Source organism: Humulus lupulus, chromosome 2, assembly GCF_963169125.1.
Source record: "Humulus lupulus chromosome 2, drHumLupu1.1, whole genome shotgun sequence".
Lineage (NCBI taxonomy): Eukaryota > Viridiplantae > Streptophyta > Magnoliopsida > Rosales > Cannabaceae > Humulus > Humulus lupulus.
This window is the reverse complement of record NC_084794.1, coordinates 34,252,150-34,324,238: the sequence shown is the minus strand read 5'-3', so window position 1 is coordinate 34,324,238 and position 72,089 is coordinate 34,252,150. Positions and strand designations below refer to the sequence as shown.

At 37.5% G+C, this 72,089-nt stretch overlaps 3 protein-coding genes across 3 annotated transcripts in view; 1 reads left to right on the top strand and 2 right to left on the bottom strand.

The window, feature by feature from the left end:
• Nucleotides 1-1,697, top strand: part of LOC133817648 (G-type lectin S-receptor-like serine/threonine-protein kinase At4g03230) — a 3,158-nt gene extending 1,461 nt beyond the window's left edge. The window contains exons 1-6 of the mRNA XM_062250225.1: nt 1-77; nt 158-375; nt 461-671; nt 770-1,007; nt 1,098-1,248; nt 1,330-1,697. The exon at nt 1-77 is cut by the window's left edge and continues 1,461 nt beyond it. Coding sequence (XP_062106209.1) covers nt 1-77; nt 158-375; nt 461-671; nt 770-1,007; nt 1,098-1,248; nt 1,330-1,626 — 1,192 coding nt within the window. The 3' untranslated portion in view covers nt 1,627-1,697. The remainder of the gene's footprint in view (nt 78-157; nt 376-460; nt 672-769; nt 1,008-1,097; nt 1,249-1,329) is intronic.
• Nucleotides 1,698-16,224: 14,527 nt separating this feature from the next.
• On the bottom strand, nt 16,225-49,891 carry LOC133814130 (uncharacterized). Its single transcript, XM_062247127.1, has 2 exons — nt 49,817-49,891; nt 16,225-16,773 (listed from the first exon to the last, which is right to left on the bottom strand). The coding sequence occupies exons 1-2, from the start codon at nt 49,889-49,891 to the stop codon at nt 16,225-16,227; spliced, it is 624 nt and encodes a 207-aa protein (XP_062103111.1).
• A 3,048-nt stretch (nt 49,892-52,939) lies between these two features.
• LOC133815964 (cationic amino acid transporter 2, vacuolar-like) lies at nt 52,940-54,637 on the bottom strand. The gene is made up of 2 exons (XM_062248710.1): nt 54,487-54,637; nt 52,940-53,310 (listed from the first exon to the last, which is right to left on the bottom strand). The coding sequence occupies exons 1-2, from the start codon at nt 54,631-54,633 to the stop codon at nt 53,119-53,121; spliced, it is 339 nt and encodes a 112-aa protein (XP_062104694.1). The 5' UTR covers nt 54,634-54,637; the 3' UTR covers nt 52,940-53,118.
• Between the last annotated feature and the right edge of the window lie 17,452 nt (nt 54,638-72,089).

The following is a 72,089-nucleotide window of genomic DNA, read 5'->3' as shown; positions in this document are numbered from 1 at the left end:
GTGCATTGCCATGTTCATCTTTTGCATTGCTGGTTATGTTTACTACATGAGAAGAAAAATAGTGGCCAACAAAGATGGTAATATGCTGGTTTCTTTCTGTTTCTTGTATCGTTTTAGTAGTGTGTTTTATTGTCTTCAAGTTTATGTTTCAAATCAGGTTTCAGGAGAAACAGTCAGATAAACCGGATAGTTAGCTCGGATGAAAGTGAGAGGCACGTCTCAAACTTGCTACTTTCGAGTTCAGGACAATTCGGAGAAGACGAGAAGAGAGACATAAATATTCCATTTGTAACTCTGGAAAGCATACTAGTTGCTACAGATAACTTTTCAGAGGCAAACAAACTTGGAGAAGGTGGATTTGGCCCAGTTTATAAGGTAATCACCTGACAGTAATACTAGTTAACAATTTTTTTTTCCTTCTGAAAGCAAACAGATTATATTTGGTATCACTTTGTTGCAGGGCTTATTTCCTGGAGAAGAGGAAATTGCTATAAAGAGGCTTGCAAGTGGTTCGACTCAAGGCTTAGAGGAATTTAAGAATGAGGTATTGTTGATCGCCAAACTTCAGCATCGAAATCTTGTTAGACTAGTGGGGTATTGTGTTGAAGGGGATGAAAAGTTGTTACTTTACGAATACATGCCCAACAAGAGTTTGGACACATTCATATTTGGTAAGTTTCTTTAGCCAATGTTTTTGTGGATATTTAGTATAATAAACAGTTGCATCTTACTTTAAAATGTCACTCCATGGTTAAATTGGATTATCAAGATGGCCAGCTATGTGTGTTGCTCAATTGGGAGATTCGCTTTAATATCATATTGGGAATTGCAAGAGGGCTTATTTATCTTCATCGCGATTCAAGATTAAGAATTATTCATAGAGATTTGAAGTCTAGCAATGTTCTACTTGACGAGGAAATGAATCCAAAAGTTTCAGACTTTGGATTAGCAAAGATTTTTGGAGGTAAACAAATCGAGGCAAGCACAAACAGAGTCGTTGGTACATAGTAAGTTGTTATTTCTTTATTTATATTAGAAGAGAGAATCACTTATCTTAATCCTTCAACCAACTAATTATCACATACTGTTATTTGTAGTGGTTACATGTCTCCAGAATATGCATTATACGGATTATTCTCAGAAAAATCAGATGTTTTCAGTTTTGGTGTTGTCATACTTGAGATTATAAGTGGAAGAAGAAACACAAGGTTTAGCCAATCAGAACTAGCTATGAGTCTTCCTCATTATGTAAGTATTGCTTTTCTTCCAAGTAATATGGATGGTTTTTGTGGTTGTGTTGGTATGTTTCTCTAATAAATGGTATTGCAGGCATGGAAATTATGGAAAGAAAACAAGGCAGTTGATCTAATGGACGCAACATTAAGGGAGACTTGCAACGTAAATGAATTCTTGAGATGTGTCAAGGTAGGACTACTTTGTGTAGAAGATGACCCAAATGATCGTCCCACCATGTCAAATGCGGTCTCCATGCTTGAAAATGAAGCTAGCAGTATTTCAAGTCCCAAACAACCAACTTTTGTTTTGAAAACCTCTGTTTCTAACGAGGGTTGTAGTGAACAATTCTCTGAAAACGCGTTGACGAATACGATTAATGTAGGTCGTTGATCATGTAAACCTTCCAATACTGTATACATTTCTTGCTCCCATGAATATATTTTATGCGTTTCTACTTTTTATAGCTAAATCAACATCATTTATAGTTAGCTTTGTGATAGTAACAACTATATGACGTATATCCCATTGATTACAAAAAAGAAAAGAAAAGAAAAGAAAAGAAGTACATTCCTAGTCTTATTTGAGCCTATCAGGCCCACTAAAACCCAAGCCTAGCGCTCCTTGAGCCCAAAACCTCCAAATAACAAAAAAAAAAAAAAATAGAAATTAAAATTTACATATTGAAATGATGTAATTTTAATAAGAGGAAATTACTTGAAATATGAGATTTTTTTTTGTAAAATTTTGATAAATATGAATTTTTTTTCTTAAATTTTGTATGGAATAATTTATTTGCTTACATTTTTTATGAGATCTTTTTCCCATATTTTTGTAATTTTATTAAAATATACCATATACTTAATATAAAACTTCAATATTGTTTTTTTTAATTACTTTTAGTATATTTGTATTATCATATTTTTTTAATTATATTTAGATTAATAATATATATATAAATTTAATTAATCTTATACATAAACCCATATAATTTCTTCCCTTGTATATACATATATTATTGTTATTATTATTTTTATATGTATATATATAAAATTATAAAAGAGTACACATTTATATATATATATAAATATATGGATATATTATTATTGTTATTATATTGTTTTTATATATACATTCAAATATGAGGTTATGAGATTGACTTTCACTAATTGTGGTGATGTTTGAGTTACGTTTATTATACATATGTATGTTTTTGATTATTATTGGACATGTATATATGACATTTAATTTCATTTTAAATAATAATCGGTTACCACTATAAAAATAATTTTTTATTTTTTAGTAATGTGTTGCGAGGAGTTTTCCTTGCAACTCGAGATCCAAGTGCTGGAGTGTTGGGCCTAAACTAAGAAGGCCCTTACCAAGTCGAGAGCACCATGTGTCCTAGGACATACAAACTGGCTCGAACCAAATGGGGACTTGATCCGTCACGATTGGAATGTTGAGCACCTCTACTGGTATTACTAGTAATGCAAGCAGCTTTGTACTTTTGTATTTTATTACTCATGTATCCTAAGGGAAATTAATGAAAATCGTGTGCACAAAACACGATAGATGAAATTAAAAAATAATCTTGAATTTTTTAATTGTATTTTTGTTTATTTTATTTTTTACTACTCGAAAATGTAGTCGCTTGCAAACCCAGACAAGTGAACGCAGACCTCAGTCTCTGATCACTTGGGGAGCATAAGCAAAGCAAGGAGTGAAGTCATCCTATGAGAATAGTTGCTCCTGGAGTAAAACCTAGGGAACTCAACAAGAGGGACCTATACGGGGCACCTTAGAGTAAACCTAGTGTCACAAAGCTTGCGAGAGTTCCCACGAGAAGTAAGACCTAGGGAACTCAACAAGAGTAACCTAATAGGGTACCTTAGAGTAAATGTCATAGCTTACGAGAAGCAACAAGCCTAAAGAACTCATCAAAAGGAACCTACATGGGGTACCTTAGAGCAAATCTAGCGCCAAAAAGCCTAAAGTCCTAGAACTCAGCTTACCTCCCGAGGACAAAGTGCCTGAGGATTAAAGATAAGTTCCAGAGAACTTAAAGAAGGGCTCTCAAGTCCCGAGTTTCCTAGACTTGGGCATACAAGTCCCAAGTCGCCTAGAATTGGGGATACAAGTCCCGAGTTGGCCAAACTGGGACACACAAGTCCCAAGTTTCCTAGACTTGGGAACACAAGTCTCGAGTTGTCTAAACCTTGGGCCCACAAACATAGTGGATAAAAATAGGTTAAATTAAGTCGATTTTTTCGTGATATTTTATTACGCAAGGAAATCGATGAGACCTTGTACATTTTTAAGTCCAAATTTCATTATTACTAGACGATGTGTATAAAGTGCGAGAAAATGGAAAAGAAGGCAAGAAAACTAGAGAACAAAAGCCATTAAAAAAAAGAGTGAATTATTTACAACACTGCTCAGGGGCTCGAGCATTAAAATTGTTTGTACCCCAAAAAAGTGTGGCTCACAGACCTACTATACAAAAATACAAAAAATAATGAAGTTCAACAAAAGAGAAAAGACGACCTATTCTGACCCTGGAGGAACCTCATGGATGAGGTCAATGATGGGATTGCCCTCAGGAACCCGGACAACAGACTTGGTAGCAGCAACGGCAGCGGCCTCAGCAATCGCTGCCCGGAGGCGCTCCTCGAAAAGCGCCTGGGTAGCGTCGACTTCTCCATTAAAGTTGAGATCGATATCCCGATTTTGAAACTAGGTCAAGTAGAAAGCATCCTCAGCAATGATGTCGAACTCCTTGAGAGAGCCCACCTCCTCCGTCACCCAAAAAGCTACCTCTTGAGCCTTCGAGGCCTTGTCCTTGGCTTGAGCCCTCTCACCCCCCTCTCAGCCTCCCCACGAGCTTTGGCGGCATCCAACAGGGCTTGAGAGGCTTCCCCTTGGGCCTTGGAGGCTTCTTGCTAGACCTTGTTAGTCTCCGCATTGGCTCCCTAGGTCTCCTCTTTGGAAACTTTGGCCTCCTCAGTCGCCTTAGTTTTCGCCTCCTCGAATGCCAAAGAACAAGCTTTCTCCTCCTCCAAGGCTGAACTCAGCTGGGTCAGGTCCTCCCCTGGCACACTAGCCTGCGCCTTCAAAATGGCCAGCTTATCCTTGGCCCGTTGGAGCTTGAAAGATTTCTCCATCATTATATCCTCGAGCCTTTGGGCCACCAGAGCCGACTGAAAAGAACAAAAACAAGTCAACCAGTGAAAAAATTACAAAATGAGACAAATGCTCAGGCTATGGTGAAATAACTCACCTAAACTATGGCGTAGCGACATGTAGGAACGAGGGAGGCCTCGTTGTCATCACTCAATTGGGTGAAGTAGTGAGCGGTCAGCTTCTCGGCGAAAATGATCTCCAGCTGGGCCTGGCCTATCGGGGACACTGAAGGCCTCTACCTTGGTGGCTTGAGCTGACAAAGGTAGACAACTATGTCGTGAAGATATTTGTTGCCCTACTCCATGCGAGCATCGAAATGCTCCACCGTGGCCTTGTACCTCTTGAGAAGCGCCACCTCATTGTGCTTTGGGTACACCAGCAGGCGAGGAGGAGTCGCCACCTCCAAGGGTTGAGGAAAGTCTCCCTCTAGGACCTCAACAACTGGGTCCTCTGTGGTCCCGGGGACTTTAGCAACCCCGGAGAGTTCTGCTCTGCCTCCTGGGAGTGACTCACGTGAAGACACTTAAAAAATGGGAGTGTCCATCTCCCGAGGCTCCTCACTAGGAACCAGAAAAACCCTCTGCTTCTTAGAGGTCAGATGAGGTTTCAAACCCTCGCAGGGCCTTTGTGATCCTCCAGATGCGGATCCACTATCTTCCACGACTAACTGGTTGGCAACACAAGCCAAATTGCCCAACCTTATTTAATCTGCAAGAAGAAAAAACCAGTATCAATACTAACAAAAACACTTGTAAAAAACTAAGAAAACAAGCCGAGAGCATGTGGGATTCTCGGGAAGCCCCACCACTTGAAGGCTTCTCCAAGTGAAGCATCAAATGTGCAAAGATCCTTATGAGCCTCCCATCTCTTGAGTAATGTTAGTATTGTATTGGCAAAACCACCTCGCTTGGAAGGATGTCATATCGTCTAGAGGCATGAAGCCTTGAGAAGGTAGTTGTCTCTTTGGATGGTGGAGATAACAATCGATCAAGTTCTAGTAGTATTGGTACTCCTCCTGAGTCCATTGATGATCCAAGGTGAGGTAGCATAGGAAAAGCGAGGGAGAAACCCAAACGTGCTTGGGACCTACCCTATCTCCCACATACTTAGCATAATAGACGAGGATTGGGGATTTACCTTGATCTAATGAAGAGGACTAAATGCTCGACAGGCTTGATCCTGATAATGAGGAGGACCTTGATCGTGGTCTAGACAAGCTTCTTGGGCTACTCGAACAGCCAAAGCGTTCTTACGATGCTCCTCTGCCAGCCGCTGGTTATACTGGTCGCAGGCCAATCTGTTTATATGGTTTATTTGGACCTCCGCCAATGCTCGGGACTTCGTGAAGTTCCAGAAGTGGGCTAGGTCTAGGTTGGTAATGCACTACCTCCTCTGAAGCTTCCCATCCACGTCTGGGAGCTCCCCTATAGCTTGCAGGCGATCCTGGAAAAGCTTGGACAAATGGGGTATGATGAAAGGGACCTAAACAAAGAAAAATGACTAAGCATAAAAGAGTCTATGAATGTTGGAGAACAGAAACTTGGAGGGTAATAGAAACTTACCAACCCTAGAGAAGTCAACGATTAGGGTAGAGTTGGTTCGGAGTGGGAACCACTTGTGAAGAAAAAATGGTCTTTGTAATCCTGAGCATGGATCTTGTTGAGGTGAGGAGGCTTATACGTGACATGGGAGTACATCATAAGGGTAAAGTGCCCATCTAGATCACTTCCTTTCTTCTTTGGGCATGCTTGGAAGCTGTAGAGATACAGAATCTTCGCCGAAGAAGGCTTGGGCCACATTTTTTGTTTGTACAAGTCATACAAGTGTGCGAGGAATCTGTAGCCATTCAGGGTCAATTGGAAGGGGGAAATCCATACATACTTCAAGAAGTTGATGAAGTACTGGTGGAGTGGCAACGTTGCTCCCGCCTGGAGGTGTAACTAGTTCCACGCCCAAAGTTCGTAAATGCTTCTATGAGATCTCTCCGTCTTCCAACAAGGACGGATGAGATAGCCCTCAGCCTCAAACCTGTAGTGGGACATGATGCTAGCCAATGCATCCGGGCTCTTAAATTTACTCAGGATGTGCTCCGCCTCAAATCACGAGGCTTGCTATCGTGTTGATCTATGGGGGATGGGAGAAATGTTCACCTATGCTTCCATCAAATGGCGCACCACTACCTCTGGCCTCTATACCACCGGAGCAACCTCCATCACTACAAGGCGTTTCAATTCTCTTGCCTCCTCGGGTTCGCGCGTTCCACCTTCTAGGTTCATCTCTTGTATCTCGTTGTCGAAAGCGTAAATTATGTGACTATGAAGGTCTCGAAGCTCCTTGAACATCTGAAGCAAAACCAAGCAGTTAGCGTTTTGACCCAAAGAAAAACTACCAAAACACAAGAATACCTTAAGACAACTGCTCGGGAACAAGAAAAAGAAGAATTTTATAAAAGAAGAGTGCCTCTGGAACCCGAAGATGGCCTCGGAGACACCACCGGAAGCTCAAGAACACGACTAGACTACGAGCGAAAACTGGGAATTTCCCATAAGCTGATTTGGTAAAAACAACCACTTACAGGCGGTTTTGACACAAACAAGGGCCCAAAAAAGACAAATAAGAGGCGAAATGACCTCTAATCCTAACGAATTCAGTGACCTAAAATAAGAACTCAAACACCCAGAAATTCAAAGAACGAGAAAACAGAAAATAGAGAATATCAATAGCGAGTACTTACTCTATATGTATCAGAGGTATATGCTAAGTTCGAACGTGAATGGAAGTTTTTTTGGCTCTGGAATTAGAAAATCTCTAATGCAAGAGGTAAAAAATGTTATGGGAGGCAAAATTTTGAATTTATACCCTCAGACGTGGGCATAAAACAATTAAATCTCAGTCGTTGATTACCTAGGGAGTAGGTACTCAAGCATGATTTGATGGTCACACAAATTAAGGTGGAGATCGTACTCAAAAAGGTGAAAGGACATCTCGGGTATGAAAAAGAAACCTCATTAAATGGCATCGATTGATGGACCCGACAATAAGGAGCCGACTCGTGGCACCCTCCTTTTTTTTAAGTGTCAAGTCTCGAAGACACCCAACGGTCTTGACCCGAGCATGAATCTCCTGAAAATACTCCTCTCAATTTAAGTTTCCACTGTCCTAGAGGATGAGTGAAGAATTGGGGGGAACATGTTGTCCATGTTTTCTCCAAGTGACACATGGCACACTTTAAGGGTGATTAGGGTTCACATAAGTTGGTAAGGTCTCCCAGAGCCTATTTAGGGCTTCATGGGGGGTAAACCAATCCTTCACCATAGCTCACCAACACTAGAGGAGTACATCTTCCTAGAAGCATCACTCCCCAAGGACCCTGTCATAGGATGGTGCTACAAGTCTTGTTGTAAGATCGTCTTTTCCCTGAACGCCTCCTTCGAGTTTGCGAGGACCTTCATCTGGACCAGGAGAACAGTAGCCAAGTGTCAAGCACAACGACCATGCACCACAAATACCTTTCTGACACCTACTTTTAGATGAATCGTGGTGTCGACTTCGTATAAATGAAAAAACAAATGTCCCACGACGCCGCCTAACATGGGGAAACGTGCAGCTATCACTTTGACAGTGTCAGGGCATTTCCTACAATAGAATGGTGTTGACATACCTCCATTGGGCCCACCAAGATATGCTGGAGCCCACTAACTCATTTAAGTATAGAATGTATATTTATTATGTAACAAACTGTTGTGAAAAATCAATAACACAAGTATACATATCATTCAAGTAATAAAGTGCATAAGCGTCCCACGAAGGTTGAATTACTAATTACCAAATACTAATAATTAACTTCTAATTTTTATTTGGCTAATTAAAAGTTGAATATTAAAACCTAAAATCATAAACATAAACAAATTCAAAGAACTTAAACAAACTTTAAACTAGAATTTAAAATTGAAATAAACAACAAAAAAAAGAGAATTAATTCAAAAACTAAGTAAACTAGGGAATTTAATCTCATCTTCTATCCACTCTAATATTTCATTAATGCAAAGCTCCACATTCATTCTTCTTATTAAGATGGAAAGTTTACAAAAGTATTTTATATTCAGATTAAGATATATAAAACTTGACCTAAATGATAATTTTTGATATTTCTATGATAAATTTAACATATAGGAAGCATTAAGAATGGAAACTCATAAACTACAGAAATCATATTGATACTATCGTTCAATATTAAAATTTATGTCTAATCAATTGTAACAAGTTTAAATCTCACTTTTCAGGTTTTGAATTAAACTCATATAAATCATGTAACAGCTGGCCAATCAATCACACGTAATAAACATGAATTGAAAATATCTCAATAAAGAAGAAGAAGAAACTATAAACTTGCATTAATTTATAATAGAGTTTCAAGAGATTCAATTAAAAAAACCCTAAAAATAAAATCTATTTCATATCCATAACATCCAGATCTATAAAACTAAAGTTCAACGTGAATTAAAGATACAAGAAAGAAGAAAAGAACTCTAGATTGATCCAATCTTCCAGAATGGTTTTCAAGTGTTCTTCCTAGCCTCCTCAGCTCCAATCCAGTTTTCTGATCTCCAAAACATGATTAAATACTAAACACTAATTAATTTCCTGACGAAAAGAAAAAAAAATTGTTTTCTCTCACTAGAGTACGAATTCACGCGTCGTTGCTCAACAATCTGGTGCCACAATACCCATGCGATATGCCCAAAACTCTTTGCCTCTGACTTCTATATAGTGTTGTGATTCTAAATTCCAGCGCCACAACACTCCTTCCAGGGGTAACGACTCCACTGTTCCAAGAAAATGCCCGTCTCTGTTTGTCCTCGCGCCGCAGCTCCACTTCTTGCGTCGTGACTCAAAGTACTTTTTTCACAAAATTCAACATTTTTCAATGTCAAATTTCATTTCATCATCTCATAAAGTTCCCGAAGTTTCTTGACATAATATCTTTGACAAAACATGCATATTTATTATCATTTTAGCTCGCTTTTCACCAATTCTATACCAAACCACATATTCGTCGCTTAAGTCTGAAAACATAAACAAAACAAGCACAACATTGCACAAAACAACATAAAAGACTAAAAACATACCTTGAAACAAAGTCTAAAACAATACTAAAATAGACCTAACAAATTGCCCCAAACTTACCTTTTACTCACTCTCGAGTAAAGAACACAAAAGACAAACAAAAACCAAACTAAAAACCTAAAACAACTAACACAAATGAATCAAGTCGACAACAACAATTCAAGCCTCAAAATATTATGAAGAACATGCTTATATAATCTTCAAGAAATCAAACACTAATTCAAAATTTCAATCAAAATATTAATCCAGATTACTTAGATCCAGTAAAAATAAAAGCTCTCATAATCATGATTAATAAATAAACTGAATTTGAATCAATTCATGCTTACCAATTTTTTTTTCATTACAATCAATCATTACCCCATAAGCTTGCTATGCTTACTACTGTCCATTAATGTAGACAGCACATGCGCAAGAATCAATAGGACTTTCATAACTTATAATTGAACGGCTTAGGTAAAGGTAGATGAAAAAATCATTTAAGCTCAAATATACCATAAGCACACAAACCAATCTTATAACAATCTTACAAACCCAAAAACATTCCCAAATTTCCCATTCTTTCTTGTTTTGAGAGAGAATTCACATAAAGGGAATAATAATTTTTTTTCTCTAATGATACTACACTCCCCCAAACTTATTTCTTTGTATTTTCAATTGGAGTGTAGTTCATTTTCAAAGTTTTTTTTTCTTTTCTTTCTCTCTCAATGTTTATTCTTCTATTGAAACAACTTTCCAAATATAAACCCCATTACAAACCATTCCATAATAATTTTTCATATGTTATTGGATAAATCAACAGGAAGGAAAAACAATAAAGTTTCAAATAGGCTCAAAATAAGTGTCAATCAACATAAAGATTTACATTAGGCTAAATATTGGGTAATTAGGGATTTAATAAACCAAGGTTGGCTGGAAAGGCTCAATCGGTCCAAAGAAATGCCTAAATCATCTTCCTAAGCAATCATTGTCTAGGATTTCATCTCAAAAAACAAGCAAACATGTTCTAGGATAACAACATTTACATATTTTATTTCCATTTTCAAAATTCAGCAAGCATAAAGATTGTTCAATCACAAAAAATTTATTGAAAATCATGATCAAGCTCTTAATTATTTAAGTAGACCCAAGTAAAAGTTGAAAGATACATTCAACTATGCACACAGATTTTTATAGGTTTCATTCCATTCAATTTATACAATATATCATTCAACATTTTGTCATTGGCTAATCATTGTCAACTTAGTTCAACAACACTCTAAACACCCTAAACAAACAAAACCAAAACAATACAAACTATCACAAACAACAACCTAATATTTACAAAAACAACCTAACAACAATAATTCTCTTCCCCCAGACTTAACCCAAACATTGTCCCCAATGTTTAAAGAAAAACTCAGGAAAAGATACTTACCTGAAACACTCGGACTGCTCATGACGAAGGACCTTTGCCACCACCCCCTCAGGTGGAGGATATCAAAAAGGCAATGGTTGATATGGATTAAACGATGGTGGATAATGAAAGTAATGTTGATCGACATCATTCAAAGACCAGCGGTGAACCAAATCATTGAGCCGTTCCATATGACCCCTGCCATACTCACTCCGCTGACCCATATAATTCTGCATGTGTTGATTTTGCTGAATCAAGTATTGATTTTGTTGAACAAGATAACTCAGTCGATTATGCATATACTGAATGTTAGGATCAATCAGGCCACCAATAGCTAGTGGTGGATAAACTTTCATCTTCCCTTCTTCATTTTCATCATCTTCTTGGGCCTCCGCATTAGCCCGCCTCCTCTATCGTCGTGGACGCTCCACACCTGGAACTAGTGGCGTTGGTAGTGGATAATCATTAACAATAGCTCTTGAGATAATAGGACTTGATCTATTTCTCACATGACTAGGGCACACATCCACATCATAAGTTTAACACAAATAAGTGATAAAAGAGATATGACCCAACCCATTAGTTGTGGTGAGGCGACAAATAAAAGCTATGCTCCGACGAATGGCCTTACCAATATCAATCTTGAACCCCTTCATGATTACATAAATAGAGTTAAAAACTCTAGGGGAAGATCTGAAAAATAGGATGATGAAATCAGCTAATCACTAACAAAATACAACCAAGCCCGAGCAAGTCTATTCAACTGACATAAATACAGTCCTTTAGGCTGGTCAGGAGTGATAATATACTGAGCCCCATGATAAGCGATAACAACTTCCATGTCATCGTGATCCACAAAACCATTAAGCAACTGTCAAAATTCCTTCTCATCATCTTCAAAATCCGGTGCTTCATACATTGCATTGATCACACTATGGATCTGTACCCAAACACCACGAACGAAGCATTCATTGCTCCTGGTCTCTGAATAATTCACATAAAATTCATAAAACCATGGTGATATTTGATTTAGGCAGACTACTAACAACAAAGTTATTCCAACGCCTACGAGAAATTTCCACCCTAATAACCTCATAAACGAGGTCATCATATGGTTCATTAGAAAATCCCATTTCGCGTTCAATAAGCACCGATCATTGAGTAAACTAAAGATGCCCTTCTTTAGCTTCCTTATTAACAAAACGAGTAGTATCATAATCCGGTGGTGGAGGAACATTACCTCTAGATGAGGATGCTCTCCCTCCTGACGGCCTTGATCGTCTGATTTACCCAACTCTTATCTCATTCAAAGCTTAGAGCACAACTACTCCTTTTCAACTAACCAGAAAAAAATATGTAGCACCTCCCCTTAAATTTCGTCTTCCCAATCAAAAAACAATTACAATGGGACTCTAATCAAGAACCATCCAAATGCGACAAAGCATTCCCAACAAATTTACAATTAAATAACCACAAAACCCCCTTTTTATTCTCCACAAAAAGAAATCTCCCAATCAAAATAAAAGAATCTTGTATAGAGATTTGCGGTTTTGATTGGTGATTTATGGGCTTTGATTTTAAAAAAATGCGTTGGGGGTGGTGTGGTGGTTGGAGTGGAAGAAGAGAGAAAGGTGAAAAATGTGGATGAGAATGAAAAAAATCTATAAATTTTCGTGTTTTAACCACCTGGGCCTGAAGTAGCGTTGCAGTGCCTATATGTTGCCCCGGGCCTGTTTTTTTTTTTTAAATTTTTTTTTCAAAACTTGCAACCCTCTCTGGAACTCATCGCGCCGCGTCGCCTGACTCAAATTGTTTTGGGAAAATTTGGGTCTTCTCTGTTTCCCTCAGTGCCGTGGCGCCAATTTGTAGCGCAGCGACACAACTCTTTTTTTTTTAACAATTCAAAATTACAAGTTTAATACTAAACGACAGAAATTTAAAATAATAATAAATACTCAAAATACAAAAATTAAAATGTTCATAATCCAAAACTTAAATAAAACTAACAAAAATGCAAACAAAAGACTGGGTTTCCTCCCAATGGCATTGTCGTTAACGTCATTTAGTCGGACGCTGAACTCCTCTTCATATGGGCTTTAAGTGGATGATGGACTTGGCTTGATCAATCAAACCACCCAAGTATGGTTTAACTCGCTGACCATTCACTTTGAACATTTCATTGTTCTTATTTTTCAATTCCAACGCTCCGTAAGGAAAGACGTTCACCACTATGCATGGCCCTGACCATCTTGACTTCAACTTTCCCAGAAAACAACTTCAACCTTGAATTAAACAACAATACCTGCTACTCAAGTTGAAACTCTTTGCGAACAAGGATTTTTTCATGCCAAGCTTTAGTGCGTTCCTTATAAATCTTAGTATTCTCATAAGCTTTATTCCGCCATTCATTAAGTTAATTTATTTCCATGAGTCTATTTTGTCCAAAAAATTTCAAATCCATATTAAATTGCCTCATTGCCCAATAGGCTCTGTGCTCTAACTCCACTAGTAAATGACATGCTTTTCCAAAAACCAAACGATAAGGTGACATGCCAATGGGAGTTTTAAATGTCTTCCTATAAACCAAAGCGCATCATCACGCTTTTTGGAACAATCTTTCCTTGATCTATTGAAGGTCTTCTCTAGAATGATTTTTACCTCTCTATTGGACACTTCAGCTTGACCATTTGATTGGGGATGATAGGCTAACACTATTCTATACCTTTCTCCATACCGAGCAAGCAAAGCATCAAAATTTTTATTATAGAAATGACTCCCTTCATTACTTAGAATAACTTTAGGAGTTCCAAACCGAGTGAAGATATGTTTTTCATCATTAGTAGGAGTTGTTGCTGCTTCCACCAATTTAGACACATAGTCCACAACAAGCAAGATATACTTATTATTGTATAAAGACAGGAAAGGTCCCATAAATTCTATCCCCTAAACATCAAATATTTCTCCCTCTAATACAGGATGTAGAGGTATCACACTCCTCCTTGATATATTTCTAATGCATTGACAGTGGTTAAAAGCTTTGACGAAGATATTAGAATCTTTAAATAACGCTGGCCAATAAAAACCACATTGTAAAACCTTGGCTGTTGTCCTTGTAGCTTCAAAATGGCCACCAAAATGAAGAGTATGGCAATGAGTTATAATGGACAACATATCATCCTTTGGTACACAACGACGAATTACTTGATCCACATAATGTTTGTATAAAATAGGCTCTTCCCAATAGTAATGCTTCACCTCATAATAATTTTTTTTAAGTTTTTGCCTAGACATCTCCAGAGGCACAATATTGACAGCCAAAAAGTTAACATAATCATCGAACCATGGCACCTCATTATTCTCCTTTACTTCAAATAACTGTTCATTTGAGAAAGCATCATTAATCTACACTTCTTTCATGCTTGGGTTCTCTTCCACTTCTAATCTAGACAAATGGTCAACCACCAAATTTTCTGTACCTTTCTTATCCTGAATCTCCATGTCAAACTCTTGTAGTAGTAGAACCCAACAAATGAGGCGAGGCTTAGCATCTTTCTTGGTCATACGGTATTTAATGGACGAATGATCAATGTATACAATTACCTTATTCCCAATGAGATATGGCATGAACTTAACAAAAGCTACTACAATGGCCAAGAGCTCATTCTCAGTAGTAGCATAATTGATTTGAGCATCATTCAAGGTTAGAATTGCATAGTAAATAGTTCTAAACAACTTGTCAAATCGTTATCCCAACAATAATCTTATCGCATAGTCACTTGCATCACACATGAGCTCAAATGGTAGATCCCAATTAGGTGCTAATGTCAATTTCTCCTTAAGTACCTTGAAAGCATGGCGACATTCTTCATTAAACTAAAAGGTACTCCATTCTTCAACAACATAGATAGATGTTTTGAAATCTTGGAAAAATCCTTAATGAATCTTCTGTAAAACCCTACATGGCCAAGAAAGCTTCGAACCCATTTTACGGAGATAGGAGGTGACAAATTCTTAATGGTGGAAATCTTAGCCCAATCCAGCTCAATACCTTTGCCTCAAATCTCGCGCCCTAGAAAAATCCCCTCATTCAGCATAAAGTGGCACTTTTCCCAGTTCAATACTATGTTAGATTCCTCACAGGTCTTAAGAACCAACTCCAAGTTCGCCAAACAATTATCAAATGAAGAGTCATAGACCGAAAAGTCATCCATAAAAATTTCTATGTCCTTCTTTACCATATCAGAAAATATTTCCATCATACACCTTTGGAATGTTGCAGGTGCATTACAAAGTCCAAGCGCCATTCTAAAGGCGAAAGTGCCATAAGGACACGTGAACGTTTTCTTCTCTTGATCCTCAGGTTCGATAGCTATCTGATGAACCTAGAATAACCATCAAGGAAGAAATAGTAGTTATGGCCTGCCAACCTATCCAACATTTGATCAACAAGTGGCAAGGGAAATGGTATTTCCTAGTGGCTTTATTTAACTTCTGGTAGTCAATACAAATTCTCCAATCAGTCATAGTATGAGTGGGAATAAGTTCACTGTTATCATTCTTGACCACCGTCATACCATCTTTCTTTGGAACCACTTGCACTGGATTCATCCATGCACTATCTGATACTGGGTAAATCACTCCCGCATCTAACCACCTCAAAACATCTTTCCTCACCACTTCCTTCATTGTCTGATTTAACCTTCTTTGAGCATCAATTGTTGTCTTGGTGTCATCTTCCATCAAAATATGATGCATTACAGTTGAAGGGATAATTCCCCTAATATTAGCTAGAGTCCATCCAATAACCATCTTATGAGCCCAAAGTACCCTTAGCAATTTTTCCACCTCTACCTCAAAAAAAGACGAAGACATAATAACAAGAAGAGTCTCATTCTCTCCAAGATTAGCATAGTGTAGATGATCTGGTAACACCTTTAGTTCTAGAACAGGAGATTTCTTAATGGAAGGTAGTGGTCTCTCCGTCCCTTGACCAAATTCTTCAAACCTTTTTCTACTCAATGACCCATAAGAACTAATCCAATGCAAATAACCCATGGCCTCCTCACCATCTTCTTCATCTAAATCAACAGTTGTAAGGCTCAACTCAAGAGGATCTTCATCCACCTTTTGCCCCGCTACAACTTTATCTAGCACATCAATTGAAAAACAACTATCACTGGCTCCTGGATAAATCATGGCCTTAAATACATTGAACACTACCTCGTCACCTTTTACTCTTAACTATAACTTTCCCTTTTTAATCTATATTAAAGCTTGCCCTGTGGCTAAGAACGGTCTCCCAAGATTAAGGGGACATTTGCATCCTCCTCCATGTCAAGAACAATAAAATCTGCTGGAAAGATAAACTTGTCAACTTTTACCAACACATTTTCAATAATCCTCCTAAGATGCTTAACTGAACAATCTGCCAACTGTAATGTCACGGTTGTGGGGCTTGCTTCACTTGCCCCGAGTCTACGGAATACAGACAGTGGCATCAAATTTATACTTGCACCCAAATCACACAAAGCATGCTTGCATTTAAAGTCCCAAATGGTGCAAGGTATGGTAAAACTCCCTAGATCTCTCAACTTTTGTGGAAGCTTCCTTTGCAAAATGGCACTGCACTCTTCTGTCAATGCTACTATTTCATAGTCTCCCATCTCCCTTTTATTAGACAGGATCTCTTTCATAAATTTGACATAACTAGGCGTTTGCTTCAGAGCTTCAACGAAGAGGATATTAATGTGCAGCTTCTTGAACACCTCTAAAAACTTTGCAAATTGTTTATCCAGGTTGTTCTTACGGAGCCTCCTTTGCTCCAATCCACTTTTCTGATCTCCAAAACACTATTAAATACTAAACCCTAATTAATTTCCTATCGAAAAGACAAAAATACCCTTTTCCCTCACTAGCGTACAGATTTACGCACCGCGGCTCAACAATCAAGCACTATGGCACCCCTGCGATATTCCCAAAACTCTTCACCTCTGACTTCTACAGTGTCGCGACTCATAATTCAAGTGTGGCAACTATAAATGCTAGCATAGCAGCGCTCCTTTAAGGGGCCGCGACTCCACTGTCCCCAAAAAATGCACATCTCTATTTGTCCTTGCGCCACAACTCCACTTCTTGCGTCGCGACTCAAAGTGTTTTTTTTTCACAGAATTCAACATTTTTCAATGTCAAATTGCATTTCATCATCTCATGAAGTTCTTGAAGTTTCTTGACACAATATCTTTTACAAAACATACATATTTATCATCATTTTAACTCGCTTTTCACCAATTCCATATCAAACCATATATTTGTTGCTTAAGTCTGAAAACATAAACAAAACAAGCATAACACTGCACAATACAACATAAAAGGCTAAAAACATGCCTTGAAACACAATCTAATACAATACAAAAATAAACCTAACACAAACACCCATTAAGGGAGGAAAATGGTAATCAACTCCACTTATTGAGCTTAATTTCCCCAACAAACTATAAATAGGGCTAGGACACACATTGTACAGGATCCAAATTCCTACTTTAGAGTGACCTTATACACTTCCTGAAAACTAAGAGAACTTGAGTTGTGAAAGTTCTTATTCGTACTAATACAAGTGACTCGTGGACTAGGGTTAATTAATAACCTGAACCACGTAAAACTCTGTGTTCCAATCTCATTTTCTTTAAGCTTTAATTTATTTAGTTGTTAGCAAAAATGCTAGTCAACAATAATTTTTACAAATATAAATATTTAATAGTGTAATTTTGCAAATGATTTTGACTAATAGTTTTGATTTTATTAAGATAAATTTTTATTTTAAATTAAAATTTGCAACTAACCTTTTTATTCTTAAAAAATATAATTTTTTAATTGACAATGTCAAAAATGCTAAATTCTTTTTAAAAGAACAAATACTTAGAGAGGTGGATTTTAAAAAAAAAATCCTAATAGGGGAAATTTTGTACTAAATTATTTTAGAAAGTGTGTGAAAACAATCTTAAAAAATTATGAGAGAATAATTTAGAAAAGGGTGGGGAGAGAAAAAAGAAGAATGTATATATAGAAGTGTTACACCCAAATTTTGAGAATATATAAGTAGCCTCAAAATATAGGCTTGTAAAGTGTTAGCTTGGGATTAACAAGTGTTAGCATTATACTTGTATGAATTGTCACAGAGTTCCGGAGTTGTCATCAGTGTTCGAGCATAAGTTGTACGCTCGAAGGCATTAACCTTCTCTAGGAATGAGCTCGACAGACTAATCAAGAGAGGAGGTGGCGACAACTGGAATGGTGAGCACGAAGGTTTGGGTGTAAAGGGCCCTAATCTATTACTTTGTAAAATGCCTCAATACTCATAAATAATAGAGGAATACCACTTAACATATGAAATCTAGTGGGGCCTTGATAAAACATGCAAGTTGGACCCGATAGTTTAAAATAAAAATAAGTGAACTTATGCAACATTTAAAAGACAAATAAAGTTTAAGTCCCATTGATAGGTTTAAAAATTAAAGTCCATAACATCGTTCTTTAAAGTTCGGCGCTTAAGTCGATCGTTTATTCGTACATAGGTGTAACGCCCTGGTTACCCCAGAACAGTTACGGTGAACAGTGAATCGGAAATTTGACCCGCTACCCGAGTCCTTTGGTTAAAAACGTGATCTAAGTGCTATTATTAGGTTAAGGTGAAAAACTAGTAAAAAGGATAGGATACATTTCATTAAGTAAATAAACTGCTCATGAGCCTTTCAAAATATTTACAAGTAGTTCGTAATACGAAAGGGTCGCTACAACTTTAAATTTACAATCCCCCCCGGCCTAAGCGGCAAAAATAGGGTAAACCCCTAGTCCCTCTGAGAACTCCTTGACCGTGGTGGTCAAGCGGCCTTGTATGTACACAACAACGCCCAAGCTCTCCACTCAGGGTTGGGTGAGCTTCTCTTTCCCTTTACCTGCACCACAAAGCACCCATGAGCCAAGGCCCAGCAAGAAAACACAATAAAGCACGATATAATATCAACAACGATCATAATAACCATTCAGGACTATCAGTCCAACAAATAGGTGACAATAGCTAAAAGTCACAGTAATGAGCATCGCTCCCTCTAGCCGTGTGACGATAGGGTCACCAGGGCTTAACTGATAGGTGATTCTTCCATAAGTTTGTTCAGGATAGGTGCATGGTGATTGGTCACCAACATAACCTTCCTCACGACTCTAGAGTCGAAACTATGGACAACGTCCCATAGCCATGTGACAAACGGTCACCGGGGTCATATACCTTGGCTATAGTCATCTGGTCGTAGACCAGGCAAGCGCTTATAAGTTCTTCGACCTTAGGGTCGGTCCCGCATTAATGCCATGGAGCTATTCAATGCGTGATCATCGACTTTAGAGTCGGTCCCTGACTAGTCAGTGCCATAAACAGGTAATCAGCGTTCACTAGCATTTAATATGCAATCCATGACCACATACGTCAACCAACATGCTTCAATAACAAACCATGCATGTCATATACATATACAGGGTGCGATTGTATCCATACACTGTTTTCTTACCTCAAGTTCGAGCGAGAAGTACGATAAAGACGACCCGTGAGAACGATCGATCTTTTAGTTCCTTAGCGGTTACCTAGTCACAACCAATTATAACCTCCATTAATGGGAATCCATAATAATAGGGTCTTAACCTAAGCACCACCCTCGGGACCCCGAAACATGCCCACATGGTGAGTAGATTCGATCCCGGGCTTTAATGATTGAAACCCCAAGTTAAAAACCCTTAAAAACACTCAAAACGGGACTTAGAAGGAACAGGGTAGCGCTACAGCGCTCAACCCCTAGCGCCCCAGAGCTATACTCAGAACCACCCAAGTGCCAGAAAGCCTCCTGAGGAGCGCTGTAGCGCCCTAAGGTGGGCGCTATAGCGCTACCTCCAGACCCAAACTCCCCTGAATCGACCTTCTTCAACTCCTTCGATTCTAACTCGGTCTCCAAGCTTCCAAATCCTATTCTTGATGCCAAATGAACCCAAAAACCATTCCAACACAACCCAAACATCACAAGCATGGGAACCCTAGCCAAAACTCCCAACAAAAACATGAATTTACCCTAGAAGTCTCAGCTGCAAAACAGAACTAGAACAGGGCAAACCAGAGAAAACCATGGTAAAAAACTTACCCAAAGCTTGGCTTATGATGCTCTTCAATGGTGGAACATACTTCCAAACTCCCAAGGCTTGCTTCCCAAGCTTGAATCCTCAAAATTGGTTCAAAAACTACAAAGAAAAGTGAAGAGAAGAAGGTACGGGAGAACTCTTTTGCATACTCTGTTTTTTTTTCCACTTTCTTCTCAGCTGTCAAAGAGTATATCTATCCTAGTGGTGAAATGTCCATTTTACCCCTAGGTCATTTAATACTTCCTAAAGGCTCCCAAGGGCATATTTGGTACTTCCCTCCTATCTCGTTAATCATAATTAACGCTCTCTAATTCCCGCTATTCTCAATGTTCTCAAATACCAAAAATTCACATCCCGTTACCCTATATCTCCCGGTAACGCTCTAATCATCAAAATCACCCCGAGACTCAACCCAAGTCCCGACACTTAAACCTATTGTGACTAAACCACTAATCAATATTCTACGATCGTCTCACGCCGAATAGCTCGAACAAACCCACATCATAATGTGGTCTCAACACATACCATCGACATGCATACAATTAACATTATATTATAATATAATTCTCATAAACATGCATAAACACATTTAATGGCATAATTAAACAATTATGGCCCTCCCGACCCACTAATCCAGCCATTAAACCACATTAGGGAATCCGGGGCATTACAATAGGATACCCCCACGCCATACTGTAATGACCCAACTACTCTAGACTTTGGACCATTAATGACTACTATACATAGACACTAATTTTTAATAAAACTTACAAGTGAAATAATCATAACTTCATTAAAACTTGTAAAAAAAAAAGTGTTAAACTACATAAAATTTAAAGTAGGATATGGGATCCCATTGTTTTTAAAATGAAAACATAACATAACTTTAAATGAATGGATTACAAAATAAAGTGCGGAAAATATATATAAAGCATAATTTTTAAAAGACTAAGAAGCAACTTCATCCTCGAACCGATCGCTCAATCCATCCATTTCCATTCTGCCTCAATACACAACCCCCAAGCTGCCAAGAACCTTTCCGCCACCATAGCTATTTTCCTGCACATATAAACATAAAGGAATGAGCCTAATGCCTAGCAAGGAAAATCTAACACATAAATCATATACATAAAATTCATATCGCAACACATACTAAAACATATCATAAACATATGTCACATATACTATAATGGCCATTATTACTTGGGGCTCATAAACTAAACAAGTCACATGCCCATTAGATTTGTGGGGCTTGCTAGCTAAGCAAGTCATATGCCCATAAATTTATTGGGGCTTGTTAGTTATACAAGTCATATGCCCAAGTCTACAACATACATAACATAACACATAAATCATAAGATAACATATAACATAACACATAAATCATAAGATAACATATAGCATAACATATAATATCCTATCCTATTTTCCTTACCAAATATACCGGGATATGAGAACAGGATTGGGACTTTGGAACACTCCTAAAAACCATCAAAGATAGGTGAGTATACTAAAGAAAAAGGGATGAAAAGAATGGATGAACTATACCATCGAGAATATACTTACCAAAAATATTACGTTCAAGATCTTAGATTTCCTAACCAAGAATAAAGAATAGAGTTAGGATTTTGAGTGGAAAACTATAAGAATAACACATAAATAAACTAGAATAATGAATACCTCGAATGCTTCTATAACCGAACTGCACCTCTAACTGAAAAATGCTATGAACCTTACTTCCCAAGTGTTTATTAAGCTTATAAAGTTAAAGCTTATATTCCCAACCCAAGTGTTTAAGCACTCAAAAATAACCTAGCAGCTTGCAGCCTCTGAACTTAGCTTGATGAATGAATAAATGGCTGGGTACTAGGTCCTATTTATAGAGTTCAAGAATGAAAAGATCTTCATTTAACTTGAATAAAATAATGGCTTTTTAATTGAAAAATATTTGAATTATCGTTCAGCAGAGGCTGAAGACTCGGTCCGAAAGATGCTGGACTTATCAAGAGGTTAAAGATTAAAATGAGCTCAGTTTCAAAAACATTCAAAAATCATTCAAAGGAGCCGATATATCGCCCCTAGTAGGCGATATATCGCCTGGGCTAATATGCCCGAGGCTCATCGAGTTGGTCGTGCGAAGTTACGTGTTTTTCGTATCCCCGTATGGCGATATATTGTCCCCTATAGCTGCAATATATCGGCATACGCTGAAATATTAAACACAAAATTGCACATTTTCAGCCTAATTTGAATTGAGTAGACAGCCTTGACTAAACATACACAAGACAAGTGTTACTATCTTATTGGTTCTACCTAAACCTTATAATATAATAAATATCACCATCAATATCAGTCATATTAATCAAAGCTTAGGTTAAAATTAATATTCTTAAACTATAGGTTAAACTTAGAAAATCTACAAGTGTTACTACGAGTGTCCAACTAAATCCCGGTCTGAACCAAAATCCACAGTCATTAAAATACTACAACTATTACTATTGCTACTACTATCTAACTAGCTAAGTAAAGTTATTGGACTCTACAATTCTCCCCTACTAAAAAGAATTTCATCCTCAAAATTTACTTACCAAATAACTCCGGATATCGGCCTTGCATGTCCTCCTCCGACTTCCACGTTGCCTCTCATTCAGAACTATTAATCCATAAGACTTTGACTATTAGAATGCTCTTGGACCGTAACTGCTTCACCCCCTATCCGGGATGCTAACTGGTCGTTCCTCGTAACTCAAGTCTTTCTGGAGTGCTATCGTATCGTACTTAAGGACGTGAGATGGGTCTGACACATACTTACGTAGCATCGAGATGTGGAACACGTTGTGACTATCTGCAAGTGCTGGCGGTAGGGCTAGTCTATACGCAATTGCTCCCACTTTGTCCAATATCTCAAAAGGACCTATAAATCGAGGACTAAGCTTGCCTTTCTTCCCAAACTACACCTTTCATAGGAGATATCTTCAAGAAGACTTGATCTCCGACTTTGAATTCCACATCGCGTCGCTTGGCATCCGCATAGCTTTTCTGACGGCTTTGAGCAGCAAGCATATGCTGTCTAATAAGCGTTACTGCTTCCTGAGCTTGTCTAATAACTTCGGGACCTAGAAGCTGCCTTTCTCCTACCTCATCCCAGTGCAACGGTGATCGACACCTCCTTCCATATAGCAATTCATAAGGTACCATCCCAATCATTGACTGGTAGCTATTTTTGTAGGAAAACTCTATCAGCGGCAAGTACTTATTCCATGATCCTCCGAAATCAAGTACACATGCGCGTAACATATCTTCTAAAATCTAAATCGTACGCTCGGACTGCCCGTCTGTCTGAGGATGAAAAAATGTACTAAGTCTTAACTTAGTACCCATAGCTTGATGTAAACTTCCCCAAAATCTCGATGTAAACACCGATCCTCTATCCGACACTATTGTTTTGGGGATTCCATGCAACCATACTATCTCTTGGACGTAGATGTCTGCATATTGGTCTGCCGTGTATGAAGTCTTAACAGGCAGGAAATGAGCCGACTTGGTTAGTCTATCTATTACTATCCAAGCGGAATCATGCTGCTTATTCATTAATGGAAAACCTGTCACGAAGTCCATAGCTATATCGTCCCACTTCCATTCTGGCACGCTAAGCGGTTGCAATAAGCCTGCAGGCCGCTGATGTTCTGCTTTCACTTGCTGGCATACTAGACACTTGGAAACAAACTCTGCTATGTCCTTCTTCATCCCTGGCCACCAATACATTGCCTTAACGTCATGAGTCTTCTTGGTCGACCCTGGGTGAATTGAGTACGAGGTACTGTGCGCTTCTTCTAGAATCGTCTTCTTAATCCTTTGATCATTTGGCATGCATACCCGATCCTTATATCTCAATAAACCTTGACTAGATATTGAGAAATCTGTGGTCTTGCCTTCTCAGACTGCATCCAAATGTGCTGCTAGTGTGTCGTCTTGTCCCTGATCGACCCGTATATCTTCTAGCAGATTCGACTGGATAGGCAAGTTAGCCAGTTTGCCGACAACTACTTCTATTCCGACACTGATCAGCTCCTGCTGTAGCGACTTTTCTATTCCGGCTAAAGTTGCTAAACTTCCATAACTTTTCCTACTAAGCGCATCGGCAACTACGTTTGCTTTTCCCGGGTGGTATAGGATTTCGCAGTCGTAATCCTTCACTAATTCTAACCACCTGCACTGCCTCATGTTGAGCTCCTTCTATGTAAAGAAGTACTTTAAACTTTTGTGGTCCGTATAAATCTCGCACCGTTCTCCCTAAAGATAATGGCGCCAGATTTTCAACGCAAAGACCACCGCTGCCAACTCCATATCGTGAGTTGGATAGCGCTGCTCGTACTCCTTCAACTGTCGCGAGGCGTAGGCTATTACCTTATCATTCTGCATCAGCACGCAACCCAACCCTTGCTTTGATGCATCGCAGTAGACTACGAACTTATCATTGGGTGTTGGTACACAGAGTACTGGTGCTGAGCAAAGCTTATCCTTAAGCAACTGCAAGCTTTCTTCACATTTATCATTCCAGTTGAATCTTTGTTGTTTCCGGGTTAGGTTGGTGAGCGGAGTGGCTATCTTAGAAAAGCCCTCTATGAACCTCCTATAATAACCTGCTAACCCTAGAAAGCTTCTTACTTCAGATGAGTTCTTTGGTCTTGGCCAATCCTTCACGGCCTATACCTTTGATGGGTCTACTGCAACTCTGTCTTTTGATATAATGTGCCCGAGGAACGCCACTTGCGAAAGCCAAAACTCGCATTTTTTGAACTTGGCATAGAGTTGATGCTCCTTCAGTCGTGACAAAATCAACCTCAAATGTTCCTCGTGTTCTACTTCATCCTTAGAGTATACTAAGATGTTGTCGATGAATACTTCGACGAATTTATCTAAGTAGTCCTTGAAGACCCTATTCATCAAGTCCATAAACGCGGCTGGTGCATTAGTAAGACCAAAGGACATAACCAAGAACTCGTAATGTCCATAACGAGTTCTAAAGGCTGTTTTAGGAATATCTTCTCCCTTTACCTTGAGCTGATGATACTCGGACCGTAAATCAATCTTTGAGAATACAGTCGCGCCTCGGAGTTGATCAAACAAGTCATCGATCCAGGGTAGCGGGTACTTGTTCTTAATCATTACCTTGTTCAGCTCGCGATAGTCTATACACATCTGCATGCTTCCGTCCTTTTTCTTCACGAATAACATTGGGGCTCCCCATGGTGAATGGCTTGGCCTAAAATTGCTGAAGGAAAATATTTTAAAAGCCTAATTACTAGGACATATTGTTCTGCAGCTCTCATCATGATTTTCTTAGACTCTTAAAGGTGACCTATCTCTTTGTGGAACAAGATCAATCTTCGAGTGATCTTTTCTAGTGCTCCTACGGTGTTTCTTGGCTCCCTTATTCTTTTTAAAGCCTTAATGGCTCGGATATCCTCATTGCTTAAAGCTCCGTTCATTCTTAACTGAAAACATAAACACTAAAGGTGTTAGCTATACACATAAGTAACATAATTAGTAACTTAAATACTTACTTGGTGGTCCGATTCGGAGCTTTGAGCGTGTGTATCGAGGAGAACTTCATGCAAAGGAACCGTCTCTCTGATACCAACTGTAATGACCCACTAATCTAGACTCTTGGACCATTATCGAACTATACATACAAATTCTTACTAAAACATACATTTGCGAAAATACCATAATTTATTATAAACTTGTAGAAACAAAGGTTACTTTCATAAAAATAAGTAGGATATGGGTACCCATTGTCTTTAAAACAAAAAAATAACTTAAAGTAAAAAGAGTTACATAGAAAATGCGGAAAATACATTTAAAACCATAAAAACATAAACAAGACTACATCCTTGAATCAAATAACGCTCGGCCCCTTGACTCCATTCACCATCGATACACATCCTCTAAGCGTCACGAATCTTTCCACCTCTAAAGCTTATTTCCTGCACATAAACAGAAAGGAATGAGCCTAATGCCCAGCAAGGAAAAATCTAACACTTAATCATATACATAATTTCATAAGAAACATAATGACTTAACATAATACATATAACATACACTTATTATAATGGCCATTATTACTTGGGGTCCCATAGACTAAACAAGCATATGCCCATGGAATTAGTGGGGTCCTACTAGCTAAGTAGGTCATATGCCCATAATCCATTTGGGGTCTTGTTAGTCATATGGGTCATATGCCCAAGCCTACAAACATACATACATATCATAACACATTAATAACATAAAACATATAGATAACATAAGCACATAACATATTGATTCTAGCCTATTTTCCTTACCAAAGTTACCGGGATATAATGGACTGATTTGGGACTTTTTGGAACACTCCTAAAACCATAAGAAAGAGTGAGTCTAAAGAAAGGAGATGAAATGAAAGAGATGGAAAGACTAAACCATTTGAGAAACATGCTTACCGAACTTATGTGCTCAAGAACTTAGATTCCCTAACCAAAATGAAGATTAAGGTTAGAGATTGAGTAGAAGACTATGAGAAAGAAAATAACATAATACAGAAAGGAACTAGAGTTTTGGGTTTACCTCAAAGACTTGAAAGACCAATCTACACCTCAACCGAAATACTATAGATCCTCACTTCCCAAAGTGTTTGATAAGCTTATGATGTTTAAGCTTATGATTTTCCCAAACCAGGTGTTTACACTCTCACACTCACTTAACACTAGCAGCCTCTGAACTTAGAGCAAAAGGTGAATAATGGCTGGGTACTAGGTCCTATTTATAGAGTTTGGAGATGAAAAGATCTTGATTTTACTTGAATAAAAATAATGGCTTTTTAGGTGAAAATCATTTGAATAATCGTTCAGCAGAGGCTGAAGACTCGTTCAAAAGATGCTGGACTTATGGAGGAGTTTGAATGGCTGAAAGGAAAAGAATTCAAAAACAATTGAACATATGCTGAAGGAGGCGATATATCGCCTGGGCCAGTATGCCCGAGGCGACCGTGCATCGTTTCGTGTTTTCCGTATCTACGTGCTGCGACATATCGCCCCCTATAGCTGCGATATATCGGCACTCGCTGAATATTTAAACACGAAATTACACATTTTTAGCTAAGTTTGAATGGAGTAAACAGCCTTGACTAAGCCCTCAACGTATTCAAAGCTGCTGACTGACCCTATAACATTCAAACTTTACTCCTTATTATATTAAATCCTCAAAAATCTTTAATCCTTAATCACCATTCATAACATGTGCTTAAAATCCTATTGGTTGATATCTAAACCTTATAGTATAATAAATATAATCCTTAATATCAGTCACATTAATCAAACCTTAGGTTAACTTAATATTCTTAAACTATAGATTAAACTTAGAAAATCTATAAGTACTACTATGAGTGTCCAAATAATTCCCGGTCTGAACCAAAAATCCACAGTAACAAAGATAATGCTATAAATACTATCATACTACTATCTATCTTAGCTAAGTAAAGTTCTTGGACTCTACAATTCTCCCCTACTAAAAAGAATTTCGTCCTCGAAATTTACTTATCAAATTACTCCGGATACCGGCCTTGCATGTCCTCCTCGAACTCCCACGTTGCCTCGCATTTAGAACTATTGCTCCATAGGACTTTGACTATAGGAAAGCTCTTGGACCGTAACTGCTTCACCCCTCTATCTAGGATGCTAACCGGTCGTTCCTCGTAACTTAAGTCTTTCTGGAGCGCTATGGTATCGTACTTGAGGACGTGAGATGGGTCTGACACATACTTGCGTAACATCGAGATGTGGAAGACGTTGTGACTATCAGCTAGTGCTGGCAGTAGGGCTAGTCTATACGCAACTGTTCCCACTTTGTCCAATATCAAAAAGGACCTATGAATCGGGGACTAAGCTTGCCTTTCTTCCCAAACCGCTTGACACCTTTCATAGGAGATATCTTCAAGAAGACTTGATCTCCTACTTGGAATTCCACATCGCGTCGCTTGGTATCCGCATAGCTTTTCTGACGGCTTTGAGCAGCCAGCATACGTTGTCTAATAAGCGTTACTGCTTCTTAAGCTTGTCTAAGAACTTCGAGCCTTAGAAGCTGCCTTTCTCCTACCTCGTCCCAGTGCAACGGTGATCGGTACCTTCTTTCATATAGAAACTCATAAGGTGCCATTCCGATCGTTGACTGGTAGCTGTTGTTGTACGAGAACTCGATCAGTGGTAAGTACTTGTTCCACGATCCTCCAAAATCAAGTATACACGCGCGTAGCATATCCTCTAAGATCTGAATCGTACGCTCAGACTGCCCATCTGTCTGAGGATGGAAAGCTGTACTAAGGCTTAACTTAGTACCCATAGCTTGCTGTAAGCTTCTCCAAAATCTTGACGTAAATACTGATCCTCTATCTGACACTATTGTCTTGGGGATTCCATGCAATCGTACAATCTCTTGGATGTAGATGTCTGCATATTGGTCTGCCGTGCATGAAGTTCTAACAGGCAGAAATGAGCCGACTTGGTTAGTCTATCTATTACTATCCAAGCGGAATCATGCTGCTTGTTCGTCTTTGGTAGCCCCGTCACAAAATCCATGGCTATATCATCCCACTTCCATTCTGGTATGCTAAGCGGTTGCAATAAACCTGCAGGCCGCTGATGCTCTGCTTTCACTTGCTGGCATACCAGACACTTAGATACATACTCCGCTATGTCCTTCTTCATCCCTAGCCACCAATAGACTGCCTTGATGTCATGAGTCATCTTGGTAGACCCTGGATGAACTGAGTACGGGGTGCTGTGCGCTTCTTCTAGGATCCTCTTCTTAATACTCTGATCGTCTGGTACGCATACCCGATCCTTATATCTCAATAAGCCTTGGCTAGATATTGAGAAATCTGTATTCTTGCCTTCTCTGACTGCTTCCATATGTGCTGCTAGCGATTCATCACGTCTCTGACCATTCCGTATGTCTTCTAGCAGATTCGATTGGATAGACAAGTTAGCCAGCTTGCCTATAACTACTTCTATTCCGGCACTGATCAGCTCCTGCTGTAGCGGCTTTTCTATTCCAGATAACGTTGCTAAATTTCCATAGCTTTTCCTACTAAGCGCATCGGCAACTACGTTTGCCTTTCCTGGGTGGTCTAGGATTTCGCAGTCGTAATCCTTTACTAACTCCAACCACCGGCGCTGCCTCATGTTAAGCTCCTTCTGTGTAAAGAAGTATTTTAAATTCTTGTGGTCCGTATAAATCTCGCACCGTTCTCCGTAAAGAAAATGGCGCCAGATTTTCAATGCAAAGACCACCGCTGCCAACTCCATATCGTGAGTTGGATAGCGTTGTTCATACTCTTTCAACTGATGTGAGGCGTAGGCTATCACCTTGTCATTTTGCATCAACACGCATCCCAATCCTAGCTTTGATGCATTGCATTAGACAACGAACTTATCGTCGGGTGTCGGTACACTAAGTACTGGTGTTGAGCAAGGATTATCTTTAAGCAACTGGAAGCTTTCTTCACACTTATCATTCCAGTTAAACTTTTGTTGCTTCCGGGTCAGGTTGGTGAGTGGAGTGGATATCTTAGAAAAAGCCCTCTACAACTTCCTATAATAACCTGCTAGCCCTAAGAAGCTTTTTACTTCAGATGCGTTCTTTGGTCTGGGCCAATCCTTCACGGACTCTACCTTTGATGGATTTACTGCAACTCCGTATTTCGATATGATGTGCCCGAGGAACGCCACTTGCGAAAGCTAAAATTCGCATTTCTTGAACTTGGCGTAAAGTTTATGCTCCTTCAATCGCGTCGAATTCATCCTCAAATGTTCCTCGTGCCCTACTTCATCCTTGTAGTATACTAAGATATCATCGATGAATACAACGACGAATTTATCTGAGTAATCCTTGAAGACCCTATTCATTAAGTCCATAAACGCGGCTGGTGCGTTAGTAAGACCAAAAGACATAACCAAGAACTCGTAATGTCCATAACGAGTCCTAAAGGCTGTCTTAGGAATATCTTCTCCCTTTACCTTGAGCTGATGATACCCGGACCGTAAATCAATCTTAGAAAATACAGTCGCGCCTCGGAGTTGATCAAACAAATCATCAATCCGAGGTAGCGGGTACTTGTTCTTAATCGTTATTTTGTTCAGCTCATGATAGTCTATGCACATCCGCATACTTCCGTCCTTCTTCTTCACGAATAGTACCGAAGCTCCCCATGGTGAATGGCTTGGCCTAAGTCTAGGAGTTCTTGTAGCTGCGTCTTTAACTCCTTGAGTTTCGTAGGTGCCATCCGGTATGGTGCCTTAGAGATAGGCTCGGTGCCCGGTACTAATTCTATCGTGAAGTCTATTTCTTGATTTGGCGGCAATCCTGGCAAGTCATCGGGAAAAACTTCTGGAAATTCTTGTCTAACTCGAACATCTCTAACTTTAAGTGACGTCTCCTTCTCCACATTCGTGATGCTGGCTAAGAACGCTTGGCATCCTTTCTCCATCATTCTCTGAGCTTTGAGAGGTGACACTAACGGTGTGCGTAGTCCTGAAGCTTGTCCCATGAAGCACAGTTTCTGGCCGTCAGGAGTCTCGAACATCACCTTCTTGCGTTTGCTGTCGATCGTTGCGCCATGCCGTGCTAGCCGATCCATGCTTAGTATTACGTCGAAGTCCTTGATCACTAGCTTTATCAGGTCTCCTTCTAGTTCTATGTCCTCAATCTTGATCGGTACGCCTCATACTATTCGTGATGATAGAACTACTTTGCCCGAAGGCAACTCAGTTACAAACCTAGTTCTAAATCTTTCACTAGGTTTGTCTAGTTTTTCTATCATTCCTAACGAGATCTACGAGTATACAGCTACCAATCAAGCGATACTAGAACATATACTATCGAGGATAGGATCTGACCTGTAAATCCTTGTTACTAGCATGGGTTCCTCCTTGGGTCAATGCAAAGACTTTGGTCTGGAACCATCGTTTAATCCTTCTTCTCCTCACTAACATTCATCAGAATCCTTTCTACTTCGATTGTCGTTTCTAGAACATTGGCATAGGTAGTGGTTCCCAGGTTTGCTAACTTAACCCCTAATTCCATCTTTGGTCTAAGTCCTCTGACGAACTTGGTCAACCTCGTAAAGTCGGTTGGGACCAACTCTGGTGCAAACTTGACTAATCTGTTGAACTGACGAGAATATTCTTCTATCATTAGCGATGAATGCTGAGGTGTAATACTTCTTGTGGAACAACTCCTTAAATCTTTTCCATATCATGGTGGTGACATCGTTAGTCTGCTGAACTAAGTCCCACCATATTTTGGCATCCTTCTTGAGTAATGACGAGACGCAGGATATGCGGTCTGCATTACTAAGATTCATGTGCGTAAGAATTGGCTTCACATTCCTTAGCCACTCTTCTGCCTCAAAGGGGTCTATAGTCCCTTCGAAGTTTGGAGCGTGCTGTTTACGGAACCTTTCATACACTGACTCCATATTCGGTACTGGATGTGGCGCGTAGTTCGTCACTGGCCATCCCCCATATGGACCAACTTGTTGGGGTGCTAGGGCCATTTGTTGTAGCTGCGGCTGCGGTTGCGGCGGAGGCTGAGGCTGAGTCTGCGCCTGTTGACGTTGTTGCTGCAAGAGTTCCTCGACTTTTTGTCGCCGTCTAGCGATTTCCGCGGTGTTGTCAGCTGACGGTGTCGGCGCGTTGCGGCTAGTAGTAGCACGCACTCCTCTTCTCCGAACTGGAGGGCATCATTGGTCGTTGGAACAACGTTGGAGGCGTTTCCGTTGGTGCGTGCAGATCTTCGGAGCGACATCTTCACCAAAAGTTCTAACAGTCGAGAACTTGTTAGAACTTACCCTAATAGGCTCTAAGGCAAAAACTTATTCTAAAACAAACATATCTCGGACCTATTTATTATGACTTCTTATGAAAAATTATATAGGTCTTTATTCATTATTAGAGTGGGTTTCTATACTTAGAAAAACAAGTCATCTTTATTTTCTAAGTGTGTTTCTAATCATCCTATATGACTTAATTCTCAGGCTCGAAACTTATCTTTGTTCCAAAGTTAACTATATTGAGGGAGGGCTGGGATCAGTAAAATCGTTCCCACTACTAAGGCCCCCTAACTCTCAATAAAGAAACTTGGTTCATTGATTTGTATCCACCCTTACTGAACTTAGTCATTATTTATTTTATTTATTACTTATTATGATTGCGAAAATAGAATCAAACTCATACATGATGATAAAATAACATGAAATTAATTTGGAAAAATAATTTTCACTTATTACAATCATAAATAAAGAAAGAAATAAAACAAATAATGAAAACTATTATTCTAAAAATCCGGATCTTCTACATCCGATCCTTCATCTAGCATATCATCATCTATCTCCTTATAATCATCATTGTCTTGAGCCTCAAAATTTCCTCGGGGAAGATTAAAGAAGATTCTATGTTGTTGCTCATTAGTGAATTGAAACTCTAAATCATAGGTGAACTTAAGTATGAGAGAATAATATCTTAGGGCTGCTTGTAAGTCATCATCATTATTTATATTCTCCCATATTTCTTCTAAAGTTAAAATTGCTGAAGGAAAATCTTTTAAAAGCCTAATTACTAAGACATATTGTTCTGCAGCTCTCATCATGATTTTCTTAGACTCTTGAAGGTGACCTATCTCTTTGTGGAACAAGATCAATCTTCGAGTGATCTTTTCTAGTGCCCCTACGGTGTTTCTTGGCTCCCTTATTCTTTTTAAAGCCTTAATGGCTCGGATATCCTCATTGCTTAAAGCTCCGTTCATTCTTAACTGAAAACATAAACACTAAAGGTGTTAGCTATACACATAAGTAACATAATTAGTAACTTAAACACTTACTTGGCGGTCCGATTCGGAGCTTTGAGCGTGTGTATCGAGGAGAACTTCATGCAAAGGAACCGTCTCTCTGATACCAACTGTAATGACCCACTAATCTAGACTCTTGGACCATTATCGAACTATACATACAAATTCTTACTAAAACATACATTTGCGAAAATACCATAATTTATTATAAACTTGTAGAAACAAATGTTACTTTCATAAAAATAAGTAGGATATGGGTACCCATTGTCTTTAAAACAAAAAAATAACTTAAAGTAAAAAGAGTTACATAGAAAATGCGGAAAATACATTTAAAACCATAAAAACATAAACAAGACTACATCCTTGAATCAAATAACGCTCGGCCCCTTGACTCCATTCACCATCGATACACATCCTCTAAGCGTCACGAATCTTTCCACCTCTAAAGCTTATTTCCTGCACATAAACAGAAAGGAATGAGCCTAATGCCCAGCAAGGAAAAATCTAACACTTAATCATATACATAATTTCATAAGAAACATAATGACTTAACATAATACATATAACATACACTTATTATAATGGCCATTATTACTTGGGGTCCCATAGACTAAACAAGCATATGCCCATGGAATTAGTGGGGTCCTACTAGCTAAGTAGGTCATATGCCCATAATCCATTTGGGGTCTTGTTAGTCATATGGGTCATATGCCCAAGCCTACAAACATACATACATATCATAACACATTAATAACATAAAACATATAGATAACATAAGCACATAACATATTGATTCTAGCCTATTTTCCTTACCAAAGTTACCGGGATATAATGGACTGATTTGGGACTTTTTGGAACACTCCTAAAACCATAAGAAAGAGTGAGTCTAAAGAAAGGAGATGAAATGAAAGAGATGGAAAGACTAAACCATTTGAGAAACATGCTTACCGAACTTATGTGCTCAAGAACTTAGATTCCCTAACCAAAATGAAGATTAAGGTTAGAGATTGAGTAGAAGACTATGAGAAAGAAAATAACATAATACAGAAAGGAACTAGAGTTTTGGGTTTACCTCAAAGACTTGAAAGACCAATCTACACCTCAACCGAAATACTATAGATCCTCACTTCCCAAAGTGTTTGATAAGCTTATGATGTTTAAGCTTATGATTTTCCCAAACCAGGTGTTTACACTCTCACACTCACTTAACACTAGCAGCCTCTGAACTTAGAGCAAAAGGTGAATAATGGCTGGGTACTAGGTCCTATTTATAGAGTTTGGAGATGAAAAGATCTTGATTTTACTTGAATAAAAATAATGGCTTTTTAGGTGAAAATCATTTGAATAATCGTTCAGCAGAGGCTGAAGACTCGTTCAAAAGATGCTGGACTTATGGAGGAGTTTGAATGGCTGAAAGGAAAAGAATTCAAAAACAATTGAACATATGCTGAAGGAGGCGATATATCGCCTGGGCCAGTATGCCCGAGGCGACCGTGCATCGTTTCGTGTTTTCCGTATCTACGTGCTGCGACATATCGCCCCCTATAGCTGCGATATATCGGCACTCGCTGAATATTTAAACACGAAATTACACATTTTTAGCTAAGTTTGAATGGAGTAAACAGCCTTGACTAAGCCCTCAACGTATTCAAAGCTGCTGACTGACCCTATAACATTCAAACTTTACTCCTTATTATATTAAATCCTCAAAAATCTTTAATCCTTAATCACCATTCATAACATGTGCTTAAAATCCTATTGGTTGATATCTAAACCTTATAGTATAATAAATATAATCCTTAATATCAGTCACATTAATCAAACCTTAGGTTAACTTAATATTCTTAAACTATAGATTAAACTTAGAAAATCTATAAGTACTACTATGAGTGTCCAAATAATTCCCGGTCTGAACCAAAAATCCACAGTAACAAAGATAATGCTATAAATACTGTCATACTACTATCTATCTTAGCTAAGTAAAGTTCTTGGACTCTACATGCTCGTAGGCAACTCGGTTACAAACCTAGTTATAATCTTTCACAAGGTTTGTCTAGTTTTTCTATCATTCCTAACGAGATATACGAATGAGTGGCTCCCAAATCAAATAATACAGAGCATATGTTATTGAGGATAGAAACCTGACCTGTGACCACCTTATTGCTAGCACCAGCCTCTCCTTGGGTTAAGGTCAAAACCCAAGCAGGAACCATTTTGTCGTCTTTCTTCCCTTTTGGCTTGCGCTGAGGAAAATCTCTTTTCCGATGTCCTTCCTGACCACAGTTAAAACATTCCTTGGTGTTTGCGCGGCATTCTCCAGGATGTTTCTTCTGACACTTAGCACATGGCGGGTATTCCACATAACCCGGCCTATTTCCTCCATTATTTGTCTGTGCCCTCTTATCGCTGTCAGATTGCTTGTTATCAGGATGCCTTCTCTTCTGACCCTTACTGTTGTTGCCATACTGATTGTTGCTATTATGGTTGTTGTTCCGACTGATCTGAGGTTGACCTTGCTGTCTAGGCTCAGGCTTACTGGCTTCTTCTTTACTTACATTAGCCTGCAGCCTCTCTACTTCTATTGCCGTCTCTAGAACGTTGACATACATAGTATTCCCCGGGTTTGCTAGCTTAACCCCCATCTTGATCTTTGGTCGAAGTCCCCTAACAAACTTAGACACCCTCAGATAGTCAGTGGGAACCATTTCTGGAGCAAACTTAGCTAGGCAGTCGAACTGTCGAGCATACTCTGCCACTGATAAACTACCTTGCTTTAAGTTGGCTAACTCCTCAACTCTTGAAGCAAGTACAACCGAATTGTAATACTTCTTGTGGAACAGCTCCACAAATCTAGTCCATGTCATGGTGGCAACATCATGCGATTGCTGGACCAAGTCCCACCATATCCTGGCATCCTTCTTGAGCAACGACAAGATGCAGGATATACGGTCCGCATTACTAAGATTCATGTGCATTAGAATTGGCTCCACATTCCTTAGCCACTCTTCTGCCTCAAAGGGGTTTGTAGTCCCTTCGAAGTTTGGGCGTGCTGCTTGCGGAACCTCTCAATAACTAGCTCCATGTGCTGTACTGGATATGGCGCGTAGTTCGCCACTGGCCATCCCCCATTTGGACCAACTTGTTGGGGTGCTAAGGCCATTTGTTGTGGCTGCAACTGCGGTGGAGGCTGAGTCTAGGGCTGAGCCTGTTGTCGCTATTGCTGCAAAAGTTCCTCGACTTGTTGTCGCAGTCTGGCAATCTCCGCAGTGTTGTCAGCTGGCAGTGCTGGCGTGTTGCGGTGGGCATAGCACGCACTCCCCTTCTGCGAACTGGAGGGGCTTCATTGCTCACTGGAGCAGCATTGGAGGCGTTTCTGTTGGTGCGTGCAGATCTTCAGAGCGACATCGCAGCATAGTTCTAACAGTTGAAAGAAACATGTTAGAACTTTACCTAATAGGCTCTAAGGAAAAAACTTATTCTAAAACAAACATATCTCAGACCTATTAATTATGACTTCTTATGAAAATTATATAAGTCTTCTTTATTTTTAGAATGGGTTTCTATATTTAGAAAAACAAGCCATCTTTATTATTTCTAAGTTTGTTTCTAATCATCCTATATGACTTAATTCTCAGGCTCGAAACTCATCTTTGTTCCAAAGTTAACCATATTGAGGGAGGGCTAGGATCAATAAAATCGTTCCCATTACTATGGCCCCCTAACTCTCAATATAGAAACTTGGTTCATTGATTTGTATCCACCCTCACCGAACTTAGTCATTATTTATTTTATTTATTATTTATTATGATCGCAAAAATAAAAATCAAACTCATACATGATAAAAAAATAACATGATATTAATTTGGAAAAGAGTTTTCACTAATTACAACCATAAAACAAACAATAAATAAAACAAACAATAAATAAAACAAACAATGAAATTAACTATCTAAAAATCAGGATCTTCTACATCCGATCCTTCATCTAGCATATCATCATCTAACTCTTCATAGTCTTCATTATCATGTGCCTCAAAATGTCCTCAAGGAAGGTTTGTAAAAATCCTATGCTTTTGCTCATTTGTAAACTGAAATTCTGATTTTGAAGTGAACCTAATTAAGAGAAAGTAATATTGCATTGCTACTAGCAGTTCATCTTCATCATCCATTGTTTCCCATATTTCCTATAAGGATGCAATTACGGGATGAAAATCTCTAAATAGTCTAATTACTAAAACGTATTTTTCCGTTGCTCTCATTATGATCTGCTTAGATTCTTGAAGGTGACCTATTTCTCTGTGGAACAAAAGCAGTCTCTGAGTGATTCTCTCTAGTGTTCCTACAGTGTTTCTCGGTTCTCTTATTCTCTTTAAAGCCTTAATGGCTCGGATATCCTCATAGGTTAATGCTCCGTTCATACTTAACTGAAAACATAAATGCTAAAATCGTTAGCTATACATATAAGCATAATAACTATAACTTAAATACTTACTTGGCAGTCAGATTCAGAGCTTTGAGAGTGTGTATCGAGGAGAACTTCATGCGAATGAACTATTGCTTTGATACCAACTATAATGACCCAACTACTCTAGACTTTGGACCATTAATGACTACTATATATAGACACTAATTTTTAATAAAACTTACAAGTGAAATAATCATAACTTCATTAAAACTTGTAAAAAAAAAAAGTGTTAAACTACATAAAATTTAAAGTAGGATATGGGATCCCATTGTTTTTAAAATGAAAACATAACATAACTTTAAATGAATGGATTACAAAATAAAGTGCGGAAAATATATATAAAGCATAATTTTTAAAAGACTAAGAAGCAACTTCATCCTCGAACCGAACGCTCAATCCATCCATTTCCATTCTGCCTCAATACACAACCCCCAAGCTGCCAAGAACCTTTCCGCCACCATAGCTATTTTCCTGCACATATAAACATAAAGGAATGAGCCTAATGCCCAGCAAGGAAAATCTAACACATAAATCATATACATAAAATTCATATCGCAACACATACTAAAACATATCATAAACATATGTCACATATACTATAATGGCCATTATTACTTGGGTCTCGTAAACTAAACAAGTCATATGCCCATTAGATTTGTGGGACTTGCTAGCTAAGCAAGTCATATGCCCATAAATTTATTGGGGCTTGTTAGTTATACAAGTCATATGCCCAAGTCTACAACATACATAACATAACACATAAATCATAAGATAACATATAACATAACACATAAATCATAAGATAACATATAGCATAACATATAATATCCTATCCTATTTTCCTTACCAAATATACCGGGATATGAGAACAGGATTAGGACTTTGGAACACTCCTAAAAACCATCAAAGATAGGTGAGTATACTAAAGAAAAAGGGATGAAAAGAATGGATGAACTATACCATCGAGAATATACTTACCAAAAATATTACGTTCAAGATCTTAGATTTCCTAACCAAGAATAAAGAATAGAGTTAGGATTTTGAGTGGAAAACTATAAGAATAACACATAAATGAACTAGAATAATGAATACCTCGAATGCTTCTATAACCGGACTGCACCTCGAACTGAAAAATACTATGAACCTTACTTCCCAAGTGTTTATTAAGCTTATAAAGTTAAAGCTTATATTCCCAACCCAAGTGTTTAAGCACTCAAAAATAACCTAGCAGCTTGCAGCCTCTGAACTTAGCTTGATGAATGAATAAATGGCTGGGTACTAGGTCCTATTTATAGAGTTCAAGAATGAAAAGATCTTCATTTAACTTGAATAAAATAATGGCTTTTTAATTGAAAAATATTTGAATTATCGTTCAGCAGAGGCTGAAGACTCGGTCCGAAAGATGCTGGACTTATCAAGAGGTTAAAGATTAAAATGAGCTGGGTTTCAAAAACATTCAAAGGAGCCGATATATCGTCACTAGTAGGCGATATATCGCCTGGGCTAATATGCCCGAGGCTCGTCGAGTTGGTCATGCAAAGTTACGTGTTTTTCGTGTCCTCGAATGGCGATATATCGCCCCTATAGCTGCGATATATCGGCATACGCTGAAATATTAAACACGAAATTGCACATTTTTAGCCTAATTTGAATTGAGTAAACAACCTTGACTAAGTCCTCTAACGCTTTCAAAGCTGCTGACTGACCCTAGGATATTCAAATATTGATCTTAATAAACTTAATCCTCAAAAATACTTAATTATTATTAAACATACACAAGACAAGTGTTACTATCTTATTGGGTCTACCTAAACCTTATAATATAATAAATATCACCATCAATATCAGTCATATTAATCAAACCTTAGGTTAAAATTAATATTCTTAAACTATAGGTTAAACTTAGAAAATCTACAAGTGTTACTACGAGTGTCCAACTAAATCCCGGTCTGAACCAAAATCCATAGTCATTAAAATATTACAACTATTACTATTGCTACTACTATCTAACTAGCTAAGTAAAGTTCTTGGACTCTACACATACACACTTTGACGTCAGAAATCCTCATATCTCAGCGCATGCCAAAGAGAAACCATATTTATTACCTTAAATGGGAAAGTAAGGGGGTGATCTAAAAGCCCAGTAAGGAAGTACAAACAAATACAACAACAAATAAATAAAACTCAAGAAGAAAATATCCATATCGTAAAGCTCATAACATATCGTAATCGTACGTCATAACCATACATCATATCCATACACCATCATACATCATAATTAAACGTGATCATCATACATCATAATCAAACGTCATCATCATATATCATATATTATAATCAAACATCGTCATCCTATTCTTTGTGATCATGGTGCCACTATTGTCCATGTAACATCTTGAGGGAAACAGTAAAAGCATAAAACTAGAACACTACACCAAAAACTAGTTTTCACAACACATCCATATAACTCTATTGAAAAAGTATTATAATATCTAAAAAGCTAAAACTAAAAAGCGGCAAAAAAAAAAAAAAAGCGGACTTTACAAAATTTTGGCCTACACTCAAAAAATTAAGCAGCACACTTAAACTTATCAAATTCTTCATTTCCCCTCATCTCTCTCTTCTTTCGTCTCTCTCTCTCTCTCATGTTTTCCCCATTCTATCTCTCTCCATTTTGTCTAATCTCATTATTCAAGAGCTTGGAAAGAATAAAAAGAGAAAAATTGTTATTTTGATGTATCATCAATCTCTATCTCTTGAGCTTTCAACAATGGAGCTCTAGCCTTCAATATTCTGGGAGTATAAAGGTATGGGTTTTTATAATTATTTTTTCCTCTTTCTTCTTTTTGCAACTTACGACATTGAACCTTAGAAGTTGGTTTGAGTTCAACTATGTATGATTGTTACTTTTGTTTTAGTTGTTTTTTTTTTAATTTTCAAAAGCCCCAATTTGATAGCCTTGGACTGGCAGGGTTTTGTTTTCTTTAACTTTTTTTTTTCTTTTGAGAGTTTTCTTTTCATTTGTATAATGAGTTGATGTATTTCCTATTCTTGTCAAATGGGTTTGAGTGGTTTCTATTATCACAAGCTTCTTCATCATCCAACAAATCATCTATTGTCAATCATCCGGAAGATATTTTCTTCCAACAACCAAACTAAGGTATTGCAGTCCATTAATTTTTGGTTGAGTTTCTCATTTCTTTCTATTTTTAGTTTACTAATTATTTTTAAAGAATTATCTGTAGTTGACTTTATTATATTTTTTATTTTTAATTTAAACATATTTTTAATATACCAATTTATGCTATGTTTTTTTTTATAAACATATGTTTGCATAATCTATAGAGTTGTTTCTGATTCTTTTAAAGTGATGAGGTGTGAATATATTATGTTTGATTAAATTCCTCATTAATCTGTATTTTCTTTAAACTGTGTTTGATATAATTCCTTAGTGACCTCAATAACAACTTCAACTGAGTCCGACACATGTGAATTTTTTTTGACTTTGGTATAATACTAATATGTCATTTCTACACACAAGTAGGTTGATATATTTATAATACCATAAAATCTGTTGTGAGAGTTTTTTTATTAATGTAAAATCGGCCTATATAGATTTATATATGTGTGTCTGAGTTTTATAATTGAACATTTTTTACTAGTTTCTAAACATTTGCTAATTGTGTTTATAGCTGTCTGTTATTGTTTTATTGATGCTATTATCGATAGAGTACTAGTCTTTTTGGGCACTATATTTTGATGGATGATAAACATTGTGTGCTAGAGTTAGACTTTAGTGAATGAAGAGTAGATAATGGTGATGATGCTATAATATATATTTTTCAAGCATATAAGTTAAAGTTGGTATTGATTAGGCATGACATTACTTTTTTCTTTTCACATGAAAAGGAACCGCACTTAATCCTAGATTAATTCTTTTTTCTTTGGTTTGTACTAATCTTAATATCACTACATGATGTTCACATATTTCTATGCAAAAATGGTCCATTTGACCAAGACTACTAGTATCACGTTCTTTGCCAAGTTATTATTCAAGCAAACAATCATATGTTCTCATACTAGCATTTCAATCACCATTTATTTTTCTATTTGTTTACTATTATATTTACTATTTTTGGCTGTCCACTACCTTTATTTTATTTTATGCTACGATGAGATGCAATAATTATGTGAAGATGGAGTATTAATTTATTACTACATTAAAAAAAACAATAAAGCTCTAGTTGAATTTTTGCTTTTGTAAGTTAAACTTTTAGTGTAGTCTCAGCTTATTAATACTCTGTTTACTAGATTACTTTTGGAGTTCAGGTAATGCATTATTTACTTATTTTTCTTACTAATATTGACATGTAGAAAAATCACTACACTCTTATTTTTGTAATTATAAACATCTTTGATTATTATTAAAAATTTATATGAGATGATTGTGTAATTGACTTGTAACTACAACAATTGATTTTTTTAAGAACTACCATTAGTTTTTACCTGCTTACTTTGCTCATGATTATTAGTGGTAAAAAGATGGATGAATGACTATCATGCTCATGCTTATTTGTTGTTGCTTTTAGGGTTACAGCTTTGAAGAACGCCTATTGTACAAAGAAGAGAGAGAGTGCGATGGTTATTGGTAAACTTCGATATAAAAAGGTCATCTAGTAAGAAGGAAAAGATGATGGAGAAGAAATAACATTTGACTGCAATTGGTAATTAAGAAACATTATTATGTTAATTTGATAATATAATTTTGTTTTCTATCTCATTTCTTTGATTTGAATGGTTGTTTTACAGCAGTCTTCTTTTACTGTTTTTTAAGAGAAAATTAAATAAAGAGTAGGGATCTTTGCAAAATGTTGCTTAAATTATCTTCAACTATAATTAGTGTAGTAGAAATATAAATGTTCTGATGAATCATTAAATGCTTTATTAGTCCACTTTAACTATATAGTATAACATTCCACTTTCATGTTTTATCGGACTCCACTCAAGTCAAGTATTAGTAATCCACTTTGATGCTTGCATAACATATTATGCACTCATGACTCGTTGCTTGAAAGTAAAGAAATTGATAAACTTCTTAAGTTGCGTGAGAAAATATTTTTATTGTTTTTGCTTTTTACAATGTGTTGCTGCTATTATCATTAGTATATTTTATTTATAATTTGTGTTTTGTAAAAACTATGTAGGGTTGAGATTAACAGCTTAGAGGAAGTGTATTGGACAAGTTTTGTTTATGTTTTTGTATCAAAAAAATTAGATGTGATTGTATAGAATACAAGTTGGAATGTTGCCCCTTTTCTCTGTTTTTCTTCTATTTTTCTACAGAAAATGATTTGTTTGATAGCATAAAAATCAATTTTCTAAAGGATTGTTGTTGCAGCTTATTGTGAAACATTATATTATATTTATATAAATTCATAGTTGACACTTTATTTTCATGTCTATTAACTATAAATATATCATATATATGGGTGACAAAAAGAAGAACCGTGTTGTTATTCAAGATTTCTTTTTTAATATGTCTTAAGTTGAGTTTTTGTCCTTATGTTGATTTTTTTAGCTATATAATTTGTAAATGCAGATGGTGTGATGTTTAATAAATCTATCTATGTTATCTCATTTAATTTTTTTTCACAGTTATCTCATGTAATTTCCTCATCCCCTTATTGTAATCTTAACCAAGTAGATCACACATATACGATTGTCTGAGAGGTTCATAATACACCTTTACCAAAGAGCCTCTTCCACAACTTTAGTGGCAGCTATGATTATGGCAGTGAAAACATTTGATAACTATTGAATTTAAATTGGATTTTTTTTTGTCGATAATAGATACTTGTGACAGACTTTGAATTCTTTAGTTTGGACTATTAGGATCTGGTGTAGTGCTATGAATTTATAGAAATATACTCAATAAAGAAGGCATGATTAAATGCATGCAGCCCTTATATATATGTCTGTGTGTTTATGGAAAAGGAAACAGGCTAGGACAGAATAAGATTCTCATAGTTATATTTTATGAATATTGTTTTTGTTTCGCCAATTTTTAAACAACAAACTGCAGATTCTCATAGTTATGTGTGTGTTGCTTTAACTGATAGGATGTGAACTCATGATGAATTGGTGCATTGTAAATACATATGCCTCAAATTTGTAATTCACTAGGTTGAAGTACCAAAAAGGAAAATTTATAAAATGCTAAAGCCATATGAGAATCTAACGATAACTATCCATAGTTTGGGATCTTGATTGACACTATATTCTTCACTATTGAGCATTGGACATTAGTCACACACTGACTTTTTAGATTGCCAATTTCCTTAGGAGACACCATTTAATGAACAAGTTTTTCACTAGACTCTCAAATATTCATTTCATTATGATACATAGAACTTTAGCATTGTTAAACATAAAAACCTGATTTAGATCAGACTCTCACAATAGTAGCTAAATTTTACAAAATAAAATGATTGAAACATTATTATTAGCTACCAAAAAATTAGTAGGTAAATGTTTTTTCTTTGCTACCAAAATAAAATGGTAATGCCCAAAATAATACATAAAGTTTTCAATTATATATTTAGGCACAAATAGATTTAGCTACCAAAAGAAAATTGAGATGTGAGATGTGCTTCAGAACTAAAAAGTCAGTTTTTATTTTTTATAATACAGTATCAGAATTTCATATTTTTGTCTAGGAAAGTTATCGTATTATATGTACTTCATTGTTTTGATTTCTTTTTTATTGGAGTAGTTGGCTATATTTGGAAATATGGTCAGATGCATATCAATGTCCGCTTTGCTTGGGAGAGGACAAACTTTTACTTTTCCTTGCATGCAGTATTTATTTATTTATTTTTTTGATATGTTTTATTTGGATTATATGAGGTATGACAAGCGGTAGAATATTTTGATATTCCAAGAGGTACATTTTCATACTAAAAAAGAACCAATGTCTTATAATTTAGTGTTTGGTTTCTTTGTTTGCTTTGGTGTACCTGTGAATTCATTATTTTGTATGAATTCATGTCTTACATGTGTATATATATAGATAAGTATTAAAACAGATTGTCATGAAATGATCAAATAAAACACAAAAGAAACAATTTAAATAATATTTTTTAATATGAAAACATAATTGATAGAGACTCTTGTAAGTAATCTTTGTAGAGTATCTTGTAACCACTTTAACATCATTTATGATTTTAGCAACTATAGAATGAAATCTTGTGATAGTGACTACTCTGAGGTTATTATTGCTTTTATTACTACAAATTTATCTATTAAGTGGTAGTTGCTAGATTTGTTATGGTTTTCTATGAATCTGTTAGTCGTACTCTAATTTTTAGCTCATTATAAATGATGTAATCTCTTTTTCTATTTAACACTTCAATATATTTCAATAAAGTTCAGTTCATTCATTCTCTATCCTCTCTGATTTTCTCATTCACTTTCATTTATGAATTTAACTGTTTGTTTTGTGGGAAATTCTACTGCTTAGATTTTTCTTTCTTAATAGGCTGATATGACCATGTTAGAAGACGAACTACCAACAAAAAGATGACTTTCATCAGCCCTTGTCAAGGTATAAAGAAGAAAGTCTTCTGTTGTGCTTTAGAATTATGCTGCTGAATGTTTCTTTCATTTTCATTAAGTTTTAGGTATTGATAGAGTACTCTGTTTGGCAGTGGAATTTTCTCTTCGTTCATCTCTTAGCTTATTGTTTTAAGTTGCATGTTTTGTTGCTTCAATCGTTTTGCATGGTAGTACATCTTTCTATACCCTGCTGTTTCGTCAAGTTTTGGAGTTATTACAAATTTCATTTTAACTTTATATGCTTACAGGTGGAAACTAGCTTAAGTCTTATGTTCTTAATAATAAAATGACTTTTTTTTTACAATGTGCGGGTATATTGAGATGATTTCTTTGGAGCAATTCTTGACAACATTTGTAGTTGAGGCCTTTAGAATGGAAGAATGTATTTCACTAATTTTTGTATACATTTCTTGTTTTGTATTTAGTGATAAAGGAATCAGAATTGGGCATAAATTATGTAGTAATATGATTTCTTAAGCCTAGACTAGTAGACTAAATATTGTAATTACATTTGAGTAATTAATAAAAATCTATTTATGTTTCCTTATTTGGCTTCAACTTTCATATTTGTTCTCCTAGTTTTGCGTAAGTAAAAAAAGAATATGTTTCTCTAAGCTAATATAACACATGTGTTATACTAAAGTGTAGTATAACACAAATAATGTGTTATACTAAAGTGTAGTATAACACAAAAAAAAATGTTATACTAAAGTGTAGTATAACACAAAAAAAGTGTTATATAATCGACTATAAATAACATAATTAAACACTTATCTATATATTAAAATAACACATAAATTGTGTTATCGTTGACAGTACAATAACACATCTGTATAACACTGATAAAATGTTATGTAAAGTACCCTGACCTACGATAACATAGTCGGTCTTAACACATCAGAAAGTGTTATCGTATGTTTTGATAACACATTTTCGATGTTATTAAAAGCATTTTTTCTTGTAGTGGAAAAATCTCCTCTGTGAGGTAAACAGGAGGCTCTGGTCCTTGAATAACCTCGACGTGTCCGCCCTAGTTACGTCATATCCTTATAGTAACTTGGGTTACGTCATATCCTTACTAACCCCTTTGTTGTCTCACGTTCAACAAGGTAATAACCATTTGCTTTTTCATACAACATACAAAACACATGAAATCCATTTCAAAACAACACAAAGGAGAACACATGTTGCACTCACATTCGTCATAACATTTCAAGATAGAATTCCATACTTCATATCTCACGGTCCTTCATCGTACATAGCATATCGTTATTCTCATGATAGACCAATCTTACCATTTCATAGCATAAACATAAAAATTCTATCTAACTTCCTTACCTCAGGTTCGAGCAAAGAAAAAATGAGAAAACTTCACAACGAGCCTATAATCATAATCAAACATTGCCTCTTAGAATCACATGACCCTTGCCCAACACATATACTCCATGTGTGCATGGCCATGCAAACATGGTGTCAATTGCCCAATAATTCCAAACATACACATTTCACATAAACTCACAAAAGAATAATGCCAATTCTACCTATTATCCCTTCATGGGTACAAAGTAAAAACTATATGTTTGAATAATAGACATATATTTGAACGTAAAAATATATTTGCATACGACATGCATACGTGAGAGCATTGTTAAAAAGTGACGTTTTAAAACGAGAATTCCTACATGTCCATTTCTAACATTTTCAAATAAAATTCAGCAACATGTTCTCTTCACCATTATTTATTTATTTAAACTCAAAGTTTGATTAAACTACTTAATACATTATTTTTAAATCATAAAAATAATTCATTTAACCTTTCTAAATTTCTCATAAATTAATACTCCCATTTATTATTTTAAATTGCTTAGAAACAGCAAAACTTATAATTATATAGAAATACTTATAAAATTTCATGTTTTCTTTAGAAAATAACATTTTTCTAAATTAACAAAAATTACAAGATTAAGTGTGAGAAATTATAATTTAAATGGGAAAATATATTTTTCTCTTATATTATTTAAGACTTAAATTATGTAAGTGTAAAACCCATTAGTTTTAAACAAAATACTTATTTCAACTTAATAACATAAACTTTCAACAACCTTTATTTTGTTTAAAAAAATCAAAGTGAAATTAAGCCCAATCATTTTCTCATTTAAAAAAAAAAAAAAACAGCACTTAAATAATAATGTGAACATTCGTGGTTACATATTAAAAATATCATTTTTACATATACAAAACTTAGAGTAATAATTTATGCAATGTACTTACATTATTTATTTAATTTAAAAGATATTTCTTATTCTTAAATCAAAATTCCAGCAACTATTAGATTACTCAAAAATCATAAACTTGGATTAAAAACCACATTTTCTTCATAAAATATAAAAGAACTAAATGTATTAATAGAGTAAAAATACCATTTTAAATGTGAAATAAAACACCATTTTATTTACATAAAATCAAAATATCATTAGAGACATCACTTGTGCATTTAAATCACTGTTTCACCAATTCACTCACCAATTATACACAAAAATCAGCAAGCATAATTCATCATGAAATTCATCTTTTTAATTCATGCTTTTCAAAAAACTCAAACCATAACCTTCATGTATCATTAATTTATCATTTATAAAAGATTCAAGACAAACTCTTTATTTAACCAATTAACCTAGCATGTTCCTAATGTGTATAAGTGACACAAGATAAAAACATCATAGCATGCATCAAACCCTATAGGCCGAAACCTCATGAATCCCAATTTCCACATATTAACAACTTACCCCAAACTCATAAGCATGTTTACCAAAATTTAAATAAACACATGAACCCTAACAAAATACAAGATCACATAATCCTAACATGCTTTCCAAGAGTAAGATAAAATAATGATTCAACAACAACAAAACCCTTGCATGTTTCTAAAATATATGATCAATCATCAACACATATAGTAGACAAGGTCAAAAACCCAATCTAAGCATGCATCTAAGAAAACAATAACATCAATATTACATTGAGAACATACTTCATAGCTTAGAAATCTAAGGTATCCCCTAGCCAATATTCATGCCCAAAATACAATATGCCTTATTCATATCCAAAGAATCTTAGAACAACAAAAAAACAAGAATAGGATTATAAGTTTCATTACCTCCTTGATAGAAACAAAAAACCAAAATGGCCACCACCTTTAATCAAACACCCTAGGGAATTCGAAACCCACAAAAAGAAGAACAAAAATATTAACATGAAAACTTAGAAATCATGAAGGTGAGGATATAGATTAAAGGATTTAAACCACTTAAGGATCAAGAACACCAACCTAGGTTTTCCGAAGCCTTCTTCTTCTTTCTCTTCTTTCTCCTTTTCTCCCATTCTCTCTCTAACTCTCACGCACTCTCTCTCTCTCTCTCTCCTCCTAGCCGACGACACCAATGCACAAATGACCTCTTCTTTTCTTTCTTTCCCTTTTATCTAACTTATAGAAAATAGCCTAGCCTAGTGGGAAATGGGTAAGTTTCCTCTTTTCCAATTTCCATTAATTTTCTTTATTCCAATTAATTAAATAAAGGGATTTCCATTTAAATTAAAAGAAGAAAAATACTCACCCTTCCCAATTTTTCTAGCCATCATCAATTTACGTTATCAAATTTTCAAATAAAACAGAAAAGCATACCCCCCCCCCCCCCCGCCCCCTTTCCCATTGTGCCACATGCCTACTCCTTCCTTTCCCTTTCTCTTATTTTTTTAATTCTTTTAATTAAATAAAAAAAAACCAATAAAAGGAAATTAATGTGTAGAAAATCTATTGCATGCACAACATGCAACCATGCACATGCACAAACCCAATTGCTAAGGTGCATCTCTACCTACCATGCACCTTGGTGCATTCAATCAAAACTCATTTTCTCACTTATTTAAATTAATAAATAAATAAAATAATTAACAATTAAATACACAAAATTTACCAAACAATTCAAACTATAAAAATATAATTTCTAACACTTAATGATTAAAAATAAAACAAGCACAAAATTAATAAATTAATTTTTTTTTGGTGCGCTACAATGTACTACTTACGCAACATCGAGATGTGAAAGACATTATGCGTTTTGGCTAGTGCTGGGGGCAGTGCTCAACGGTACGCAACTTGCCCCACTCTCTCCAAAATCTTAAAATATATATATTATGATAACATTTTGGATGACAAACTATCATATTTAAGGTACAAAATATTCATTTTTTTTGGGGTGAAGTTATTTCGCCATAAATAACCCAATTATTTACGGCAAAAGCATATATTCGCCGCACATTACTGTCCCCAAAAGACATCATAAATTCTGGCTTTATTTGCGGTGAAATTTTGATATTTGCAAGGAATTGTTCGCCGCAAATAATGGAAATAAAAGGTGTGAAAGACATGCAAGTGCACAACATTTGCGTGGGTATCTATTCAGTTATCTGCTGGGAAATGTATTATTGGCGGCGGTAGTGTTCGCCGCAAATAAGTTGAGCAGTGATGAAAAACGTGGCTGAAATAATTTGGTGGGAAAAAATTGCAAGCATTTTTTCATTTATTAATAGTGGTGAAATTTTTCGTCGAAAATACCGTTATGGTTTTTAATTTTTAGTTTGAACGACACTATTTCATTGATGCATAATCTTATAGGTTATTTGCGGTGAAATAGTGGGAGTAATTTCCGCCGCAAATAATGAGCCTAATATATTTGGCAGTACCTCTTCTTCTTCCTCATTTTTGCGATTCACTCTCTCTTTCCTCTTCTGATTCTCTACAACTTCGCCACCCTCCATTTGAAACTCCAACCTGACCCGACCCTAGCCACACCTCCTCCGACCCCACCCACCCACCTCCAACCCCATCTGACCCTAGCCATCCACATCTTTCTCTCTCTTTGAAAATTTCCCAAAACCCATTTCTTAAAAAATCCCAAAAAAATCTCACACCCACCTTCGTGCTCCACCACTCCGGAAATAGACCACCACCACCGGGACTACTAACACATGTAAAGTTTCCTCACTCCAGTAATTATTTTTTAATACCTTTTACTCTAACCCATTGTATTTTTGTGCTACCACCACCACCACGCCGAAGTAGTGCCACCGCTGCTAAGAGATCGGGTTGTTGCCTATACAACCCAGTCGACATATATATATATTATAATAATGATATTTTATCATATTTGAATTTATATTAATATAATTAATATATATTTTTAAATGGTTTTGTATGTATATCATGTTGTCGATGACGTAGCAGTATCGTGGCCGGAGATGAGGTAGTCTGAGAGTGAGAGAGTTTGAGAGACTGAGATATATATATACACTAGGGAAATATATATATATATATATATATATGAGTTCACTCTTAATGGTGATTGAGTTTTTTCCCCATGGATGGGTTGTCAATTAATAGCCATTGGATTAAGATCCAATGGTCCACATTTAAAGCTGTTAATTAATGCTATCTTTGACTTTTTCAAACTTGGTAATGTGCTACCTGCTGACATGGCGGTCACCTTTTAATTTAATTAAATAATTAAAAAAATCATTATTTAAGATTCATTCCAATATTCCATATCCCCATTCCTTCTTCATTCCTTCTCAATTCCTTTCATTCCTTGTTCTTTCCAAATTCATTCTTTATGCATTAATGACTCCTATCTTCCCAACTACAATTAGTTGGCTAATTAATAAAACATATTTCGAATTTTCTATATATATTATATATATATATTTATACAAAATTTACTCATCTTAAAAAACTTGTTTATTGAAGAAGCTCCAATTTTTGAAAGTGTTTTCAAGTAAGTTTTCTATGTCATTTTCGAAAATCACTAGTAGATTTTCTATTTTTTTAAAAAAAAATCCATATTTTTTTTTTTGTTATGTAGTATTTGAAATTCACATAGATGAGTAAATCTTATTTCTCTTGAAAAACTTGTTTAGTGAAAACCCACAAGAATTATTTTTTTGAAAGTGTTTGATGAAAAAACTCTAGATTTTTCATAGTGTTCTTTGTAAGATTTTCAATCGTTTTTATGCTTTCTTTATTTTTACAAAAAAATTATCATCTATTTCTCCAATTTCATATTTCGAAATTCACTACTAGAGGTTTTTTGTAAAAAAAAAATATCAACTTAGTTTTATTTTTCATGTAGAATTTGAAATTAAAAAAAAAAAGACTAAATCTTATTTCTCTTGAAAACTTGTTTATTAAAATCTCACAAGAAATTTTTTTTTAAAAAATGTTTGATGAAAAAGCTCTGGATTTTTCGTAGTATTTCTTGCAAGATTTTCAATCATTTTTGTGATTTCTTTATTTTTACAAACAATTTATCATCTATTTCACCAATTTCATATTTCGAAATTCACTACTAGATCTTTTTTTTTTTTAAATTCCAACTTAGTTTTATTTGTCATGTAGGATTTGAAATTAAAAAAAATGATTAAATCTTATTTCTCTTGAAAAACTTGTCTAGTAAAATCTCACAAGAACAATTTTTTTAAAAAATGTTTTATGAAAAAGCTCTAGATTTTTCATAGTGTTTCTTGCAAGATTTTCAATCATTCATGTGATTTCTTTATTTTTACATACAAATTATCATTTTTTTCTCCCATTGTAAAATTCGAAATTATTCAAACTTCTTAGATATCAACTATTAGGTTTATAAATTTACATTGAAGGTTATAGGGTTTTAAAAATTTCCTATTTTATAAAAGAAATTTTAAAACATTATTATTACAAATTATTTTGTAGTTCATTTTTCTTCAATAAACTAAAAATGTGAGGAATTTTAAAGTTTTGAAAATTTCATCATGTAAAATTTTCAAACATATTATTATTTTTCAAAAATATTTCTTACATAGTGATAATCTTCGTCAATTTTTTTGTATAGAACTTCGTGATGGAATCAGAAATGGAATGGACGATAGTAATTGAGCATGAGTTGAAAGAGTTGAGAGATGAACTACACTCTATTAAACTGGATTTACAAGCCAAAGATAAAATTCCATGTAGATATGAGAAGAAGAAAAAATTGACATGTGAATCCATTAACGAAAAGGCCTCACAATCACTATTTTTAAAAAAACATGTTATTAGTCAAGATGATGTTGTGTTCTTTGAACATTTTAAACTCGGTAATACTTTAAGACCGAAAGATAGGGAAGTGTTAGAATACATTTTCTCAAACTCTGATCAATTGTAAGTTTTTCTATCTTAATGTATATATTTTTTGTCATTTTTTCAATATATTTTAATGTATATTATTGTATTTATCCTATGGAAATTATAGTTGACACTACAAGAAAATGGGGTCTTTACCTACCAATTGTAAGTGTAGGTAAAACTAGCCTAATAGTGGGTAATATGATTTACCTACCAATATTGAATTGGTAGAGATTGTTAAATAAAAGTTAGTGGGGAAAGAGTCTTTACCTACACTTATTAACACTGGTAGGTAAAAGAATCAGTGGACCCCACTAAGTTATAAATCATTTGATGAGTCATCAGATGACGTGTTTGATGACATGGCATCCTACGTGTATGCTGACATGGTTTTTGTTGTTTTACGTGTCTGATGACGTGACATCATATGTGGCATCCTATGTGGCATCCTACGTGGCATCCTACGTGGCATTCTGTATGGCATCATATGTGGCATCCTATGTGGTATCATTTTATTAGCCTACATAGCATTATTTTATTGGTTTGTTACACAATTTATATTTTGTTCAAATTTAATGGTTATGTGTAGGTAAAAGATAATAACAGTTATTTATAAATGTTCTATATTAGAAATAAACTAGAAAAAAACTATTTAATAATAAAATGTTAAATGCTAAAATTCTTTATAATGTTCAATACTAAAATAAGTCATAAAGTTATCATTTTAAGGTTACCCCTACCAAAATAAAAATAAAAAAACTTCATAAAGTTCATTCCTTAGTAACTAAGAATCATCTTGTGACTCCCGAACTGAAATAGATGGCGACTCTCTTAAATTTGCATCTGAAGCTTAGTCTGTTGGAGGTGGTGGAGGCAGTGCCATCAAATTGTTATGACGAAGTATATCCACAACTACACTAAGTTGTTCGTTAGTAGACTCCTGAAGAGATGGTGGCAATGGCACCTTATCTGGTGGGACATACCTGAGTATCAATACAGATATTGCTACCATAGTAAATGCAACAAGTGTACCCACGCTGACCTGCCAATGGCAAAGGCATCAATATAAAAAACAGAAACAGGAATTCCAAATTTACATTTGTAGTATTTTTAAAAGGAAACTTGTATTCATAAATGAGAAAATAGAAGTCTGATTTTTATCAGACAGTAGAAAAGCACAACAGGAAAGTCCAATCTGTAGCTAAATCAGCAAATAACATTCCTTTAAAACTCTTTGACATTGTATAACCAAATAGCTACCCAATATCTAACTTTATCCCATGGACTTTCAAGATTGTCCTCAAAATCTTTAAAATTATTTTGTTCCACTCTAACTAGATCGCTGAACAGATAGCCATTATAGCTAGAATCCAAATTTACATCTGTAATGACTATTTAAGAAACAACATATACTATATGGTATTTAACAAACAATGAGCATTCTATCTTCCTATTAGAGCATTTTTTTAGAAACAATAATCTGGGTATTAGGTTAGCATTCCCATTCCCCTCTGACTCCTCATTCCTCTCCTCCAAAGAAAGAACACATAAGCAAACTTATAGAGCAAAACAAATATGCTTATACTTATTTTAAAGGAACTACCTCTACATAACTTTCGAATAAATAGTTGATGACATAATCGATATTAAATTTTAAAATCTTAAATATTTCAAAGCTTGAAACTCGTTAACTAAGTTTTTAACCAATAACAAAATAATAATAATAATAATAATAATAATAATAATAATAATAATAACTAACATTAAGCAGAAAGAAGTACAAAGAAAAGGGAGAAGTCCAACAATTACAAAATACATGCCAACTCCCTTAAGAAGTCCGAAAACAATAGATTCTTGAAATCTTTGACATCAAACAACCACAAAATTACCCAATACTTGATTCTATCCCAAATACTATCCATGTTATCACATGTTATCAGATTTAGAAGACACTTGCAATAAAAATAAAAATAAAAATAAAAAAAAATAAAAAAGAGGGGTTAGGAAAGATCATAACTTATGTTTTGGCATCATCTCAGTTTTATCATCAATATCATTTTTATTGACTTGCTTTCTGATTAAAATTTGGCTCACAATAAATCTCAATGTGCCATGCTTTAGTCTAGTACCACCACTGTAGGCATCTTCATAAAAGAAAACACTTCATTGCAGAAGACAACAAACATTGCAATAATTACCCCAAAAACATGTCACTTACCATTCCTGCCAATTCTGAAACATCCATAAAGAATGCCAAGATTGCAGCACCAATTCCAGTTACCACTATGCTCTTTATAGGAACTTGTGTGCGTTCATTAACATCTGAAAAGAATGAGGGCAGCAACCCATCCCTAGCCATTGCCATCAAAATTTGTGGCTGAGAAATTAAAAAAAAAAACAATGTTATTCAGACAAAATTAAAAATAGCGAGTTAACAAAAAGGAAAGATACAATTGAAAGCACGAGCAATAGAAGATTCATGGTAATAAACCAGCAGAAAGGAGCAAATGTATCTTCAAATTGAAGAGAGAAAATAAATGTACAGGAGGGCAACCTACTGAGCAAATGCATCTATACTTTCATTTCTGAATTCATGAAAAATATGACAAATTAAGACACAACCTGTAGTTAAATAGTACTGTACCTAACCTAATTGATTCTATGATCAACTATTATTTTAGGATCTAAATCAGGTAGAGGAAGAAGCTCAGGAATGTGGCAAAATAAGCTATATGCTGGGCTCTCTGGCTCAAAAAAAAAGTTGGATTTTTCAGGATATAGAAGATGTTTACACATTTCAGGATATATCCCCATTTTGAAATCCAGTAAGTTTAACTTGCCCTCTAAACCCTGCTCCGTCTTTCTCCAAGAATGCACCATAATTCTGTATCATAGATTAGATGCACCATATAAATATAAGATAACAAGTGACAATAAAATTTCATATGTACTTGGAACTTCTATAAAGAGTACCATTAGGCAGTATATGATTAGAAAGAAATAAAATTTTCAATGAAGAAGAAGAGGACACGGGAGTTATCTGGGAAAAAGTTAAGCCTTGGTTGGTTGTATGGATTTTCAACTGTAAGCATTTTAAGGCATAATCGTTCTCAATGCTTCTCGGTCATTGGTATTTGTGGTTGTAATGAGTTAGTTTTTGGGATAGTTTTTATGTTTTACGTCATACTGGATGTTTTAGATTGAAGCAGTCTTTCAGAGGCTGTCTACAGTAATACACAGCATATCATCCATTATTAATACAAATTTGTTTCACATAAAAATTAATAATAATAATAATGATGATAACAATAACTTATACATAATGTACCATTAAAACTGATAAGAAAACTATGAAAAAGATTCAGAAATAAATTAAAACATTGGCTTGGAACTTGTATCTTAGTGATCGGGAAAGGTAAGTGCTAAATTCCATGTAAGGAAGTAGGGATACATGACAGTGTTTTTTCTTGTTTCTTTATATTTGGTTTCCTTTTCTATTCCATTATAAGTTATCATGTGCTCACATAATTAAAAGTTAAGCATAAAAAACAGTAATAAAAGGGTCACACAAACCTCCTACTTTGGTCCTAATTTAATATACTGGGGTGAATCAGCAGCAACCAGAGAAGGTTCACAGAGCTTTATAGCAGCATGCAGATCCTTTAGATGTCCCCATTTAGGCTCACTCAGTAAGCCTACACAATGACAAAACATGCTTTATAATCTAAATATTTTTGCACTTATATTCCTTCCAATTTAGAATATTTATATGGAAATCACTCCTTCCTCAAATAGATAAACAAAAAATACAAATAAAACTCAGAAAAATAATGACAAGTCACTGACCATATTCATCAATTGGAGCATCATAATCATAACTAGTAATATAGAACGGTCCGCCGGAAGTCCGACCAAAGTTTGTTCCACCAAAGTATTGAAACCACGTAGATGACAAGTCAAACAGCAGAATGTACATATAATTAAGAATGAATATATATATATATCTGACCTTGACGACACAAAATATGATTATTTTTTGTTTAAAGAAATGAAACTTTGTATTAATCATTAGAATAAATTACAAAGTATCAGGTTCATGTTTGCGTCATAAAAGTGAATCATGAAACCCTGAAAAAAGTAGCCAAAGTACAATTAAAAATGGAAAAACAAGATAAAAATTTGCTTGCAGAAGTTTTCCAATCCCTCACTAAATCTAAGAAAGAAACTCCCTCAAAACCTTTAATATTATATACCTAGGTTGCCACCTAGAATTTTATTTTATCCCAAAGAAAGTTTCAAATATAGAGAGATCATTGTAATGTCAATTTATTTTATTTCATTTCTTAACTTATGAGAGTAGCTTGAGATTCAAAAGCTCACTTAGTTTTGCAAGGATACTTCCTGATAGCTGGTTTTTAGAAAAATCCAAGCCTTTATGAGGGAATTGTGCCAGAGAAGTTGTTTTGGTTTAGGAAAAGGTAGTTGAGATTTGTTGAGATGACAAGTCGAGAAAAGTCAAGTTTCTGCAGTTTGATATGAAACTTGGAAATTCTGAAGTGAGGTTATTATAATAAAGATCAATATAGGTTAATGAAGACATGCTTGAAAATTTAGACCAGTCAGGAGATTCGAAGTAGTTTGATCCAAGGTCAAAGTACCATAAGTTTTGGAGATTTCCCAGTTGATAAGGAATTATTCCACCAAGGCTGTTGTTATGAAAATTGAGATATTGAAGCTCTGTTAATTGGCCTATCTCCATTGGTATTGAACTAGTAAGATTGTTGTTGGTAAGGTTGAAACTGGTGATATTGAGAAAAGGAGTGACATCAAACTGGGCTAATGTTCCATTCAGATTCAAGTTGGAGAGATTTATCTCAGAGAGTGTACCAGTGACATTGTTGCAGACAATCCCAGTCCATATGCACAACTTGTTGAGGTTAGTGAGGGACCATGAATTCAAAGAAGGTGAAGAAGTTAAGCTTTCTTTCCACTTGACAAGAGCTTCAGCTTGTGTTGTAGGCGAAGATGTGATCTTAAAGGGAATCAAGAGAATAATAAGGAGAAGACACAATGTAAAGAACGCCCTAGACTAATACTTACAAAACATAGTTTATAAAAGAATACCATTCATTATCAAAGTCTCAGGGGGACTTGTTTTAAACCATGCAAGTTGGCGCCATAAGTTTTAAAATAAAACATAGATTTTTATGCAAAGTTCAAAGAAACCAAAAAAAAAATTAAATAACTGAGTCCCACTGATAATTTAGGAAAGTCTCTTAAAAACAAAACATAATTTAAATGGCGTTCTACGTTGATCGTTTTTCCGTCCATAGGATTATCCCACGCCATACACCCCATGATGAAAGAACTCCTCATGTCACCACGCGTGCCATAAAGAAATCCTATTTGCTACCTGGAAGGAAAGTAAGGGGGGTGAGCTAAAAGCCCCGTAAGGAAGTACAAACAAATAGGCAAGTAAGAATACAACAAAAACTAACACTAACGTTTATCTAAAACATCATGGTATATCATAACATAATCGTAACATATCATCATATCATAACATAATCGTAACATATCATCATATCACAAACATACAGCATACATGATGAGCATGGATCGCTAGTTGTCCATGTCACCCTATGAGGTAAATAGGAGATCACTGGTCCTTGAATAACCTGGGAGCGTCCGCCCTAGGAGTTACGTCTCAATGTCCTTAGTAACTCGTTCGATGTATCCGACATCGTAATCTGTTTGATGTATCTGACATCATAACTAGTTTGATGTATCTAACATCCATACACATATCACATTCAACATATCATCACGTTATGGCATTCATAATTCACAACAATTTATTCACACAACAGTCTTACCATCATAGCATAAAATCATAGAATCTATCTAACTTCCTTACCTCAGGTCCAAGCTAAGAATTTTCACAATCTTTCAACGAGTCTATATCATAATCAAAATAACATTTCTTAGGTTCATAAAATTATTATTTTGCCCTTTCACACAACTCATGTGTGCATGGGCCATGCACACATAATATCAGTTACACAAAACAAGCAATTATCGCCATAAAAGAATAATGCTCGTTTTACCCATTTTACATGCATGATCGTTTTATAAAAACCACATAGTTGAATATTAAACATAATTTTGGACGTAAAAGTGGAGTTGCATGTAACATGCATACGTGGGAACATTGCGTAATAAAGACGTTTTCAAAAACGATAATTCTACATTTCTTACTTTTATTATTTTAAAATCAATAGACATTTTACATGCTTTATTTTTCTTAAAATTTCTAAGTTGATTAAATTTCTCAAAACATTATTTTATTTTATAAAATTATTTTATTTTAGCTCAAAAATAAAATATGTGACATCTTCATTTATAAATCTCAAATTACAAAGAATTAACCAAAAAGCTTGCATTTAATTAAAATGCCTATTTCTAATATGTTCCTTTAGAAAAAATAAATTTTATCATTGTGTTACTTAAATGAGGTGAGAAAATATATTTTTAAGTGTGGAAAAATATATTTTTATTTAAATTATTTAAGACTTAGTTTTATGTAACAAAATCCATATGTGACAATTAAATAACAATTTTTAACCTTTTTAAAACAAACTTTCAGCCACCATTTATTTTCTTCAAAAATCACAAATAAATAGAATCTAAATATTTTTCTCAATCAAAACAAAGGAAAAATCATAACTTATCAAAACATGCATTCATACCATTAAAAATACCATTTTTCAATATCACCATAATTTAGGAAAAATAATTTATTCCAAAAACTCATCAAATTCATTTTAGTGAAATTTACTTCATATTTTCTTACAAAAATTCCAGCAACTATTTTTATCATTAAAAATCACCATATTCAATTTAAAAGCTCATATTTTCTCAAAAATCAATAAAAATTCTGTAGGTAATTATTTGAGTAAAATATCACTTTAATGAGACTTAAAATCTCCTTTTTAATTTCATAAAATTAACATAACATCAAGGACATTACTTATGCATGAAAATCATTTTTTTATCAACTTTTACCCAATTATTTACAAAAATCAGCAAGCTTAATTCCTCATGAAACTCATCTTTTATCCCAAAAATTTCACATAAAATCATACATGTCCAAAATCTCATCATACTCTTATTATATACATGATTCTAATATTACTAACATATTCACATGAAAATCTTATAGAACTATTTTTTTCTATTCCATTGAATCTACACATGAAATCCAACAAAACACTAACAATAACAATAACATACATTAATTCATAAGCACCATATTCACATATGCCTTTATATTAACCTAACATGTTTCTATCATTATTTTCATGCATCTTATAATTTATTCATTCACAATATAACATGCATCCTATCAAAATTTCATGGATCCAAATATCAAGATTGCCAATTATCATTTTACCCATATTACATAGGTCCTAAAACATGGATCTAATATATTGAAAATCATATAACATCAAACAAAATATCAAGATAATCCTTAGGTATGCCTAGGCCGAAACCCCATATTTGCATTCATAAATTACCACTAATCATTATACATAGAAAAATCAATATCATAACCCTTTTATACATTAAACCATGATACCCTTCATGCAAATCAAACAACTTATTATCAACAAGATATCAAGAACACAAAGTACCCATTTTTTCTACCCAAAACATGAATCTCCTTTTAACCATAATCCCTCTAATAATCTATTCATCAAAACCATCACAAAATTTAGGGAGGGATTTCAATACCTCTTCTTGATAGAAAATTGTTGACGTCGTTTCTCGTCACACAGTAAAAGAAGAGCATGTAAACAATGAATGACAATGGCTAAACGAAATAAAACAAATCAAACACGCGATTTTTACGTGGTTCAGCAGTTAAATCTGCCTAGTCCACGAGTCTCTGTTATTAATCTTAAGATTATCTCTTAAAATTCCTTAGCATGAATTCTTCAGAGTTTTCTCTCAAGGATCAGAATTTCGGTCCTTTACAATGGTGCATGGCTTCTCTATTTATAGAGAAGGATACAAAATACTATCCCACATATTTTGGGTAGTTACTCTTTTGTGAATAAAATAAATGGCTTTAAATGCCTATAATCAGATATAAAAGGAAACGTCCCTGAAGACCAGGAAACGCATAACTGACCAAATAATATCCCACGATTCTTGGGGATTTACATTAATAAATGAGGATTACATCTCATATTTATAATACTTGTAGATATTCAAGGTGATTATCGCGTATCTCTAAGGCTTTAGCATCCTAGGTCTCACGTCATTGTTCGAGCTAATGGCATCTCCCGAGATCACGTCTCTTTCGAGATCATACATACATCTAGCTCGAGACCCCCGATCCGAAGTCGTCCCCGAAGATGAGTGTGTTCTTGGAGCTACCTTTCGAGATCATATATTCGAGGTCATATATCGTACTTTGCAGGCTTGATATACAATCCTGGAGCATACTTCAATCCTTACGAGACCATTTGTTGCGAATCCAACTTTTGAGGTCATATTTACCATGGCTCGAAATCTGGGTATAACATCTTGCCCCCTCAAAAGTATTTGTTCGAATCCTAAGAGAAGGAAACTTTTGAACTACTTTCCTTGAGAACTGTACCGTCACACCTTTGAAAATGGACACGCGTCAGCTGGGTATTGCTCATTTTAGGTACTTGAGTACCTTGGAAACACGCCCACGATCGTCCGTCTGACAACTTTTCAGCGCCTTCTTGTCATTGATCCCCATCCGTTCGATCTAGTGAGGATTTCATTCGACGCTCCTGATTAATTCCTTTTCCCCACCTATATATACAAGGCCCCACTCTTCATCTTCTTCACTTTCATCCTCATTCGCCATAAGCAAGAAAAGAAGAAAAACAAGCCCAGAGACCTCTTTGCAAAGTTCCTGTTCCGTGCATGTTTTCTCGACCAAAGAAACAAAGGAATCCTGGTCTGTTCGAATCAGTGAGTTCTTTCCTGCAACCTCTTCTCCAATCGACGATCTCTCTGCAATCTCCATTACTGTGTAAGTATGCCGTTTTTGTTTTTCGTTTAAAATGTTCTTGCTGTGTGTGCTAGTTTATGTTCTTAGCATGATACGATAGGAGGTTTGGAACCGATAGGTTTTTATGCTTTCTAGATTTTCACTCTGGACGTTCGTCTCTGGTTTGTACCCAGTTTTGACGTGTGAATGTGGTTCCCATTTTCTGGGTTTTGAAATTCTTAGGCAGCGTTTCTTGTACATTAAGCTTTCGGATAGAAACATGGGCTTTGAAAAATGCACGAAACCCAAAAACGCTTTTCCTGGCTAACCGCCACTCTCCTTTCCCTTGAATTTCGGGATTTTCAAAAAATTATCCAGACTCCTTTTCTTTTTCGTGGAATACACACCCTTGACTCTTCAATAAGGGTCTTAGTATTTAGTCTCGTTCCTAAATTTCTGAGCTCATTCCATCGAGCTCGTGACTCTTGCATGCATGGCCCTCACCATTTTTTCTTTCTCGCTAGATGTCACAGAATCTGGAAAGACGGTGGGGGTCATTGCTGGCAGTCCCTTACGAGCCAAAATCTCCGAGCCCGGAATCGCTCTTCGCCCGGAACCAACGTCGGATAAGAGAATACGAGCTTGCACGCGAGCAAGAAGACATTCGAGCTCACTATCGCCGCCAGATAGACGAGGTCATTGAAAAGAAGAGAAGAGTTCTTCGGGAGGCCCTCTATCCGGAGCCCAATTCAGGACCTAGGCCCATTCCCCTCGACCCTGCGCTAAAGGTCACTATTGCGTATCATCCAGGGGAACTCCAGTTTTCATTAATGGGGGAAACTTCATCCTCGCAGCCGAGGAAGGAGATGTTTGAGGCCGAGCTCTACTGGAGCACGGTTACCACAACTAGCCAAATATCTGAAATCCTGACTTCCATGGCCTCCATTTGTCAGGCACCTTGAAGTGTCGGGCTCCGACTGGTCAAGAACGGAGTTGTTTCGCCCCTGGCGGCCGCGATGCCACAGTAAAATATGCGGCATGGAGACAAGAACATATGAGGGCAGGAGCACTGCTTCCCTTGAAGTCTTTTTTCAAAGACTTTACTGATTTCATTGGGTTGGCACCGTTCCAACTCAACACTAATTCGTACAGGGTGTTGTCTGCCCTGAGGTCCTTGTACCACGAGCTGAGGTGGGAAGGACCTTCACCTCAAAGAGATTTTATATCTCTTTTGTTTGAAAAGTAACCCCTCCCGAGCTCGGGGAGGGGATGGTTTTTACTATCTCTCGAGCTATCCCAAAGAGACGAAGGTTTTTGAGGATCTCCCCAATCACCCGCCTGATTTCAAGAAGGCCTTCTTCTGGACAGACGGTCTGTCCCCGTCTCGACATTACTCGTTCAGGCGGATTCGTAAGTATTCTCGTTACTTTTATTCCTGAGCTCGAGACTTTAGTTCTTAAATCCATATTTAGATGAAATGTGTTTCGCTTTTCAGCTAATTTTAAGCGTCCCACCCCAATGAAGCAATGACGAGGCACAGAGAGGCCTTGCTCCAGCTTCCTTATGGCAGGAGGTCTCTCTCGTATCTATTACACGAGGACAAGCTCCGAGCTTGCGGGTTGTTGGGAGAGGGCCAGTCAACCTCTGACTGGTCCAGCAAAAAATATGAACGTTGGGAGGAGGTGCCACTGCCCACAGGTGCCCTTCCTCCGAGGAGAGAAAGGAGGCCATCACTCCCAGTCCGTCTGAGGAGTCCGCGGTCCGGGAATGAGGCCAATGACGAAGCCTCAAGCTCGGACTCAGATGAAGGTAAAGTCCTCCCTACCTCGAGGATGTGGTCCCCCACACTACTAGAACACAGGCCCAATAGGTTAGTCTCGTGCCCACAGGATAGATACCACTTCTACATATGGAGTTGGGTAGACGACTGTGTCCATAGGTTCGATAGTGGGCTCGGGAAATATGATACCATGTACACCACGGACGAGGTGTGGAATGGGATAGCTGTGCAGTACGGGACCAATGATTATAGGGACCTCTCGAGGTTATCCCCTACTTATAGGGAAGGCACTCCCCCCGCCTCCTCTGAAGACGGGGGAATTTCATGGTCCCTAAGCTCGAGCTCGGGGGAGAGTTCCAGTTAGGTTTCTTCTATCATCACTCTATATGTTTGATACCGAAATTACTTGATGTACATTTCTCTTTTACTGACTCACTGTGTTGTGACTTGTGCAGGCGAGATGGACTCTGACCTTGACGCCCTTATCGACAATGCAGGCGCCAAGAGGAGAAAACGCCCTAGGGCGGGGTCACTGAAGACCGGTCAGCCGGGCAAAGGCTCCAAGAGGTCCAAAAAGACAGCTCCCCTTGCCCCGCCGGTTTCGAGCTCTATTGATGCGTCGACTATCCAGGCTAGGGCCTCCACGACAATGCCATCCTCGCAGGCCGTCGTCTCCGCGGTCGCACCGACCTCGGTGATTGGTGCCCCTGCCATTGAGTCCCAACCTCCTGTGGTGGGCGAAACGTCTTCAGCTCAGCTTTCCAGAAGGCCTTCTGCTTCTCGAGTTCAGAAGCTAACAATCTCCACCCATATGGACTCGTATGTGGTGGATAATGCTGCTGGACCTCACGGATCTACGCTGATCTCGGATGTTATGTCCCGGATCGGCCAGAGCTATGGCAGTTTCGAAGCTCCTCAGTGGCAGTGCCTAACTGGCACCCGAGACCGCACTGTCCTTTACGAGAAGAGTATCGAGCACACTGCCGCGGTAAGTATCCTTCTATATTCCTTTTGCTTACATTCATACTGACCTGAGGCTAATGGTGGTTTCTCCTTTTTTCAGGCTCTTGCCTTCACTGCCCAGCTCAATTACGAGCTGAACAACGAGATCCATTCGAGCAGGACTCGTGCTCAAGAGGCGAAGGACCTCCACCTTAGAGCGAACGACGATCTGAAGGCGGCGAATGCTAAGCTCGAGGCAGTGGTTAAGGAGTGTGAGGACATGGCCAAGGAGCTCGGAAAGCTGAGAGCTGATCTCGAGGAGCAAAAGAAAGATAACACCCATCTTCGGGAGACCAATAAGAAGCTCGAAGAGGACAAGGCTGCCACCTTCGACATCATAGAGGATGCCAAAACTCGCCTTCTTTCCGAGTACAAAGAAAAGAAGGAAAAGGCGGTCGACTCAGCCATGTACCGGATGTGGGCTTATAACGAAGAGCTGGACACCAGCTTCTTAGGTCCCCACGAGGCGCCGCTTCTTGAACGATGGAATGCCCGGCTTGAGAAGGAAGAGGTTGAACGGCTTGAGAAGGAGAAGGCTGAACAACTCGAGAAGGAAAAGGCTGCTCCGGGCACTGCTTCGGAGGAAGCTCAGGAGGATAGTCATGCTATTCGTCCGGAGGGGTCCGGTGCCACTGATGCTGAGAAGGCCAAGGAGACTCCTTTTCCTTGAATCTGACCTCGGGGAGATCAGTTATCGGGGCTGCGTTCCCTTATTTCTGTAACTATTTTAATATATGCCCACGGGGCTGATACAATTTCTTTTACCATTCTTTTATATGCTTTACATTTCTTGGCTCGAAATATTTTGCATATTTTTATATTGATGAACCGGTTATGTTTATTTATTCATACAAACATAGTTTGGATTTGGGCTCGAAATTCGATGCATTCATGCATAGTTTATTCGAATTATCCGCTTCCGACCTCGTAACTCATCAAGGTCGGATATTACTTTAACCATGAACTCAAAAGTACTTATATGGTATGTAATGTGAATGATCTGGTTACATATTTTTTTGTTTAGTCACTTTTCCTCATCCTCAGTTTTTGTTCCGAGGTTAAGAGTTTGAAACTATTTTTCTCTTAGATATTCCAGCCTCGATCTTGACTTGTCTCGTGATAGGTTTAGGCTCCTACTTATCATCGATCAATTTTTTGGCTGGTTTGTTCCAGACCTGTTAAGTTTGCACATCTGGTTAACTCCAAACGTTTTAGGATTTTGGTAGTTCGGTTTTGTCCGAACTATCTAAGCTCGCGTATTTGGTTATATCCAAATACTTCATGTTTCTAATAACTCAGTTATCTAGGCTCACGTACTTGGTTATCTCCAAATACTTTTATCTTTTTGATAAGTCGGTTATGTCCGGACTATCTAAGCTCACGTACTTGGTTATCTCCAAATACTTCATATAAATATATATTTTTTATTTTTTAATCTGACGGTATATATACCAATGATGCCCCCTTAATATCCTATGAGTGTGATCATAGGTTATTAAATTAAGAGAGATTGCAAAAATAAAAATAAATTACATATGGAACAAAATAGACCTTTTATTTGATGAAATTCAAAAACAAACAAACAAACAAACAAATAAATTCATGGTTACAGGCAACACTTCCTACACTATTGATAGTAAGGTCTAAGGTGTTCGCCATTCCATGCTCGCGGTATCAGGCTCCCATCTAATCTCGCAAGTTTGTATACGCCAGGTCGGATGACTGACTCTATCTGGTATGGTCCTTCCCAGTTCGGCCCGAGCACTCCAGCTGCTGGATCTCGGGTGGCTAAGAATACGCGTCTCAAAATCAGGTCTCCCACTCCGAACTTTCGATCTCGAACCCTCTTATTGAAATATCTTGTGGTTCGATGCTGGTAAGCAGCATTTCTCAACTGAGCCTCTTCTCTTTTTTCTTCGATCAAGTCTAGGGTTTCTTCGAGCTGAGTATGATTTGAATCCTGATCGTAAATTTGAGTTCGGATCGTCGGGATTTCGACCTCGATGGGCAACATTGCCTCGCAGCCGTACGCTAGAGAGAACGGGGTATGTCCTGTTGATGTCCGAGCTGTAGTCCTATATCCCCAAAGGACTTGAGGCAATTCTTCTGGCCATCGTCCCTTTGCCTCTTCCAACTTTTTCTTTAGAGAGCTCTTGAGAGTTTTGTTAACGGCTTCGACCTGACCATTCGCTTAAGGGTGAGCCACTGATGAAAAACTCTTTATTATGCCGTTCTTTTCGCAAAAGTTGGTGAATAAGTCGCAATTGAACTGGGTTCCATTATCGGATACAATCTTTCTCGATACTCCGTATCGGCATACGATGTTCTTTACCACGAAATCAAGGATCTTTTTCGAAGTTATAGTTGCCAATGGTTCAGCCTCCGTCCATTTTGTGAAGTAATCAACCGCGACTACCGCATATTTCACTCCGCCTTTTCTAGTTGGGAGAGAGCCTATGAGGTCGATGCCCCATACTGCGAAAGGCCATGGGGATGTCAACATGGTCAGTTCGGATGGTGGAGCTCGGGGTATCATGGCGAATCTCTGGCATTTGTCGCATTTATTCACATACTCAAAAGAGTCTGCTCTAATGGTTGGCCAGAAATATCCTTGACGTATGATCTTCTTGGACAGGCTATGCCCCCCGGCGTGGTCTCCGCAGAACCCTTCATGAATTTCTTCAATGATCTTCTTTGCTTCGGGAGGGGTTACACACCTAAGCAGCGGCATGGAATATCCTCTTCTGTATAGCTTTCCGTCCAAAATGGTGTAACGAGGAAGTTGATACATCAATTTTCGAGCCTGGTTCCGATCTTTTGAAAGAATTCCATTTTCGAGATAATCAACTATTGGACTCATCCAGGTCGGTTCTGTTTCAATCATACATACATCTTCCTCGACTGGCTCAGTAATGTTGGGTGCTGACAGGTGTTCTACGGGTACAACATTCAGTTCTTCATTTTCGGCGGAAGTGGCGAGTCAAGCTAAGGCATCTGCATTTGAGTTTTGTTCCCGGGGAACCTGTTCGATTGCGTAAAACTCGAAATACTCCAATGCGGATTTTGCCTTCTCCAGATAAGCTGCCATTCTTGTGCCACGAGCCTGGTACTCTCCCAAGATTTGATTAACCACGAGCTGGGAATCGCTGTAGCAATGTATAGCTTTGGCCTTGAGCTCTTTTGCTATTCGCAGTCCTGCGAGTAGAGCCTCGTACTCAGCTTCATTATTAGATGCTTTAAAGCCAAATCTTAAAGCAGAGTGAAATTTGCTCCCTGCAGGAGTGATCAGAATAACTCCTGCCCCCACTCCATTTTCATTCGACGAGCCGTCGACGTAAAGTTTCCACAGCTCGTGGGCCGTGGTTATTACCTCGTCGTCGGCTATACCAGTGCACTCCACTATGAAGTCTACCAAGGCTTGTGCCTTAATGGTCGTTCTTGGATGGTAAGTGATCTCGAACTGTCTGAGCTCAACAGCCCATTTAAGGAGTCGACCTGACGCCTCTGGTTTAGATAGGACTTGCCTTAGTGACTGATCTGTCAGTACATGGATGGGATGTGCCTGAAAGTAGGGGCGGAGCTTGCGAGATGAGTGGATTAAACTGAGGGCGAGTTTCTCCATCAATGGATATCTTGACTCTGCCCCCAGTAATCTCTTACTGATGTAATAGACGGGTTTCTGCACCCTCTCTTCCTCTCGAATGAGCACCGCGCTTATCGCGTGTTCGGTGGTTGATAGGTATAGGTACAATACTTCTCCCGTTTCGGGTTTTGACAGGATGGGTGGTTCAGCGAGGTGTCTTTTGAGCTCCTGAAAGGCCAGCTCGCACTCTTCTATCCATTCAAATTTCTTACTTCCTTTTAATAAGTTGAAGAATGGAAGGCCACGATCCGTTGACTTCGAGATGAATCTGCCCAGGGCGGCCATCCTGCCAGTCAAGCTTTGGACATCTTTATGCTTCCGAGGTGAAGGCATATCAATCAGGGCCTTTATTTTGTCGGGATTAGCCTCGATTCCACGAGAGTTGACAATGAAACCCAGAAATTTTCTCGAAGATACCCCAAAAGTGCACTTCTGAGGATTTAGCTTCATGTTGTATTTTCTGAGCACACCAAAGCACTCTTCGAGGTCATCAACATGGTTCTTGTTAAGTTGAGACTTTACAAGCATGTCATCAACATAAACTTCCATGTTGTTCCCTATTTGTTCTGAAAACATCATGTTAACGAGCCGCTGATATGTAGCTCCAGCGTTCTTGAGCCCAAACGGCATAACATTATAACAGTATAGCCCATTATCTGTAATGAAGCTCGTATGTTCTTGGTCGGGGGCATGCATGGGAATCTGGTTGTATCCAGAATATGCATCCATGAATGACATCAAGCCATGCCCCGCCGTGGCATCCACTAGCTGATCAATTCTTGGCAGCGGAAAACAATCTTTTGGGCAAGCCTTGTTGAGATCTGAGTAGTCAATACAGGTTCTCCACGTCCCATTGGGCTTTGGGACCAACACTGGATTGGCTACCCAGTTAGGGTAAAAATCATCCCTAATGAAATGGTTTGCTTTTAATCTGTCAACCTCCTCCTTTAATGCTTTCTTTCTGTCCTCGTCCAGCTGCCTTCGCTTTTGTTGCTTCGGGGGAAAGCTTTTGTCTATGTTTAATGCGTGGTTCGCAACATTTGGGCTTATCCCTACCATGTCTGAGTGTGACCATGCGAAGACATCTTGGTTTTTCTTCAGAAAGCAAATTAATTGCTATTTTGCTTCGTCTTGGAGGTGTTTTCCGACCTTCACCTTCTTCGAGGGATCAGCTTCGTCGAGCTGAACTTCTTCGAGCTCTTCCAATGTTTCGAGGTCAACTTTCTCCTCAATCCTTGGATCGATTTCCTCGTCAATTTCTAAAACTGTTCCATCTTTATTTTGTATGATAACGAGTGCCTGAGCGCTCGTTTGTTTCTTTCCCCTCAAAGAAATGCTATAGCGCTCCCTTCCTGCCAATTGATCTCCTTTTAATGTCCCGACCCCGCTTGGGGTTGGGAACTTAAGGGCCAGGTGCCTCACAGATGACACTGCCCCCAGCCCGACCAGGGCGGATCTCCCGAGCAATACATTGTAGGCAGATGGTAAATCTACCACTACGAACTCCATTATCTTGGTCACCGAGACTGGATAGTCTCCCAAGGTCACAGGGAGTTCAATGGATCCCATACAAGCAGTCCCTTCTCCTGAAAACCCGTACAAAGTAGTTGCACATGCCTTCAGGTTGCGAAGGGAGAGTCCCATTTTCTCGAGGGTCGCCTTATAAAGAATGTTGACCGAGCTCCCATTATCTATGAGAACTCGGCGGACTCTTTTGTTGGCAAGCTGAAGAGTAATAACCAATGGATCATGATGAAGGAACTGAACATGAGATGCGTCCTCCTCAGTGAAGGTTATCGGTTGCGTTTCAACCCTTTGGCTTTTTGGTGCCTTAGGTTCGGGTTCATAAGGAGACCCGTCCCCTGTCTTCAACTCGTTAACGTATCGCTTTTGAGCATTTCTGCCCCCTCCCGCGCGATGAGGCCCTCCCGAGATGGTTATTACGTCCTCTCCATCTATCGGCGGGGGCCTGTCTTCTTCCCGAGATGGGGAGTTATTATTTTGTGCCGTCGAAGGCGCGGCTACTCTCTGGCTCGCAGTAGTCTGCCCAGTACTCTGGTTTTTGACGTACTGCCGGAAATAACCTCTCGAGATCAACCCTTCGATCTCGTCCTTCAGCTGTTGACATTCATCAGTGGTGTGTCCGCTGTCTCTATGGAACCGACAATACTTACTGGAATCCCTTTTGGACTTTTGATTTCTCATTGGGTCCGGACGCCTGAAGGGGACCTAGTTTTCATTAGCCAGGTATATGTTTTCCCGAGACTCGTTGAGTTCGGTGTGTACTTTATATACGGAGAAATACCTTTCTCCTTTCTTTTTCTTTCCTCCTTCAGCCTCGGGGTTATTTCCCTCGATTTTTTTCCTCTTGGAGGGATTCTCCGAGGTAGGCTGTGGAGCTGCTGGGTCAGCCGAGGTTGAGGCGGAGTTAATGTTTATCGTTGTAATTTCGGTCTGCGAGGTCGCCTTCAGCGTTGATCTCGCCTCCTCTACATTGACAAATCTCTGCGCCTGTCTGTTAAATTCGGTTATTGACCTCACCGGTTTCCCTTGCATGTCATCCCAAAGGGCACTTCCGGGTAAAACACCAGCTCGGATAGCCATCAGGTGCCCACTGTCATCCACATCTCGAGCTCGGGCGACCTCTAGATTAAATCTTGTCAGATAGCTTTTCAGTGTTTCGCCCGGTTGTTGTCGGACGTTAGTCAAAGTGGATGCCTCTGGTCTGACTCCCATCATAGCTCGGAACTGCTTCTTGAAGTCTCTAGACAACTGATCCCATGAAGTTATCGAGTGTCTCTTGTACTTTTCGAACCAACTCTTGGAAGGTCCGGCCAATGATGTTGGAAACAACATGCACCTGAGCTCGTAACCCACGTTACTAGCTCTCATAATAGTGTTGAATGTACTCAGGTGACTGCATGGGTCGGTTTTTCCTTCAAACGCTAGGACGTGAGGAATCCAGAACCCTTGAGGAAATTGAGTGTTAGAGATATGTGGAGCAAACGACTCGAGCTCCTCGTCAGAGTCCTCATATCGACCATTCCCTCGTTCATTCTTTAAAAGCCTAAAGGCTTTTTCGAGCTGATCGATCCTTTCTTGGACTGGGTCCTTAGGTGGTGTCTGGAATTGACAGTCATTGATCATGATTCCAGGCTCTCGTCTCCGTGAAGGATCTCTACGCCCATTCAGGTGATTCCTTAGGTCCGGATTTGTCTGATCTCCCTTCCCCTTGCTATGATTCAGATGATTCCGCAGGTCAGGACGAATCTTTCGACTTCCAGTATTTTTACGACCTCGGTTGCGTTTACTGACGGACCTGGTCTCTCCGGACTCGTCACTGGTGAAACTCATTGATCGGTCGTTTCGTGATGGGTTCTTCCCATGTTGCCTCGTATCCGCAGTGCGAGACCGGGACGTCTGACTTCTCTCAGATTGTGCACCCCTCCGCTCCTGGAAAGTCTCCCTGTGTCCTTGTCTATCCCTCGTACGCCCTTGATCCTGATCTCGAACAGGTTGAGCGTTTCTGCGGGGAGGTGAAGGATATATTATGGGAGACGGAGGGAACCGTATAGGCGACGGTGGCTGCCGTCCCTGCCTCGGCCTAGAGGGTCCAGAATTTGCTCGAGATGGGTCAGTCACGTTCGGTGCACTACCAGGAACCTGAGTCCGAGCCTCGGTAGGAGCTCGGTTATTCTCAGTTCCTACAGGCACTTCCACAGGTGGATTAGGCGGGACCCGAGCTCGGGTACTCCTCTGGGGCCTAGGAGGAGCAGATGGCTCTGCTGGTGCCGGAGGTTGAGTCGGCCTCCTTGTGGCAGCATCTTTTCGCGGACGTCCACGGGGCCTCCGGGGAGGAACATGCACGTCCCTTGGAGGAGGGACTTGGTTTTCGCGCGGAGGCGGGGGCGGAGCCACCTGCGCCTCTGCGGCCATCCTAATCAACTCCTCATTCCGTTTGTTGGCTTCTGCCAACAGCTGTTTCAATTGCCGGTTTTCCAGTTCTACAATAGGAACGTAACGCTCAGGATTGTAGTACATATCCTCATCCCTCGGTGGAGGCGGTGGTCCCCGGGAATCGGAGGACCCACTTCTCTCCTCAGCATCCAGGTTTTCCATTGGTTGTTTTCCAGGACGCCTTGGGTAGCTTTCATCAGGGGTGTTCTGATTGTTTGTATCCATGAATCTCTCAGGGATGAATGCTTAAGGCTCTCAATGAAAGCACCAAACTGTTGACGCCGTTTCTCATCAAACAGTAAAAGAAGAGCACGTAAACAATGAATGGCAATGGCTAAACGAAATAAAACAAATCAAACACGCGATTTTTACGTGGTTCAGTAGTTAAATCTGCCTAGTCCACGAGTC

Coding starts and splice junctions, on each gene's coding strand:
- LOC133814130 (XM_062247127.1), bottom strand. CDS start 49,891: ATGGAGGGTGGCGAAGTTGTAGAGAATCAGAAGAGGAAAGAGAGAGTG. Junction 16,774..49,816: donor AAAATGAGGAAGAAGAAGAG/GTACTGCCAAAT, acceptor TTTGGAGATCAG/AAAAGTGGATTGGAGCAAAG.
- LOC133815964 (XM_062248710.1), bottom strand. CDS start 54,633: ATGGCAATGGCTAGGGATGGGTTGCTGCCCTCATTCTTTTCAGATGTT. Junction 53,311..54,486: donor TTTCAGAATTGGCAGGAATG/GTAAGTGACATG, acceptor TGCCATTGGCAG/GTCAGCGTGGGTACACTTGT.